General features: G+C 37.9%; 1 non-coding gene and 1 pseudogene across 1 annotated transcript; both read right to left on the reverse strand.

Annotated features, from left to right (window-relative positions):
* Positions 1 to 26968: 26968 nt before the first annotated feature.
* Positions 26969 to 27070, reverse strand: LOC118652236. The gene has a single exon (XR_004966503.1). It is a non-coding gene; the product is annotated as a U6 spliceosomal RNA (small nuclear RNA).
* Positions 27071 to 47368: 20298 nt separating this feature from the next.
* Positions 47369 to 47849, reverse strand: LOC118649791 (annotated as a pseudogene).
* Positions 47850 to 72089: the final 24240 nt, after the last annotated feature.

A 72089-nucleotide genomic window follows, 5' to 3' on the forward strand; every position in this document is an offset into this window, starting at 1 on the left:
GTTTAAATGAATTTGAAAATTATTAATTTAATTATTTCAAATGTGCTTATGGTTGATAAACAATGCAAATGTACTTAATGCCTCTGAACTGGACATTTAAAAAGCTTTAAGATAGTAAATATTTATGTTATATATTAAAATACAATCTAAAATTATACTTGCAAAGGGCCACCACTCAATAAGACCTTTTATAAATGTATGGGGGGAAAAAGTAATTTAAACTTAGCAAAGTACCTGTATTATTATTATTTACTAGAGGCTCAGTGCACAAAATTCATGCATGGGGGTGGGGGCGCTATCCCTCAGCCTGGCCTGCACCCTCTCGCAATCCAGGATCCCTTGAGGGATTTCCGACTGCTTGTTTAGGCCTGAGCCTCCGGGATTTGGCCTAAACCGGCAATCAGACATCCCTCTCACAATCTGGAACCGCTGGCTTCTAACTGCTCACCTGCCTGCCTGCCTGATCACTCCAATCCACTCTGCTTGCCTGCCTCATCGCCCTTAACTACTTGCCTGCCTGCCTCATTGCCCCTAACTGCTTACCTGCCTGCCCCTATTTACTCTGCTTGCCTGATCGCCCCTAACTGCTCTCCTGCCTGCCTGATCACCCCTAACCACCTCTGTCTTGGCCCCCACCACAGTGGCTTCATCCAGAAGGATGTCCAGAATGACGTCCAGAAGGTTGTTTGGCTGTCCAGTCTAATTAGCATATTACACTTATTATAAATGTGCTTTTCAAGGTGATTAAAAAAAAATAATGCCCTTGAGGGGGTGTTTAGAAGCACTGAAGAGCTTTTGAAATTAGTTCCCAGAATTCAGTATTATAATATTATTTAATTCTACTTTAAGCAAATAAGATAAGGAGGAGAAACATTTTATAACTGAATCATTTCCATTGAACTGATAGGAGGGGCTCAGTGGGATTCAGGAAAAGTAATTCCTAATTTTTAGGATTTTAATAATAAATATCATAGGCACACCTGAATCAATTTTTTTAATTCTAAGAGAAGTTATGAAAATACTATGAATTGTATGAGGCAAGAGTGAATTCTTTTTTTATTCTTGAATAGAAAACTTAATAGTATTGGAAGAAAGGGGGTCAGTGATAAGCATAATATATTTACCTTCTAAGTGCTTAATTTTGAAATGAATTGACAGACTTTTCATCTTTCTCAATATGTTCTGGAAGATGATACTTTGTTTATCTGACCTTATTTTTTTTAATAAGTCAACAGTATACTAAATTTTCTGAGAGAAAAACTGCTAGCTGAAAATAGCACTATAGAAAGCAACCAGCCAGGTTGTGTCATGATGACTTACAGCCATACATCTATACCACTGCTCTTTCCCTACAATCACGGCGATGAATTACAGTAATACATTCAATCCTGATAAATGATCTACTCAGCTTCTGCTTAAATTAAACTGACGGCAATCCAGAGGAGTGCAGCCACCTATTAACGCGGGGTCCACCATTCCTTGTCTCTATCCTGGTGAATTATGGAATGGTAGTCCTAGCTTTATGCATTGATTAACATTGCTGCTACAGCTTCTTCACAGATCAATGTTCAAGTGGAATGAAAAGTAGGTTCAAACATTCTGCTGCCACATTTAATGCTGTCATCATAAAATAAATGTGTAGTGTTTAAAATCAAATCTAATAAATAACTCTAGACATAGCCATGCTGCAAAATATTAATCACTAATTTCTTTTACCATTACTATCTTTTTATTCTACCACTATGAAGAAAATATCCACAAATGTCAGCACAGATACCTAGGAGTTATGACTGCCTTTTTTCATAACATTTCTTTGCTTTTTCCTCAGAATCTAAGAAATAGTCTTAAGTTGGATGTTTTTGCACATTCCTTATCAGTTTAAAAACTGCCTGTTTTATTTAATTTAATTTTTGTTGGAATGTGTGAAACACACCTCCATGTCTGTGTGTGTGTAGATATAGATATCTAGATATAGATATAGATATCTAGATATCTATATCTTAAACACAGTTATGTCTTGAAAAAAATGTTATATTTTTCAAATATGAGATACATTCATTTTATCATATTTTCATTTTGTCCTTGACTTGTCAAAAGCTTAGAACTAAATGAAATTCTTAAACATTTAACAACAAAAGTGAAGATTTGCTGCATAAACATTTTCCACTTCTCTGTAGTTGGTAGTGCATTTTTATATATTTACCTAAAAGTCACCTCAAATTCATAAAAGAGCATCTATATATATAAAAGCCTAAGCAAGCATTTATGACCTAGGCAACCAGACGACTGGCCAGTAGCTATGATGCAAACTGACCACCAGGAGGCAGATGTTCAACGCAGAAGCTGCCCCCTGGTGGTCAGTGCACTCCCACAGCCAACCTCCCCAGCCGGCCAACCTCCTGCAGTCCCTTCTCCCTGGCCGGCTGGCTGGCCTTGGCCCGGATGGGCGCCAATTGCAGGCCAGACCAAGGGACCCCACCCATGCACAAATTCATGCACTGGACCTCTAGTGTGGACATAAAGATATTGTAACTGTATAAGTCATAAATAGCTTTTGTGAAAAATTCATCATTTCTACATAGGAAAAGGTTACTTATGATTAAAAGTATATTAAGATATTACAATAATAATATATCTTAATATCAGCAATTGTTTTCCTGTAATGTACATCATTTATTCCAAATTATTTTTTCTTTTTTAAATTTTTTTTTAAAATATATATTTATTGATTTCAGAGAGGAAGGGAGAGGGAGAAAAACAAAAATCAATGATGAGAGAGAATCATTAATCGGCTGCCTTCTGTATGCCCCCCTACTGAGGATCGAGCTTGCAACCTGGGCATGTGCCCTTGACTGGAATTGAACCCAGGACCTTTCAGTCTGCCACTCTATCCACTGAGCCAGATCAGCTGGGGCCCAAATTATTTTTTCTAAGAGCTATCAATATGACTATATTATCAGAGGGGAAAGCTCCTTGTCCCCATCAGTTGCTGGTGGAAGCGGGCTCCTGGGGTACCACTGAAATAAGAATTTCCAGAGGCCCCCACAGGAGGATGAGGTACTTTGGAAAGCTTTATTTCTGTGGAATGAAACCCCTGAGTTTCCAAGGTACCTTCTCCTGCTGTCCTGCCAAAAATAAGTCCCATTTCACTTTCAGCAAAGCTAAGTTCAGAGTCAATGTCCAGTTTCCACTCCATGTGGGAGCATAGATCCAACCCAGCATCAGGCTTGCTTAGTTTGTTTTCGTCGCTGCAGTCCATCAGTCCATTGCATGTGGGGTCTGCACAGCCACATGGCTATGGAGGCAACACGGGCTGGAGTGAAGCCAAAGGAACCAGAAAGCCAAGAGAGAGAAAATGATAATCCTATATAATAAAAGCCTAATATGTAAATCGACTCCTTTGTTTGAGGGATTATGTAGTCCCAAATTTTCACAGGTTTATAGTGGCCCCAACCAGTCTGGCCAATGATCTCTATTCCTAGATTTGACTGGCAGCAAGCACCTTCCCAATGTCACCCCATTCACTAGGATGTGTCTATCTTCCCATTTGTCCAGTCCCTTCCCCCAGGAATCTGCAGGGGATGGGCCAGTGGTCCCTGAGAAGTGCAAAATTGCAGTTCTGGAGATAGAGTTAGAAGTCTAGATGCAACCTTGGGGCAACAAATTAGTACACAGAAACATACTTGCATGAGGACATCTGGATAGAGAAAATAGAGCAAAATTAACTTAAAAAAAATCCTTGAGTATCTCAATTATTATTAGCTAATTTTAAATTTATTTTTTATGTAAAGTAGTCTTAATGATACATTTTATTTTTAGTGCAAGATCTTTCACATGAAAAAATTAATGCAAATATGATTATATTCTAATTAGTACCTTATTATAATACAACTAGAGGCCTGATGCACAAAATTTGTGCATGGGTAGGGTCCCTAGGCCTGGCTGGCCATCAGGGCCAATCTGTGGGGTGGTCAGGGGGCCCCCTGCTGGCACCCACCTTGGCTGGCCTGGGGTCTCCAGGCTGGGGGCAGCTCCTGCGTTGAGCATCTGCCCCCTGGTGGTCAGTTCACGTCATAGTGACCAGTCATTCCGTAGTTGGGTTGATTTACATATTAGGCTTCTATTATATAGGATTATCATTTAAAACTGAATTTAAAAATTTTGTGAAAGTACTAACATGTAATGTAAGTACAACATTTAATTTAAGACAGACTGTTTAAAATCACTAAGTTCACTTTTATACTATAGATTTCATGAAAAATAGATATGCAGAGTATATTTCTCAGTGGTTTTAGTTCATCATTACATACTTAAACCACTTGGTGGTATATACTGAAAATTACTCTTGTCACTTTTTTAGAAAACTTTTTATATAAAATACTGATATTACAAGGTAATTATACACAATAAATTCCTGTAATTATATTACAATGTTATGAATTTTTCTTATCATAATACATTAAGAATAATTTTCATTAAGCAAGAACATAATCCTATTTTATGAATGATAATATTTTCTGCATATATTGTTTATTTTAAAGTGAATTTAGGTTGCATATCATAACTCTGAATGCAGCAAAGATATATTAGTATGATTGTAAGATTAATCTCTGTATAGAATGAGGAAATAGAGGAGAAGAAAGAAACATAAAGGGAGGGCTGGCCAATATACACAAATTTAAGATTCTAATTTACAAATAGAAAAAACTTTTAAGGAAACCGTGCATATGTTTGATTCTGCTATTCATTGCACGTTTAAAATCCAGACACAGGTTACAGGTTCACTTGGAAACTTCTTACTTACCAAAAAAATGTAACCCCCAAATCAGTTGCCCTGGTTTTTGTTTTGTTTTGTTTTTCTTTCTATTGCCTTTTTTGGAAATTAATAAGGTTTGTATCTAGCCCTAGCTGGTTTGGCTTAGTGGATAGAGCGTCGGCCTGTGGACTGAAGGGTTGCGGGTTCTACTCCAGTTGAGGGCACATGCCTGGGTTGGGGGCTCAATGCCCAGTGTGGGGCATGCAGGAGGCAGCCAATGATTCTCTCTCATCAATGATGTTTCTATCTCTGTCTCCCTCTTCCTCTCTCTCTGAAATCAATAAAAATGTATTTTAAAAAGATTTGTATCTAATATAAAAATCTATCCAAAAAGATTTTTAAAAAATATCTTTCCTGATGAATAATGTAATACCTTCAGATGCTCTTCACCTCGTACATTATTGCTTTTTATTCTTAATTACCAAGTTAAGTAAAATGTTGCACAGGTGTTCATTGGAAATTTTATGAAAGCAAGAAGCACTTCAGGAATGACAGTGTAAAAATCATAAAAATCTGTGCCTCTATAAAAGTGATGAGAATACTGGCAAAAAATGATCAAAATCAACTTTTTCATACCTCTGGAAATTAGCTAAGTGTTGCAACAATACAGGGGGTATTTATTCAAGAAAAAAAAACACGTTTAAATCTATGCCAGATCAGTGAGCTTTTGACACTATCACTTGTCTGATTATCATCTTTCCACAAACCCAATGTAGTCTTGAAAACTAACATCCTCAAAAGTACAGTAGTTATGGAATGAGTAGGGTAAAGCCACAAAAGTTGGAAAAATGGGTGTGGAGCTACCTTAAAATTTCCTTCCCACAGAATTTTCACCAGCTAACTTGTCTGGCATTGCTCTAAAACAGCGGTTCTCAACCTGTGGGTCGCAACCCCTTTGAGGGTCGAACGACCCTTTCACAAGGGTCGCCTAAGACCATCGGAAAGCACATATATAATTACATATTGTTTTGTGATTAATCACTATGCTTTAACTATGTTTAATTTGTAACAATGAAATTGGGAGTCACCACAATATGAAGAGCTGTATCAAAGGGTCGCGGCGTTAGGAAGGTTGAGAACCACTGCTCTAAAAGGTTCATTTTTAGGCTTGTCTTTATTTAAACTGACTCAGAGCTATTATGTGCCAAGAGCCAATTGCTAGGGCATTTGTGAGGGAGAAGGAACCAAAACACTATCAATTGTTTAACAACGCAGTTACCCGAAGTAGCAACATCACTGAGGATAATAAAAAGTTGAGCTAATAAAAATTAAGAGTAAAACTAAGGAATTAGTGATCTTAGAAAAGCTTCAAAATATTTCTAGAAATCTACAAGAACACTTGCATGTGCAAGGTTGCATGCAAAATTTCTTAAAATTTTTATCTCAAACAGACTGGAAATGTATAAGTGACATTTTTAAAATATATTTTATTGATTTTTTTTACAGTGAGGAAGGGAGAGGGAGAGGGATGGAGAGTTAGAAACATCAATCAGCTGCCTCCTGCACACCCCACACTGGGGATGTGCCTGCAACCAAGGTTCACGCCCTTGACCTGAATCGAACCCAGGATCTCTCAGTCCACAGGCCGACGCTCTATCCACTGAGCCAAACCCGTCAGGGCTATAAGTGACTTTTAACAACACATCTACATTCTGTTTGCTAACGTGTTTTTGGGTTTGTGTGTTTACACATAACCTCTCCATCCAAATGCATCCATTTAGAGCATTTAATAATTCATTTCAAAAATTTTGATATGTGTTATATGGTTATAAGTTCTAATGACATATAAACAAGCTGAAGGATATATATTTTATTGAAACTATTCTATATCCACTACACAGTTAAAATTGGCTGCTTTGGAAGATATAAAGTTGCCTGTCATTGGAGGTATTCAAATAAATAACTAGAAGGAAGCTCCGTGGACATGTAGAATAGAGTAAAAGAAAGAAGGGGCTTCTGTATCAAACTTGAGTTTTAATTTCCTCAAAACAAGAACATAATGTAAATTTATATGAAATTCATATTCCATGGCTCTGATAAACAGGCCATACCTATGTATTTCCTTACAGTTTTCTATGCATGTCATAACATTTCTCTTAGGAATCCAAGCAGTAAATTACTAAATTATTTATTTTGGCAATGACTTTTTTTCCTAATTGTTATTTTTGTATAAATGTTATGACCCTTTTCAATTAATCAGGGGTGGAAACCTTTTTTCTGCCAAGGGTCTTTTGGGTATTTATAACAACATTCACAGTCCATACAAAATTATCAATTTAAAAATTAGCCTGCTATATTTGGTCAAACATTTAATTAACTCACCCCTCATGCCTTGGCAGGGCCAGACCAAATGTTTTTTCGGGCTTTATACAGCCCGCAAGCCGGACGTTCCCACCCCTGGATTAAATGCTCATTAAATACAAAATCCATTATATTCTCCCTAAATCTTTATTCAAGGCTTTACACAGCATATGCTTTCAATAAACATTATTTGTAGTTATATATATGCACCATTAATGAAATATCTAGCAACAAATGGACATTTTCATTGACTCAGAAAATTCAGATAAATTATATCAAACTATACAAACCTAGATTGTGGTATGAATATTTTATGCCATTTATATTCTGCTTCAATTTAATTTATGCTATGTCTCAAAATTTGCATTTTGTATTTCTGTAATAATTCAGGAATGCACAACAATGTAATCAGTACATCTAGTTAAAAGAACAGTGTTTTTTTGCAAATATGCTTTTGAATCTATGGGTAAAATCATGAGTTAGTGATTTCCTAATAGGGAAAGCATAATTTTATTTCATGCATGACATCAGATTTGTTCTAAAATTATCCATAAACTACTAGATCAAATCAGAGCAAAGTGATATGTAATCCCTGTATAATACTGAAAAGCCTGAGAGTTACATGATAAAATGAAGATAATTCAAAATAGTTCAGAATGAACTACTCTTACCAAAACAAATTAGAATAAAGTGTTATCAAGTAGGTGGAAAAAATTGAAAGTTGAAAAATCTGGATTTAATGATAGAATAAAGATAATTCCTAAAATGGTTAAGAGAGAAATGAAAATCTAAGCTAACCTGATGTAGTATTTTTCCTCAGTTAACTGATTAACTTAGAGAGAGAAAATGACTATTGAGAGTTTAATTGAATGGAGTTGAGATGATTTATAGTTCAAAGAATATTGAAAATATAAACTGATGAACAAAAATAGAGCCAGAGACATAGAAGCATCAAACAGACCGTCCAACCTAAAAGGGAAGGAAGGGGAGGAGTGATAAGAGATCAACCAAAGGACTTGTATGCATGCATATGAGCATAACCCATGGACACAGACAGTAGGGGAGTGAGGGCATGTGCTGGGGGGTGGGAGCAGCCTGGGAGAGGTCAATAGGGGAAAAAGAAGACTTATATAATACTCAAACAATAAAGAATTTAAAAATAGAAAACAACAATAAAACAAAACAAAAATAACACAAAAAATATTGAAAATTATCTTTTATAAATTAAAATATTTTAAGTTTAAAGTTATCTTTTTAGAAAATGTTACAACAAATATGGATATTATTTAAATGCCTTTAAAATAAAAGGCTTGGTTAATATATGTGCATACATATCATCATATTCTATATGTGAAGTCTTGATTTAAAAAGTACTCATTTGTAAAGGGACCATTTTATGACAAAGTGGTCATTAAGGCAAATTTTTAGCTCTATGTTTTGTCATTTGGAAGCAAGACAATTAAAATGAGCTTTAAAGTGAGTAGATATATTTTATTGTTGATATATTAGATTAAATTTTTTATGGCCAGAAGATGATTTCTGGAATTAATTAAATATGTCGACAAAAGAAAACACTTTCTAGAGCTGACTCAGAAAGAAATATTTAGTCTAAATGAATGAATCAAAAATGTCCGAAAAACAAATAAAAAGGTAATTTGTTATACATTCCCCTAAATCCATGCTTGAAATATAACTGAAGGAATCAATATTTTTCTTAGTTTTTCCTAATTCAATTACTCATTCCTTTAAATCATTATGATTACATTACAGTATTCTGATTGAGTGTAGTAAATTCATTTTCTCAAGAAAAAAAAAATCTACCTAAAAAGGTAGTTTAAAAATTAGGCTGCAAATTATATTATCCAATTAGGTTTAGATTTCCACTGTAGTAAATCTTGCTCTCAATTCCCAGTGCAGCAGATAATATCAAGGTTATGTTAAATACGTAGCAGCTGGAGGTTGCCAAATAAATGTGTTGAATGAGTGTATTTTAGTGAAGTATGTACTATCTTTTTTGACATGCATGTAATGATAACACATTTTTTGGCAGCTGGGTTCCCCAGGGCAGAATGAAATTGTAATAGAGAACAAAACATCCTGCTTATGTATGTAATACCATAAAATAGCATATATATTTGATGAGAAGAGTCTCATTTGGATGACTTACTTTAGCTGAGGTCATATTTCATAATTCATATTAGTGAAATATTTTTCAATATCCTGAGTTGAATTCAAAATACCAAAATAGTCACATCTAACTAAATTAGCTCTTATAAACAAAACCAAATTTTACTTAGCATATCATCAAATTGTCTTAGCAAAGCATTTTATAAATTAAAAGATAAAAATGATTCTAATAATTTTAATTTTTCCAAACACAAGTATATAATAAATTATACAGTTTGGTGCTTTGGCCTTTTATTTATAATCTGATTTTGAATTAATGAGGAAATTTTGTGCAAAATACTAGTTAGAAATTATAGCTTTTTCTCCTCCCAAAATAACCTATAGTAGGCCACTGATTTTGAATGATGATTTTTATTAATAAATATTATGTGTTATACAAAATAAGATTTGAAGCATGGAGGCATGGAACAGACTGACATACCTCAATGTGGAGTTGGGGAAATGAGAAGAGATATACCAAAAAACATATATACTTATATGCATAGCCCATGGACATGGGCAATAAGGGAGTGAAGACCTAGGAGAATGTGTAGGGGCTAGGAGGAGGAAGTAAAAGGGGGCAAAATGGGAGATATCTGTAACACTATCAATAATAAAAAATATATTTAATATATTATATGTTATAATTATCAAATCTATATTGTAAAATATATTTCTATCTATATCTGGCTTTGTATTTTTACTCATCATAACTCTCTTTAATCTGCATCAGTACAATGTGGATTTACATTAATATTTGATAATGTTTAATTTTACTTTAGAAGAAGAACAAGTAAACTATTGGACTGATGAAATTAGTAAGATGTTTTGGTATACATAATGACTATGCATTAGATTTAAAAATATAGGTAGAATTTACAAAATATTTTAAATATGGATCCTAACATATGAAGCATTATAGAAATATGTAAGATGCATTGAGTAGATGATAAAAGATTCAGGGAGAATAACCCTAATTCTAAAAGAAATGATAATAATAATTTTTAAAAGATTAACATTTTTAAAGGTAATGATGTTAAATTAGAGAAAGAGAAAGACTGTGAAAACCAAACACAAATAACATTGCTGTGAAATTATTAACTCTCAGAAATAGCACTTGGTATTGGGAGGAAAGCAAATAATTAAAACAATGTGGTGTTTTCAGAGATGATAACTTGAGATTAATAATTTCTTTAAGACAAATTTACTTATTTATAACTTTGGTGATACATATATATAATTGCATCTAGTTATAAAGTACTATCATATTAGCATATTATTGTACACAGTATTTTACTAAATGTTTAACTATACTTTATATATGAGACTATTAATTTTCTATTTCTAATATTGATAGTTTCAACATTTCTCTAGTTTTAGTCTTCAATCTTATTTAAACTTTTTATTAGAACATTTTTAAATTTATTTCTTAGATTTAAAATTTGATTTTTCTCTTTTGGATTCTTAACCTGTCCTTTTTGGTTTTTTTTACCTCCTTCCTATAAAAGTACTATTTATTTTAGTTCAATTATTATTTTATTTTTATTTAATAACAATATTTTATGACTCAGACCCTCTCCTCTGAATACTGATTTGTTTATCTTTTGTTTGATTTTTTTACATTTAAGCTCTTTATTGATGCAAGAATTATTTAGAAAATTGTTGCATTATATTAGGGAGATTATATTAACATTTTATTATGAATTAATTGCATTGTGATCAGATAATATGGTCATAATTGGCAATTCTGAGAGTGCACACTATTATCTACCTTTTAAACTATCTGCACTTTAGCTGAAAGAAGTCTTATCACCCATATCATATTTCTTCTTGAGAATCCCACACTTAACTAATTTTGGAGGACGAAGAGCAGGCCATCTTGGTCCAATCAGGACAGCTCTGAAAGATAAATCATTCTTTTTTCAGAACTTCCTTAAAGCAACGCCAAGGCTGTGCTTGGCCTTGCAACTCTGGTTATTTTTTTCCTCTTCCCACTCCTGCTTCGTTCACTTTTTTTTTCCAAGTGTTCATACCACAAAAAATCTACACAATAAAGAATAACAACATGCATGCTGAAATCCACCTAAAAATCAATTCCCAAGTAACCCACTCTATAATAGCTGCCACTGGAAGCCATCTGAGGAAGGAAGCCATAATATGGGATCCCTGGCATTCTAACAATGAGGGCCCAGCAACAATAGTAGGTAGAGCACACACAGTTTCTACACAAGAGGCGGTACAGCTACTGAACCTTACAGTTTTTATAACAAAAAATACTGTTGAAAAATTCATTAATTTGTGTGATAAATCAAGCATTTGAGAAATCTGGAGGATAGAACAGATATAAAAACGAGTAATTGATGCCTATTGCAAAGATCAACTGAAATCTGGAAAATGTTAATGGATCTCAGAGAGGGATGAATTGCTAACTAATACTACGTGTGTAAACAGGTAACTCCTGGGCAATTTACAATGATGCTTTCATTCCTGTCAATAAAAGGGCAAAAAACCCTAAAAAACCCTGAGGATCAAACCCAGAATTTAATGGACAAAATAGCCAAACTTCAAAATGTATAAAACTTCCAACCAGGGAAGGGCCATGCTCAGGACCTTGTTACAAAAGAATGGGACATTGACACAAAAAATGTTGACAGATATCTGGTTGATGTTCCACAAACTATGAATCACCAGGTTTTCCTGAGCCCACTGAGCCTGCAAAAAGTGGCCCAATTCTCATTAATAAGAGCTAGTATTTCCTCCTTCTTTAGAGCAGATACAATTCTTCTCTCCTAGAAGATACCATGCTCCTTTGCTTCTAGATTCTTCCTTTATGCTCTCTCCTAAGAAAAATGTCTGTGATTAAGATTAAGTGGCAATTTAACCCAATCATGGATGTGCTAAGCATAATAAGAAAAAGGATTAAACACTCAAAAGAGTTGTAAGGTCTAATTGGCATGCACTAGCAAGAGCCAGGAAAAACATTTGGGTTTGATTAGGTGGACAAAGCATTATAATGGATAGTTTACCAAACTGGGAGAACTCATCTAGGACACATGATTTGAAATTCTGGAAAGAACTCCAGGAGAGATTGTGTCAAGTTATTGCTAAGATATCTCCCAGATGCATTGAACATGTGATATCCAGTACTAAATATGGTTGATACACCTAAATTTTTGTGACAGTGGAAGAAAAATTTTAAAAGCTCAGAGAAATAAACATGCTGTAGTAGATACATTTTGTAAAACTGAAAAATACAACAAATGATTATGTTCCATGAAAAGAACCAAAAGATACATGATTTACCAAGACAAAGGAGAATGCATAGGTGAGAAAGCATGGTTGCTTTCCTCTATAAACAAAGGATGGTGATATAGGAAGTTCTTAAGGAGCTAAGATCAGTGGCAGCTATCAGAGTATTGGGTTTACCAAACTTACAAGTAAATACACTTGTCTATGATAGTTTCTTGGAAGCTGGCAGAGGACAAAAGTCTCCTAGATCAGAGACAAATGTATATGTACTTACCAAAAAAAGCAGTAGTCAGTAACACTGAAGTTATTGGCAAGGAGAAGGAAGGTGGCTCATTGAAAGGAATATGACCTCACTTCTCAGACTGCCAGCTACATAAACAATCCTGAGGAATGGCCAAGATTACCAAGTAGTCAGGTCCTTGCAATATTGACATATTTAACAATATGTATAGGAATGCAAGGGGCCCACCCTGGGCTGCCGCCAAATAATCAATAAAATGGTAAAGCTCCCTTAAAATAGCAGCCAAGTGTATACTAGTAAAATGACCTTAATAAGTGGTAAGTGGCAAGGTTAGGACATCAGGTAGGGAGGGGCCTTATCCTCAGAGATTTATAGACAATTAAAAGCTGTCTAAAATGAAGTATCCCTGCTGGACGGGTGGCTCAGTGGTTGAGAACCGAACTATGAATCAGGAGATCAATGTTTGATTCCCAGTCAGGGCACATGTCTGGATTGCAGGCTCAATCCCCTGTGGGGGGTATGTAGGAGGCAGCCGATCAATAATTCTCTCTCATCATTGATGTTTCTATCTCTCTCTCCCTCTTCCTTCCTCTCTGAAATCAGTAACATATATATATAATGGAGTAGCCCTATTTCTACTAGGTCCTTCTTGTTCTACTAAAATGTCAAGATAACAAATAAGCATAACTGTGGAAATTAGAAAGATGGAGAATTATTAAGGAACCCTGCGATTTGAAGAATGACTGCAGTGGGTCCCTGGTTTTCTTGTTGTCTCTCATGTTTCTTGGACTGGCCATTGAAGAAAACCACAAGCCAGAAACTAAAACAAACTGGAAAAAAATCCATCAAAAACCTTACTCTCTGGCTAGAGAACTGGAAAAAGGGTGGCCTACCAGAACAGAAAACCTTTCAGGCAATATCTACTATGCCCCAGCCAAACAACAATGCAAAAACCACCCTCCTGCTGCCCTCATGTTTAAACATGGAAGAGTGAGCTCCACCCCACCCCTCATGGATGAATCAGATGTTAGAGTTATCTGACTAGGATTTTAAAGTAGCCATCACAAAATTATTTTAGTAAAAAATTATTATTCTCTGAAAGAAAATAAAAAAGAGGAAACCTTGGAAGAAAACATCAAAATTATAGAGAAAGAACCAAATCCAAAAATACAATGACATTCAGACCAACAATAAAAATGAATGGGCCCTAACCGGTTTGGGTCAGTGGATAGAGCGGCCTGTGGACTGAAAGGTCCCAGGTTCGATTCTGGTCAAGGGCATGTACCTTGGTTGCAGGCACATCCCCAGTAGGAGGTGTGCAGGAGGCGGCTGATCGATGTTTCTCTCTCATTGATGTTTCTAACTCTCTATCCCTCTCCCTTCCTCTCTGTAAAAAATCAATAAAATATATTTTTTTAAAAAATGAATGGGCTTAATCTATAATAATAAAACCACAATATGCTAATTAGACCAGATGTCTTTCCAGATGACCTTCCAGATGAAGTCAGGGCTGCGAGGGAAGCCCAGGTCCTGGGTGCCAGAAGGAAGCCTGTGGCAGTAGCCGGGGGAAGGAAGGCCTACTCTTGCACAAATTTTGTGCATCGGGCCTCTAGTAATATAATAAAAATGACAGAGTACAGAATTGGTAGAATCAATGAATTTGAAATCAGATCAATTAAATATACCCAATCAGAGCAGAGAGAGTAGACCTGAGCAACAATAACAAAAGAGATAGCATTCCTAACATTGAAATCCCAAATGACAAGGAGAAGGAATGTGGGGCTGAAAATGTTTTCAAAAAAATACTGGTTTCTAAGTGAAATAAGCCAGTCAGTGAAAGAAAAATACCACATGATCTCACTCATTTATGGATAATAAAGAACATTATAACCTGACAAACAAAAAGATAGATACAGAGGCAGAGAAGCATCAAACAGACTGTCAAATTACAGTGGAAAGCTGGGGAGGTTTGGTGGGGGAAAGGTAGGAAATCAACTGAAGGACTTGTATGCGTGCATATAAGCATAACCAATGGACGCAAGACACGGGGGCGGGGGGGGGGGGCAGGGTGAGGGCATGTGCCGGGGGGGAAGGGAGGCCGGGGGAAGGTTAATGGGGGGGAAAAAAAACAAAAAAATGAAACATATGTACTACTATTTGTAATACTTTAAACAATAAAAAAAATTTCTTTTAAAGAAATACTGGTTTAAAGTCTCAAATTTGGTGAAATATGTAAATCTACAGATGTAAGAACATAAATCTCAAATAAGATAAATCCAAATAAACTCATGCCAAGACACAACATAATTAAATGTCTAAACGCTAATAACAAAAAACAATCTTGGAAGAAGTAAGAGAGAAATGATACATTATAGGAAAAATAACATTTCAGATACAGTGAATTTCTCATATGAAATCATACAGGTCAGAAAGAAATATCCTTGAATTCTTCAAGTGGAGAAAGAAAGGAAACATTGACTGTGAGTTCTATTGTCTGGCAAAACTGTCCTTCAGGAATGAAAACAAACTAACATTCTCAGGTGAAACAAAAGAGAAAAGTTGTCACTAGCAAGGCTACCCTTTCTATAAATAGAAAGGAAATGATAATAGAAGGCTTGAAATTCCAGGAAAATAAGAGAACATTTAAGTCTGCAAAAATAAAGGTAAATATAATAGACTATTCTTTACAAGAGTTTTCAAAATCATATTTGGTGGTTGAAGTAAAAATAACAACATCTGATTTTGTATCAAATGTATGCCAAAAAGATTCTTAAAATAATTATATTATAAACTAGAGGCCTGGTGCACGAAATTCGTGCACTGGAGAAGGGCGTGTCCCTCAGCTCTGCCTGCACCCTCTCCAATCTGGGACCCCTCGGGGGATATCCGACTGCTGGTTTATGCCCAATGGATGTCCGACTGCCGGTTTAGGCCCTATGGGGCCTAAACCGGCAGTCGGACATCCCTCTCACAATCTGAGACTGCTGGCTTCCAACCACTAGCCTGCCTGCCTGCCTGATTGCCCCTAACTGCTTCTACCTGCCGACCTGATCACCCCTTAACCACTCCCCTGCCACCCTTATTGAGGCCTAACTGCTTCTTTGCCAGCCCAATCGCCCCCAACTGCCCTCCCCTGCCAGCCCAGTCACCCCAACTGCCCTCTCCTGCTGGCCTGGTTGCCCTCAACTGCCCTCCCCTGCTGGCCATATTGTGGTTGTGGGAGCTGCCAGCTTTGAGGGCATGGCAGTCAATTAGCATATTCCCTCCTTATTGGCTGTGGGTGCTGCCATCTTTGAGGGTGGGGAGGTTAATTAGCATATTCCCTCCTTACTGGCTGTGGGTGCCACCATCTTTGTGATGGCGTGAGGGTCAGTTAGCATATTCCCTCTTTATTAGATAGAATTGGGGACAGTAGAGGTACCTAATAGAAGTAAGATTTTGACATTTACTTTAACTGGAGGAACATAAGAGAATACCAATACCAGTAAACTGTGGTAAGTTCTGTATGTATATTGTAATACCTAGAACAACCACTAAAAAATAATTATACAAAGCAAGATACTATAAAAACATTAATAAATCAAGAAAGAAATCTAAATAATTTCAAGTGCCTCAATGTCTTAGACCACAAGAACTAATATAACAAATTACCATGGACTGGGTGGTTTAAACAACAAAGATTTTTTTCTCATAGTTATGGAGGTTTGGAAGTCCAAGATCATCAAAGTGTCCCAAGTCAGATTCAATGTTTGGTGAGAACCTTCTTCCTGACTTGTGGATGACCGTATTCGATCTGTGTCTTCACATGGCAGAGAACAGAAAGAACTCTGGTTTCTTACTGCTGACTGTACAACTCAATGGGGACCAAGGGTGAGTCCTGATATGACACCATGAGACAGTGATTCATTCTCACAGAGGTAAACCCTTAATGCAGGCATGAGTTTTGCTTTCCTGCCCACAGGACCTCAGCCAGCACAACTATCTTGAGCCTGATTTAGTATTTGGCTTAACATGGGATCCCCCTTACAATCTTATCTGTCCAGTATTCTCACTTTATCCAACTGCTGGGTGTGGCCCCATGACCTTGGGATCCAAAACACTATTCAGAAGTTCTCAACCTAATATAATGTGTGCAGAAGATGTACCCTACAGGCAATACTTTAGTGAGATGGAGCAACGTTCAGGACAGACTGAATTCTGTTGTAACATACTTGTACTAATACATATGCAGATGCATTCCATATACATTTTTATATAGTAGTTCTCCAGAAGGAACTGTGGGGCCCAAGAACCAAGAAATTGGAAACAAGAGAAGCTCTACTTATCCACATTCTCAGGACGCTTTTACTGACTATAATTTTAGGATCTGCAAATTCAGAATTTTTTGCTTCCCAAAGGGGGAACTCTACTGTCAGAAGATGCATAAAGAGGGAATAAATCATAAGCTGCGATTGCCAGGTGGACACATCACATTCCCTGTATGAAGAGGAGTCATCATCCAGGCTGGGGAATTGATTCTGATCATCAGGAGAAAAGGCTGCAGTCACACAGTGAAAGGGATGGGGAAGGTATTAGGTACCCGGTGATTCCCTTGAACAGCTCTTGTACGTCTTTTGACAGCAAATGCAGAAGTATAGCAACTGCAGAAAGGAATGGTGCCGGGGGCTCAAATCTCACAGAAATGAAGGTTTGATTACATCTCTAGCTAACGCGTTGATACACCAGCTGTTGTTATAACTTAGGGTGGGGGGAGTCTAGCATGGGTGGAGGAGGCCGGAGATGATGTGTTTCAAATTTGGCCCTGAGACCAGCAATCGAATTAGTAGTTCAACCCAATATGATTCATCTCCTATCTATCTTCCAGAAAGAGATGTTTCTCAGAATTCTGGAAAAACTGACACTAAGAGTGGTCTTTGTTGAACACGGATCCATTCCCCAGATTTCCCTTCAGTGAAGAACCAGTTGTCCCAAATGCTAGATGGGCTCTAAGCAGACTGTCTTCAGTTGAAAGTCCTTCTGAGATTTTTCAGGTGCCCAGTCTTTTCTCTCCCAAAGTCACATCTCTTCCCACAAAACTAACATCCAATAACTGATTAAATGAGCACATAAAGAATGATCATCTTGGCCCAGTCAGGATAACACTGAAGGAATGTTATAGCTCCAAATCTCCCCATGCAGCCAGTCAAGATTGTTAGTGGGTCTACACCACAGCTTAGCTAGTCAATCTACCCACTCCTGCTTCCTGTCTCTTCTTCCACAGGATTGTTTGCAGGGGTGCTTTACACACTAACACAATCTGCGTGGTAAACTACCTCATAAAATCTACTTCCATGGAACATTTTATATTGGGTGTTCACCTGGAACTAGAACCATGATGGAAGCTGCCCTGTAGGACCTGGCATTGTAGACGGCAGATGTCTGAGAGCAACCATAATCCTGAAAGACATGTCATGGTTTCTCCTCCTCCCAGTTCTCCAATCATCTCATCTCTATGAATTTAATTACCATAACTTGGCCAGAAGCCAATTGGCAAGATAGCCTGAGAAATTAATTTTAGGTATAGAATTAACATAAAAATAAAACTCTTTTCAAATATAAACCCCCATTTCAAAATGGATTAAAGTACTAATAAATATCTCACTGATCAGGTTTATATTTTTCCCCACATCTTTGTATTATACTCAGTGAAATCAGTTGTTCCCCATATTTTAAAAGCTTATCTGTCTATCTATGTAACTAGCTATGTTCTATTTTAATTCTTGGAGAAATGGCATTATATAATGGCTACTAATATTGCAGGTAGCCCCCTGTACGAGCAAGCAGAGTGGTTTTCATCACCTATTAATACTGGGGTTAGGATCACAGGAAAGGTAGGACTCATCAACTGTATGCATAAGAGAAAGCACAGCAAAATAACCTAGATAAAATATATTTAAGATTTTTAAAAATACTATACCTATTCCCACATTAAAGTATATTTTTTCAAGATTCTAAACATAAAGAGTAAAAGAATAAAATAGCTGGTACTGTCAGCTAAAACTTCTACTGTTGCATTGCATATAATCAGGGACAGTTTTTTCTATTATTTGATTTGTATTTTAGTTCATTTATTCCAGGTACATATAATCTATAACCAAGTTACTAGAGTACATTTGCTGAATTTTCTTAAATCTAATAAGAAAAACTTACTTAATATACTTTAAACTTGTCCTAGACTTCTCAATAATGTAATTACTCCATGTATTCGTGGAAGTACCTTTAATTTATTAGCCGAAATATTTTTTAACTACAGGTATAATAATTTAAGCTTATAGAGTGCAATTAAAATCTTTATTTACATATTATTAATTTTAAAGTTATAAATTGAAATGCATGCTTTAAATAATCAAAATTGCAAGTAATAAATGTATATACATTTTGCATGAATACATTTGCAATCAAACATTTTTGTAATACAAAACTCTTAAATATTTCTTTTGATTAAATTTTTAATGAATTGTTAAATATTCCCTTTAATAGAGTTGTATGTAAAATAAGTATACTACAAGTGTTCAAATTTTGGATTAGTTGAAATATACTTCTTAAGGTTTTAATTCAATTTTTTAATGAAATATAGAAAAATTTTCCAAAATGATTTAAACTTTTAAGGTAAGTTGGTTGAATCTCCTGAAGAAAGGATCTATATCTTGAGTGTATGTGACTAATAGTTACATTTTCATCTCATAAATCTGTAGCTGAAATTTAGTCATTTACTAAAACTCTGATTTATAGCATCTGTGGATTTTTCTTTGAAGCAAAGAAGTCAGAATTATATTAGGGGCAAGCAGCTACAAATAAAATATGTTGACCTTCATGTATGAAGATGATACTTCTGGCATTTCTTGAATTGAATAGGAACATTGAGTTATTTTTTCTGCAAATGAGATGGTTGAGCTTTAAATTATCTATGTAGGTTCTTTTTCTGTGCTCTGAGCTAGCTGTGGTTCTTTTCATTCTACTTCTCTATCAGCTTCTGTCTTAATATTTAAAATTTTAGTTATTAAATTTTTATATTTCAAAACATTTCATATATTCAAAATACTGAGGTATTAAAATATTAATATACTTGAATAAATGTAATTGAAACAACAAATGCATTTGAAAAGGTATGCATTGTAAAAGTATATAGGTTAATTTAGATAGTTCAAGAATTATCTATATAATAAAGGCCTAAGTGACCATTACAGTGGAACGACCAGAACGACCAGTCACTATGATGCGCACTGACCACCAGGGGGCAGACACTCAATCTAGGAGCTGACCCCTGGTGGTGAGTGCGTTCCCACAGGGGGAGCACCGCTCAGCCAGAAGCTGGGCTCACAGCTGGCGAGCACAGCGGCGGTGACAGGAGCCTCTCCCCCTCCCGCGGCAACAATAAGGAGCAGCGAGCCAAGCGGTAAGGAGCAGCAAGCAGGCAGGCGGTATGGAGCTAGGTATCCCGGATTGCAAGGCCTGGGGGATCAGGCCTAAGTCAGCAGTGGGTCATCCCTGAGGAGTCCCAGGCTGCAAGAGGGCACAGACCGGGTTGAGGGACTCCCCTCCCCCACATGAATTTTGTGCACCAGGCCTCTAGTTTTATAATAATGTTGAATATTCAGAAATTGAGGTACTTCATTTTCCCAAAGGAATTTAAATATACATTACTTATTTCCAGAAGGCATCTATGTTCCATGGGATCATTTTTGGGAAAGTCTGATTTTTGCATCTTAGTTGGTTGATGAAAGTAACACCTGAAATGTTAGCCATACTTTCTATCTATGAAGTTTTAGTGGTTTGAGAGACGCAATTCAATCCATTTTATGTTCCCAAAATTCTATCTAAGATGCTTTTGTTTTTCAACACTAGCAAATATATTTTGGGCACTAAAAATGTCATTTAATATTATCATTTATTTTGAAAAAATAAAGTCAAGTTAAAATATGCCTTTCCAGCCCTAGATGATTTGGCTCAGTGGATAGAGTGTTGGCATGTGGATTGATGGGTCCCAGGGTCAAATCCGGTCAAGGGCACATGCCCAAGTTACAGACTTGATCCCCAGTAGAGGGTGTGCAGGAGGCAGCCAATCAATGATTCTCTCATCATTCATGTTTCTATCCCTCTATCCCTCTCCCTTCTTCTCTGAAATAAGTAAAAATATTAAAAAATACAAATAATAATGCCCTGACTAGTTTGGCTCAGTGGATAGAGTGTTGGACTGTGGACTCAAGGGTCCCAGGTTCGATTCCGGTCAAGGGCATGTACCTTGGTTGTGGGCACATCCCCAGTGGGGAGTGTGCAGGAGGCAGCTGATCGGTGTTTCTCTCTCATCAGTGTTTCTAACTCTCTATCCCTTTCCCTTCCTCTCTGTAAAAAATCAATAAAATATATTTTTAAAAAATACAAATAATAAATAAAATGTGCCAGTCCAGGAAAAATTTTTCTTATCAAAACTGGGTCTTATGCCACAAACGTCTTAATAAGTATTCTTATTTTTAGAAAAAAATAAAATGTTCTATTGGCTCTTCTTTAATTTTTAAATACTATACAATGAATAGTTGGAAACCACCAAATAAATACCTTATCAAATAGAATTTTGATTTTAACAACTAGAAGAGAACATCTGTACAATAATTATTTTAACAAAAACACCAGAAATGCTTATAGTTTCTTTGGGTAGTGATTATATTTTAAGTAGACATCAATTTGTAATATTAACTTATCATAATCCTCAATTCAAAGATTAGCATCAGCAGACAATGTTAGGTTCCTGCTACTTTTTGCTCTCTCTTTTTTTGGTAAATGTTTTGTTCTTTCCAAGTCTTACTGCTCTCCCCTCATAGGGACTTTAGGTAGGATTTGCATTTTTCACAGCTACTTGATTATATTTTACACAAAAGACACTGCTATAAATCATATATTTTTCAGCCAGCCATTTAAACGAATTATCTATGTAGTTCTATTTTTTGCAGTTTTTCACAATATACATCAACCACATTTTACTTCTTCAGTCATCTAGTGACAGGTTTCTAGGTTACTCAATTACCTGTTACCAAAAGCCATAATAATGTGAATATATTTGTGTATACCTACTAATAAAATTATAAGAATTTCACTAAAGAGTAAATCCAGAAATAGGAATTATAAGTATAAAGCACATGCCTTTCTGATTGGACAAATTGATGTCAGAAAATTATTTTAGTTTTCACTTCCCTTCCTTTAATACATGTTTCTATAAACCTATATTCTTGCCAGTGCTGGGAGCCGGTCCATGCTTGCTGTTTCAAGGGACCTGGCATATATGGCATACTGTTCTTAATATGTTTGCTCACCTTCTTGGCACTAGGTGTTTTAACCAAGGTCTCTGAGAAAGGTTGTTTCCCCAGGTAGGGATTTTCCCCTGAAGTTAGGGAGGGAATAAAATCTCTTAACTAAGTGCCAGGCGGGTAATTAATCACTTTAACTATGAACAATCATGCTTAAGCTACATAATCTTTACTCCCTGGAATGGAGATAAGAAACGCCCTAACCTTTGGAATAGAGATTGATAGGATTGGAATCAACTGGTATAAATACAGATGTAAGAAGACAGAACTTAGAAGACAGAACTTAGAAGACAGAACCTACACAGAACCTAGAGACAGAAGAACTTCGCTGGAGAGAACATGGCAAAAGATCCTGGACAGAAACTGGCAACAGAACCTAGAGACAGAACCTAGCGAGAGAACCTGGCTGAAGAACCTAGAGACAGAACCTGGCTACAGAACCTGGATAGAACATGGCAAGAGAACCTGACTAGAACCTGATGACTGAACCTGGCTGGAGAACCTAGCCAGAACCTGGCTGAAGAACCTGGCTACAGAATCTGGTGACCAAACTTGGCTGGAGAACCTGGAGAACCTGGCTGGAGAACCTAACAAGAGAACATGGACACAGAACCTGGCTGGAGATCCTAACCAGAACTTTGCTGGAGATCCTGACCAGAACTTGGCTAGAGATCCTGGCTAGGCTGCTGATCAACTGAACGCTGTCTGCATGTCATTCCCTCTTCGCCGACTCCGTCCACACCTTTGGGGACCCCTGGACCTGCTGGGGCTGGACCCCAACATGCCAGCACTCAGTATTATACACATTTGTAATAGACACAGACAACAGTGTAGTTATAGCCAGAGGGAAAGGGGGGGCGGAGGGTTGGTGGATGCGGGAAAAGGGGGGGAAATGGGGAAAGAAAGAGAGTGTGCTTGTGGCAAGGGGCACATGATGCAGTGTGCAGTGATGTTTTATTGAGTTGTACACTTGAGACCTGTACCCCAAGTATCTATCCTATCTAATAATAGACAAACAGGGTAATTGACCATACCTTAGCTACGCCTCCCATTGGATAATCAGCGTGATATGCAAATTAACCGCTAACAAAGATGGCGGCTAATTTGCATACTGCGGGCAGGATGGGCCAGTGCGAGCCACCATCTGGGCCCCCGTGTGCTGCCTAAGCCCGCTGCCAGCTGGGACCCTGGGTGCTGGAGCTTGGGGGGGCTTGGTGGCATGAACGCACCGCCTAAGCCCCGCCCCCAGCTGGGACCCCTGTGTGCAGCCCTGGGCGGTGGGACCCTGCAGCCATGATCGTGATCAGAAACCAGGCCGTAGGCAAGGCAGCACCCCAGGACCCAGGAGCCACCTTGCCTGCAGCCCATGATCATGATTGTGATCGGAAAGCTGGGCCACAGGCAAGGAGGCCCCCTGGAACCCAGGAGCCCGTCAGGAAGTCTGCAGGCGAAGCAGCGATGAAGCTATGAGGGGGAAGGTGGGGGGCAGAAGGACCTACAGGAGCAGCTCTGGCCGGAGACTGAAGACTCCTGCTGGAGCGAGGAGCAAAGACTGAAGGCTCCAGCCGCAGCGAAGACTGTGTCCAGAGCGAAGATGGAAGGCGGTGGACAGAGTGAAGGTCTGGGTCCCGGGTGCCAGAGGAAAACTGGTGCTGGCAGCCAGGGGAAAGAAGGCCTATTGCACAAATCTCTTCATGCAACAGGCCTCTAGTATATATATAAATGCCTAAGCAACCAGCCGACTGGCCAACCGGCCAGTAGCTATGATGGCACTGACCATGACGGGGCAGACACCCAATGCAGGAGCTGCCTAGCTGCGGTCACTTGGCAGCTCCAGTTCTTGAGTGATGCACCCGGAACTAGAAATGAGAACTGCCCTCTCACAATCCAGGACCCCTCAGGGGATGTCAGGGAGCCAGTTTCAGCCGGATTCCCACAGGCCAGGCTGAGGGACCCCACCAGTGCATGAATCCATGCACCGGGCCTCTAGTTTCAATATAAAAGGATTATAAAGTTGCCTGGCCAGCATGGCTCAGTGATTGAACCAGGAGGTCACAACTCAATTCCCAGTCAGGGCATATGCCTGGATTATGGGTTTCATCCCCAGTGTGGGGTGTGCAGGAGGCAGCCAAAAAATGATTTTATCTCAACATTGATGTTTCTCTCTCTCTCTCTCTCTCTCTCTCTCTCTCTCTCTCTCCCTTTCTCTCTAAAATCAATAAAAAATATTTTACAAAACATAAAAATAAATAGATTAAATACAGTGCTCAAACTTTTTATTGGTTACTTTTTCTCATCCATCTATCCTTAGTTGCTGTTATGTAAGTCACTTAAAATATGGTTAGCTGCTTTGTTCTTCTTTGTATTTCATTTCAAGTATTGTTCCCCAATTGTTGTGTATTATAATTGCCTTCTTTATTTGAAGATGTGAACCATTTTCAAGGTTCCAAAAGTCAGAACTGTACAGAAGGGGGGCAGTCAGAACAGTGATTTCACTTTACTCTGCATTGCTGGTGTCCTCTTTGCCCAGTTCCCACCTATCTTCTCTAGGTAGCCAAGCTCATAATGCTTTGTGTTTGCTTATTGCATTGATATTTAAATACCTGTGTATGTTACTTTTTCTCCCCCCGCCAACCCCCACACACACACTTTTTTTTTTTTAATATATTTTATTGATTTTTTACAGAGAGGAAGGGAGAGAGATAGAGAGCTAGAAACATCGATGAGAGAGAAACATCGACCAGCTGCCTCCCGCACATCTCCCACTGGGGATATGCCCGCAACCCAGGTACATGCCCCTGACCGGAATCGAACCTGGGACCCCTCAGTCCGCAGGCCGACGCTCTATCCACCGAGCCAAACCGGTTTCGGCAACACACACACTTTTTAAACCAAAAAGAATGCAGTGACAAATTGTTATTTTCATAAAAGGATATAAGATAGTGACTAAGAATGACTATGCCATCAAGGCAGGTCAGGAAATGTTTTTATTTCAAAGTAATATACTGAGAAATGAAATAAAATGAGTTCTGTGAACTACTAGATTCTGTATCTCTTGCATGTTGATGTTTGTCTTCATGTTTTAGATTTTTAATTGTTACTTCTTATTGATTGTTTTGCTTTGTGATATTATTACCTAACATCTCAGAACATAATATATTCTTAAGGTATCAATATAAATTCATACAAGAAATGCTATTCTATAGAGCTATTTTTTGAAAACCTCTTGAGATCCTATTATATCGTCATTTCTGGATTTTAAAACTCACAGAAGTATGAAATATAACTGACATTATATTTGCTAGCTTTTCATTATACTCTACCATATATTGTAGTGATATATAAATAAAATCCCTTGTATTTCAGTGAGTAGAAATGTAAATTCTAGTAATATAACAAAAAGATTTGTGGTAAAATAGTCATCAAAGATATGTCATTGTTAAGTGATTTTATGCAATAAAAATACTGCTAAATATTAAAGAGAAATGGGAGAAATGTAGACCATAAAAAATAAAATGTAATTGAAACTATGAGAATAAAAGTTAAAATAGTATTTCCTATTTTGTTTTAAAATCTTATTATTTTATATCTACCTCTTTCTTGCTATATTTACATCTAAAGCTATATAAGTGTTTGGACTGTTACCTCTAACTTATTTAGCCACAATATATTTAATTATTTGCTCAATATAGGAATATACTAAAATAATTTCAAAATTGTTAAATCACATTTGTTAGTAACAAGTGTACAGACTGAAGTACAATATTTGTTTACTGTCCTTTTTGGCTTTAACCTTAGGGTCAGGTGGCCAAATGTTGTGTTCCAAAGTTACCTTAATCGCTCCTCCCTTCTTCTGTGTTGTATGGTCATGTTATTCACTTGAAATTTAGTTATTTGTTTATTTATATTTTAATTCCATTTTTTAGTTTTCTTTTTATTTTATTTTTAGTATGTAAAACATTTTTTAATATGGCTTTATTTTTTAATATGGCTTTAAAAAATCTATATGAAAAGGAACATTCAGAAAAGTATTAACCCCCCCCTCCCCAATTCCTTTTGTTTCATTTTACTACTGAGACATAATTCACATGCTATAAAATTTATCCGATTAAAAGTGTACAATTCAGCCCTAGCCGGTTTGGCTCAGTAGATAGAGCATCTGCCTGCAGACCAAAGGATCCTGTATTCGATTCTGGTCAAGGGCACATACCTTGGTTGCAGGCTTCTCCCTGGCCCAGGCCCTGGCCCGGGAACATGCAGGAGGCAACCAATAGATGTGTTTCTCTCACATAGATGTTTTTCTCTCTTTCCCTCTTTTCCACTCTCCCTAAAAATCAATAGAAAAATATCCTCAGGCGAGGATTAACAAAAACAAAAAAGTGTACAATTCAGTGGTTTTAAGTATATTTATCATATTTAATTTTCCTAGTTCATCTTCTTTTCTATCCACACACAATATTAAACAAAGTTAATAAATTATTTAACTTGTATTCTACTTCAGTATTTTTTTCTTACACTTTACATATATTACCTCCATTTTGCATATACAATCTTAATTTATAGATGAGGATACTGAAACTAGAAGAGATTATGAAACTTTTACAATATTGGGCTTATGATCCATGTACTTTATATCTACAAACCTACCTCGTCCTCTACTACTTTAATCTTGGTCTGGATAGTTCAATACCTCACCCAGATTTTTGCAAAAGTGCCTACCTGGTACCCATGCTTCTGTCATTCATTGCTGAGTCTCTTCTTTGCAATGCAACCAGAATGACCCACTAAAAACTGAGGAGAAACCATGTCTCTTCTCTGCTTTAATTCATACAAATCTCCCCCCTCCCTTTTTTTTTTAATACGGAATGCTTTACAAATTTGTGTGTCATCCTTGCACAGGGGCCATGCTAATCTTCTCTGTATTATTCCAATTTTAGTATATTTATGAGCACCTAATTTTCCCTTTTCAATGAGAGTAAAAGCCAAAGTACTTCGATGTCCTAAGGTTTTAATCTTATTTTCCCATCCTTATTCTATGGCTTCATCTTCTAAAACTCCCATCTTGATACATCAGCCACATTAGATTAAACATTCTGTTATTGATACATTGGCCACACTAGAGCTCTTGCTAGACAACAATTAGTTCTATTCTTTAAAACAATCATTGTTATTTTTATTCTTACTAGAGACCTGGTGCACGAATTCATACACTGGTGGGGTCCCTCGGGGTCATCTAGGGGGATCAGGCTAAAACTCACAGTCCAACACTGCCTGCAGCTCCTACCTGCTGCTCCCGTTCATCCCGGCCCCACTGTGCCTGCCACAGGCTCGCACCCAATCAGTCCCGATTGTGAGAGGCTCATGCTGCTGCAGCAGTGCTCACCAGCCAGGAGCCCTGCATCTGGCACCCTCCTGAGGGAAGTGACCTGTGAGATCAAGCCGAAACCGGCTCTCCAACATCCTTTGAGGGGTCCCGGATTGTGAGAGTGTGCAGACAAGGCTGAGGGACCCCACCGGTGCACGATTGATTGGGGAGGGACCACAGGAGGGCTCCAGAGTATGTCCAGCCCATCTCACTCAGGCCCAATCGGCCAGACCCCAGCAGCGAGCTAACCTACCAGTCGGAGAATCTGCTCCCTGGTGGTCAGTGCAGGTCATAGCGACTAGTCGATTGGTTGACTGTCTGCCCCTCTTGGTCAGTGCACATCATAGCGACTGATCGACCAGTCTACTGTCTGCCACTGGTGATCAGTGCACATCATAGTGAGCAGTTGAGTGGCCTTAGCATAGCATTAGCATATTAAGCTTTGATTGGTTGAACAGTCGACCAGTCACTGGACCACTGGACACTTAGCATGGTGCACTTTTATCCTGCCCCAGCATTTCACATCACCTACAGTTATCTTTCTCTGAGGCACTTATTACTGACTGGCATAGGTTAAAAGTCTATTGTCATTCTTCTGTCTCTACCACTAGAATAATGGCAGAGAATATGGTGGTTTTGTTCACTACAGTATCCCCAGAACCCATAATTTATACTCCCTCAACAACACAAGAAATTAGGCTTTACAACTAAAGATGATAATGTACTCTAAAATATGAAGTAGATTTAGTTTGCTTCCCTACTCCAGAATTATCATAGAAAAGAAGTAAACTAAAGAACTAAAGAATTAAACTAACATCTGCTATTGAACTGGTTCTAATTATACTAATAAATCTTGATTTTGCCATTTTCTACCACACAAATAATTATACAAAGCTTATTTGCATGTGAATATATGGGTGTAAATTAATGCAAATAAGAACCCAAATAAAGAATCATCTCATGTAAATTGTGATCAATTAATTGTATAAGAATTTATTATAAATAATTGCAAAACTCTATGAACTTAAAATATGTTTATTGCAGTAAAAATGGAAGAAGTTATTGTAGCATTCTGTTGCCGGGTGTTAGTTCTGAATGGCAGACATTCATTTACTACATGAACAGCTTTAGCTAAATATGGTCTAATGAGGATCTTCTGGAAAACAGAAACTGCTAAATATTCAAAAGTTATTTGTTCACATCTAGTTGAAAGGTAAAATGGAAAGAAACAATGTTTAATAGAATCTGATAAGTATTTAGAATAAAAACATGCCATGAATTACAATTACAGAAATGCTTATCACTGATGAACTAAGTATAAAATTATCTTTATTTATTTTATTACTAAAAGGAACAATAAACATATTTTATATAAAATCTACATTGGCTCTGATTTAAAACATTTCTCATCTGCTGAAATTTGACCTTTGCTAAAGCAGAGTGACAGAGCTAAGTTTGATATTTTCCTCTTCTTTTTTAAACTTGTACTTCTCCATTAGAACATTTCAGAGTAAATGGCAAAGAAAAGCTCAGGCCCTAACTGGTTTGGCTCAGTGGATAGAGCGTCGGCCTGGGGACTCAAGGATCCCAGGTTCGATTCCTGTCAAGGGCATATACCTTGGTTGCGGGCACATCCCCAGTAGGGGGTGTGCAAGAGGCAGCTGATCGATGTTTCTCTCTCATCGATGTTTCTAACTCTCTATCTCTCTCCCTTCCTCTCTGTAAATAAATTAATAAAGTATATTTTTTAAAAAAAAGAAAAAATCAGGATGTTGATTATTTTTATTGACTACTTTATTGTCTATTTCAAAGCAATGTTGTGTTTTGTTTTGGCTATAGACTTAATAGCAGATTAGAAAAATATAGTCAAGGGATTAGAAGAAGAAAAATAAGGACAAAGTAGTTCCACAATTTTGTAGCATTTTTAGATTTTATTCCACCTTAAATTGTAATATCTTCTAAAAAATGTTTTTAAAATGCCATAGTTTATTTTTTTACTTATATGACAAAATGAAGGATTTTATCATTAAATCTATTCCAAAACCATTTGTTACTATTAAAGGATATGGAAATCTCAAGATGTGATGTGAAATTGCTGTATTAGTTCAGTGGTTGGCAAACTGTGGCTCGCGAGTCACATGCGGCTCTTTGGCCCCTTGAGTGTGGCCACGAAGTTTTAATCGCACTGTATGTGCGCGCCCGCACGTGGTATTTTGTGGAAAAGCCACACTCAAGGGGCTGCAGTTTGCCGACCACTGTACTAGTTGGAAATATCTAGTTTTGTTATAAACAATGAGAAAAAAATCAGAAGCGTGAAACTCATAAGAAAAAAAACATAAATAATAAGTAATTTATTAGCTCATGATATATACTAGTAGATGCTCTCATTGGATGCTTTAAGTATAGAGTGTGCTGGTGGCATAAGAGACTTAGATTCCAGAAGTTTGTTCAACGTACAGTAAGTTAAATATAAAAAACAACAAGAATAATACTAATAAAGAGAAAATTTGATGCAAGAAATGTGTCTCTTTTAATAGACATGAAAAAAACAAGTCATGATTATGTCACATCTGGGCCAACAGCTATGTCTCCCCTAAATTGGCCACCCATTGGTGAGACTCAGTATGGTCGCATTCTGCCCATATGTGCTCAGCCCCAAAAATGAAGCTAAAACTCATAACTACCCAGCAGGATAATTGGCAAACTGCAGCTATTGGCAAGGCATATTTTTACCTATTATAATAGAAAATGTGAATGTATCATTGGCCATCTGTTGGGGCCCCTTTGCTCAAACCTCAACTCTGCTTCTTGTAACCAAACTATCTGCGGAAAAGCCGATGGTGGGGAGAGAAGGAAGTGAGTGAGAAAACATATGAACATTACATAACTCAGGATTCAGACAATGTGATTATTTTAACAATGAATACATTTTTCTATGTATATTTACCTCCCCAATATCTTTCTCCTTACTTTTCTCTGTGCGTTTCAATTTAAGTTGATAAACTAAATGTTTCATTTACCTTAAATCCATCTGTGAGTTTTCTGTCCCATGATATTGGGATAATTTACCCGTATTGCACTGGGAGGCTACCACTTCATCAACATAAGTGCCCCCGCATGACACGGCACTACTACTTCCCTGGCAAAATGTCAAATGCATCAGCCACCTTTTTGGGAGCCTTACTGGATTCCATTTCTACACATACCCCTCCTCATAGGCCACAGGAACATTCCCACTTAGAGCCCCTACCTCCACTTCTGTTCATCATGCCTTGGGCACCTCAGACTGAAATTCTGAATTCAATTGGCTCTGAGACAATTATTCAAGTCTGCATGGACTTATACCCAGGCCTGTCCTCATTGATAGCGACCAAAAGGACCTGTTTTCTGAGTACATGAACAACATTTGGTCTTGTAGGCAACTGGTCCACCAGCATGTGTTCAAGGATTCTCATACTGCAGGAGGGCGCCAGGAATGGAAAAGCCAGAGGCCAGGGCTGGCTGTCTCCCTGGTACCATGGAGAGAGACACCTTTCTGGCACTAAAAGAAATCCAGTATTTTCAAACGCAAACCTGACTATCCAGGACTTTATGAAGGTGTATTTGTCGAAGTAGAAAGACAAAATATACTATATTTCACAACCTGTTAACTTCACTTGTAACTTTGATATATTTGTGCATATGGTATGTGGGCCACCATTTGTACTGAACTTTGTGAGAGTTCAGGCAAGGCCTGTCATTATGTCTTCCTTTATGAAAGAAGGAAAGTGTAACAGCATGTGAAAACAGGGTGATATTTTGAAGCAATAGCAGAACTTCAATTAAAATATTACGTAATTTTCAAACAATGTTCTTTCTCTAAAATTGTTTAGCAAACTGGTTGCTTTAAGTTTGGGAAGCATTTAAAATAGAATGTGTTTCAGGAAAGTCAGGTTTAAATAGATAAATGAGTAATAGAAACCTTGGGGAAAATAAGGTTTGGTGGCACAAAGTAATATTTCAGTGAAGCCTCTGGAAAAGAGAAGGTGTGGGAACAGTGTATGACTAGAATTTGGTAGGAATACAATATTTCAGTCAGTTGTTCAGAAATAAAACTGTACTCTAACACTTGAATAAAACAAATCCAGGACAATAATCAGTTATTCATCTACCGGGCCTGTTACTTGTTATGGATTTCATTAACTACCAGTCCTTTCTTAATCATTTTTACTGGAGTCCAGCCAGTGTGGCTCAGTGGATGAGTGTCGATCTATAAACCAGGAGGACACATGCCCTGGTTGCGGGCTCCATCCTCAATGTGGGGCGTGCAGGAGGCAGCCGATCAATAATTCTCTCTCATCATTGATGTTTTTATCTTTCTCTCCCTCTTCTTTCCTCTCTGAAATCAATAAAAATGTATTTTAAATAAATAAATACATAAATAAATAAATAAATAAATAAATAGTAATATTCTAAAATACTCATAGAGGAGAACAAATATATAAATTTGGTAAAGTGTAAGAAAAAAATATTTTGACCCTAGAACTCCATACCCAAGGGACCACCCTCTAATTCTAAGTGAAAAAAATAATTTTAAAATCTGTAAGGACTCAATTTTATATATATATATATAGTATATACATACACATAAATATAATTTCTTGAGCATCACAAATTTTTAACAAAGAGAGAGGACAAGGAGAAAATACGTATCAATGAACTGATTTGAGGAGCTCTCAAAAATAACAATTCCATAATAATCTAGAAATCATTTGACCCTATTAAAGTCCATGAGGGGATTGATGACTCTGTGTCATCACCAGCAGCAGGCCAAGGCAGGTGCAGGATGGGGGGCAAGGCTGCGAGGCAGCCAGGGCTGCAAGGGCCCTGGCAGCTGGGACTGGGAAGGCCTACCCTTGCATGAATTTCATGCATCAGGCCTCTAGTAATAAATAGTTAAAAATTTAAGGGTGACTTATTGTACTGTACATTAAGGATGAACCTAAAAAACAGATAACTAAATTATAGACAATGAAAAGGCAAATGTGGTTGAAATACATGTTGGCATTAATCTCAAATTTTCACTGTTTCTTCAATCTTTCCCCTCTATATCTGCCTTATTGCATTGAATCAATCAGCTGCATTCAATGCTTCAATATCATTTATGAATAAGAGGATGATATTTAAAAAGAAGTCAGAAAGAAGGAAAAAGTAAGATTTATCACTCCATATTCTAAAATAGCTTTTTTCCCCTAAAGTAGCTATTTTAAAGCCAACACTTTTGACGAGAAAGAACTACTTTGCAATTTAAAATGCTATACTCGGCAAGAATAAGCTCATAATGGTTACGCCATAAAGATAGCCTGGAAAGATAATAAATAAAACAACAGACCACCCTTAAAAATTATTTACATTTTTCTGGTGAAGGAAGTAATTTAGAAGCAGAGATGAGACCTACAGAGTAGTGCAATACTCCTATTGAAATCTCAGTGAAGATTTAAGTGGAGTGATAAAATCCCCATAAAATGTGGGAACTCCAGATCTGATTGCCCCCTGCTTCTGGGGGAAGCTGAATATGTGACAAGCCTCACGGAGCAATTTCCCATTTAGAGGCACGGTGAGAGGGTGTAAAGTACAAAGAGTGGCGTGCTGTGGTTATGTATGGAGGTCCAGAGCGAACTTGGGTGGCTTCCGTACATAAAAGATGAGTCATGAGGTAATCAGAGAGTAGAATAGGTGATATGCCTGCTGTGTTTACTTATGGAGGTGCAGATAAACTCATCAGAAACAAAAGCCTGCAGTGAAAGGCAAAAAGTTAGATATTAGAAAGAAAGTGCAAAAAGGCAGTGAATGATGCTATAGCTCAACAGAAGCCATTTAGGAGAAGCAGATAGATCATCAATAAACAGAGGGTCCACCTTTTTGCAGAATGAAAATGAAGCTCTCGACCACCATACCTTCTCCCAGAGTGGAATTAGATCAGTCTTTGAGAAGATATGAAAGTAAGCTGTCAGGGGGAAAAAAGGATTACAGGCTAAACCTAAAAAAAAAAAAACAAAAAGTGTCTGAGTTTCCTTCCCTTAATTCTGAAAATCTATACTAATAAAAAGGTAATATGCAAATTGGTCATGACCAGATATGCTAATTAGTCATGACCAGTATGTAAACTGACCACCACTCCAACACAATAATAAGAAAGGAATATGCTAATTAGCCCTGATATGCGAATTAGTCACCACCAGTATGCAAATTGACCATCACTCCAACACACAAGATGGCCTGAAGGGGAGGACAGTTGTGGGAGATCAGTCCAACAGGGGAGGGCAGTTAGGGGTTACCAGGCCTGCAGGAGACAGCAGTTGGGAGGCGATCAGGCTGGCAGGGGAGGGCAGTTGGGGGCAACTGAGTCTGCAGGGGAAGGCAGTTGGGGGCGATCAGGCTGGCAGGGGAACAGCTAGGCGTTGATCAGGCTGGTAGGGGAATTGTTAGGGGGTGATCAGGCTGGCAGGCAGAAGCAATTAGGGGCAATCAGACAGGCAGACAGTGAGCGGTTGGGAGCCAGCAGTCCCGGATTGTGAGAGGATCCCAGATTGGAGAGGGTGCAGGCTGGGCTAAGGGACAACCCCACCCTCCAGTACATGAATTTCGTGCACCGGGCCTCTAGTCTAGTCATAATAGTGAATGGTCAGATTGAGGGTTTTGTATGTTTTAAAAATATCCAATAATTGCAGAGGGAAAGGGATTTCTGTCTGCTTCTTCAGTGTCAGGCTAGACAACCCATTATCTCCACTCCTGCTCAAAATTCTCTGTTGGAGGAGTGTGTACCTTTTTGTTTTAGAAATTATTTACTCTACTATCGATTAGGTATTTTACATTTCTGTAATTGTACCTGGTAGCTACTTACACAACAACAAAAATGATCAAATGACCCATGTATGATAGAGTTGCAATTAAGTTCTATTTATAAGAAAATCCCCAAAATTAAAGTTTTATTGTCCTACAGAACTTTAATTTTATAACTAAAGTAGTTATTCAAACTTGTTTTTTTTCAAACACTATGAATACTTCACACACTCACTTTCTTTTCGGATTTATCATCATGCTAGTGTCCCCATTAGAGTTAATTAAATGTTTCTCTCTAACTCTCTCTCTCTTTCTCTCATTATATCTTCTGTTAAAAAAAATATCAAAGTATTGAAAACAACTTGGTATTTCTCTAAAATTTCCAAGAAGAAAATTTTTTTGATCATGAGCTAGGTTTTATTGCTTCTTTTTTAAAAAAATATGTTTTTATTGATTTCAAAGAGGGAGAGGGAGAGAGGGATAGAAACATCAATGATGAGAAAGACTCATTGATCAATTGATCAGCTGCCTCCTGCATGCCCCTTAATAGGGATCAAGCATGCAACCCAGGCATGTGCCCTGACCGAGAATTGACCTGTGACCTCCTGGTTCATGGGTTGATGCTCAACCATTGAGCCACACCAGCCGGGTATAGAAGAAAATTTTAATATTGAATGAGTTGCACAGCTAAATTAATAGTTTGTTCTGCTGGTCATGATGTTCTTTTTTTTTCATGATGTTCTAATTTTTATAAATCATTGCAGAAAAGAGAAACTACGGTGTGCTTGAATGACAAATGTTGAGGGACTTTGATAATTAGTGCATAAATTTTCAAACATAAAACAAACAAAAAACATCCATCCGACTCACCCAAGCCAAATGCTGTCCTTCCCTAATTGTTGTTTTTTTGTTTTGTTTTTTAATATCCTCCTACAATTTGGGCCCAAATTGCATCATGTTCCCTAGAAATTAATAGAAATCCATTGTAGAGACTAGAAGGAATCATCATATTCTGGCAATTTAAGATTGCACTTCTGAAATGACCATTATCTGAAATAGAGTATAGATAATTTTTCAAAGCATATGGGCTTTGTGCTGAAGGTTTTCTAAAGCCTAACTAACTTGAATACCTGTGAAAATGGCTATGCCAAAGGAGTGTATGAAAAGGCAAAACATTATAACTCTTCGTGTGAAACCCTGAATCCTCATCAAAAGGCAGAAGAAACTGCTCCAGCAGGTGTGTTGTACTAGAAAAAAAAATGTTGCAGAAGACATTGATAAAAGAAACAATTCAAGCTCATTTTCATCAGGTAGCAGTGATACCTACTTTTAAGTAACTCCACATGGGAGGTCTGACTGCCCTCTTCATGCAATGCTCACTGAAGTAAATTTAAGAGAGAACCTAATTTTTATTAAAATAGTTGTATTTCCTTTGTTTTTATTACATATATATTCTTACAAAATGTCACATACTCACAGATACACAATGCTACACACCACCAAATTGAAATTAATTTCAGGACAACTGCATATCTCATAATCCCACATCACAAATTCTTGCTTTAGATATTGATTAAACAAAAATTAAAAGCAGAGTTAGTACAATTTAAACATTAGCCATCAGAAGTAACATAGATATGACCTAACAGTGCATTCATGATTATGAAAATAAAATATTCTAAAAGTGAAGGTTAATTATCTGCTTAACATAAAAAAAAAAATGAAGATGTACTGATTTCTAGTAGAAAATGCTAGGTAAATGTGGAATATCTTAAGCACAGCACAGTATTAAATATATAGTTAGTATTCAGTTATCACATTTTTTTATTTACAAAAACATAAAAAAGGAAAGAACTGATTCCACCTATGTTTGTATTATCTTTTTCCAGTTTTCATTATGGTAGTGGTGATATTAATTGAAATGAACTCTAGTCTCTGTAAAATCTGTCACATTACTGGTCCATGATAATTTGGATAAAGACATAAGAATAAAGAAATGAGCCTTAGCTAGTTTGACTCAGTGTATAGAGCGTCAGCCTGTGGACTCAAGGGTCCCGGGTTTGATTCCGGTCAAGGACACATGCCCGGGTTGCAGGCTCAGTCCCCAGTAGGGGGCATGCAGGAGGTAGCCAATCAATGATTCCCTCTGATCATTGATATTTCTATCTCTCTCTTCCTCTCCATTCCTCTCTGAAATCAATAAAAGTATATTTTAAAAATAGAATAAAGAAATGAATAACGTGCTGCCTTTTTTACAATTGTACAGTGTGAATTTAGTCTTTAATATAGAGGTTTTTCAGTACTGGATGAAACAAAGGATGTTCAAGTCAATTTAATGTCTATGGGGGAAAAATAACTATACACGTGTAGCACTTAATGATTCATCTATTTTGGAAATTATTACAAAAATATTGTTTTGCCCGGCTGGTGTAGTTCAGTGGTTGAGCATCAACCTATGAACCAGGAAGTCATGGTTTGATTCCCAGTCAGGGCATATGGATGGGCTGCGGGATCAATCCCAATGAGAGGTGTGCAGGAAGCAGCTGATCAATGATTCTCTCTCATCATTGATGTTTCTGTCTTTCTCTCCCACTCCCTCTCTGAAATCAATAAAAATATTTTTAAATTGCTTTAATAAGTATTAATGCCCAATCAGTATGTTAACAGGTTTCTATGTCATCTGAGATTAGTAATAGTCTCCAATTGAGAGGTAAATCAGAAGAGTAAACATTTCTGGACATACTGGTACCTAATGTGTACAATAATAAAATGTATGGCTGAGAAAATAAGCTATAAGAAAAGTGTCAAGATTAAGAAAGCCACATGTAGCCAAGTCAATAGAAAAACCACAGGAATATTATTGGTAGGCGACTAACATAGCACAAAGAAATGCTGAAATGTACAAACACTCAGAAGCTAGAATGGTTAGAAGTGATGAATACATGCTTTATAATATGCAGACATGTTGGCAAGCAAGAAATAGGCAGTGAAATAACTAGTTCGGGAGATTTGCTATTTTTATCCCTGCCTCTGGCCGCAAACACTAAGGTCAGGTTTCCTTTAAATCAAGGTGAATCAAGTAGACACTTCTTTAGGTAGGCTATTAGACACTTCATTGGGCCTTGGAGAATGACAGAATAAACAGTGAATTAAAAGTTAATATAGAAAAGTCACTTAATCCTTCTGCATATTTTGATAATGATTAATGTGTCAATGGCTGTGCATTTTTCACTTCACTATAATACTGGGGAAATTTGAAGTAGGAGAAGAGATGAGAAAAAGATCAAGAGTAAATGAGTAGCAACATTTCCCACTAAGCCTACCTCTTCCCTCCCCCGCTTTGAGTAAATAGCACAGTCAAGTGAAATAGAAGTGTCAGTGTCCAGCCATGTAGTGTCAAATAAGAAGTCAGGAATTTTGTTTAGGGCTCAATAGAGAAAGCTGTAGGTCAAGAATCCCAATTTCTATTCTGGCTCTTCTGGGGCTAGCAAGGTCGTTTGTAGAATGAGCCTAATTTGACACAATGCCTGGGATAGTCTCCATTTCAAGGTCATATCTAAAACAATGAATAATCATGCTCACTTTAACTCTTTCAAGTATCTTATTTAGATGATAAATTAGAGGGCTTACAAATCATTAGCTCTTAGCTATGGGGCTCATAGTGGTTTATGTGGGCACAATGACTCGGAGGAAGGGGTGCAGTAAAATGGCAGGTGGGTGAATTGATAGAAAGTGTGCACCAGCCTGTTCCCATTGTGTGGTGTGTGTGTGTGTGTGTGTGTGTGTGTGTGTGTGTGTGCGCGTGCATTCATTTAAGGAAAGCAAAATGGTAAGCATAGTAGTTTGTTTTGGAGGCAGTGTGAAAAAAGGGATTTTCTCATTGGAAATAACAATGTATAAGGGAGATAACAGAGATTTTTTTAAGCTGTAACAATTAGCACATGCCATTGTCCTTCATAGAATAAGGATAACTATTAGTTGATTTCTACAATAGCAGTGATATATCACATAAGTACACCTGGCCCTTTATGAGCACTTTATTTACTTTATACTATTTAACCCTCATGTAAAACCCATAGAATAGATATTGTTAGTTGGTATATTTTATAGAGGAAAAAGCTGAAGTAGAGGAATTTAACTGATTTTCCAAGGCCACATGGTAGTAATTGGATAGACATTATGTAATGCAAACTTTTTGGAGTTTCAGCACGAACTTCCAAAAATAACCTCTCAAGTAGCATTGCCTAATAAATAGTTAGCAATGATGGAAGTGCTTCACTATGTTGTCCAATAGATAGTCACTAGTTACAGTCAATGACTGAGCACTTGAAATGTGTATACATTGATTGAAGAATTTAAATTTAATTTTATTTCATCTAATTAATTTTAATAGTCAGATGTGCTAGTGGTTACCATATTAGATAGGACATCTATAGAAAATGACTTATTAATAAGAAAATAATGCATTTTGTGGCTTTTAGCAAAATCTAACTACATACTACATTGCACCTGCATATTTTGGTTTGGTTTTGATGATATTTCCCATATTATTATGTAAAAAACATTGGTTATCTATGTGTCAACCAGTTAAAGCTTATTTGGAAACAGAATATTCTTTGTAGATTATGATAATGGATATGTAAGAAACACCTCTCTTAAAATTTTTTTATTGAAAGTAACTTTGTTAAGCACAGAATTTATTGAAAATTTAAACACAATGGTTAGACTCATACACTTTAGTTGAAATGTTTATTTTTAAATATACATAATTTTAAAGCCCATTTTTAAATTGCATAACATTTTTTCTTCCACAACAGATTATTTATTACATACACACATTGTTTTTCATCAAAATAAACTTTACCCAGATACAAATTATGGCTTTAAAAATTGGCCTTTATAAACAGGAAGCCAGATACTTAAGTAAACAAAAAAAGAAAAAAAAGTTTCTTCCTTAATATAAAGAGCAGGAAATTGATTTTAATCTGGATATATGCTGCAGGTTTGTCCAATCTTGGTCCCCAGGTCAAGTGATGATATTTGCTCAACGTTTATTTAGAAGAGGGTAAATCATCAGCCACACTTGGTTCAGCCCCATATGGTATATTTTAGGATATGTTTGATGACATGTAAACTATAGCAGGGCCTGAGCTATAATTTAAGAGTTTCTGATTATGTAAAAGTCTTGCTAATAAAATTACTCCAGAACACCAACATTTCATTAAGTAAATTGTTCCTTTCATCACAATGCTTTATTGTAAACTTTCAAATACTTATAAAATCTACTTTAAGGAAAAGAGAAAATGTTCACACACACACAAAAAAAAAGAAAATGTTCAGATGCTCCTCCCATTTACGAGATAAAGCAAAGTCTAACTACATACAATATTACACCTGCATATTTTTGTTTGGTTTTTATCACAAAACAAAGAAGTCATAGTTTCACTACTTGAAAGCACACCAGAGATGAATTACATTAAAGTCACAGAAACAATGCACTCTTGACATTATCCTAACCAACGTTTGTTAGGGAATAAACTCATTCATTTGCACTTGTAGATTATGATAATGGACATATAGGAAACACTTTTCTTTAAATTTCTCTATTGAAAGTAACTTCATTAAGTACAGAATTTGAAAATTTAAGTACAGTGGCTGGATTCATACACTTTAGTTAAAATGTTTATTTTTTATATGTGAGGATATTTTACCCAAACTGACAAACTACAAAAAGATTTCATAACAAGATATGTCTGAAAGCTATTTGCTATTTGCACAACAGTTGTATAGAATTCTTACTAGTGTTGTTTTTATAATTGTTGTTTTTGTCATTGCTATTTGGGGATGTGTGTGTGTGCATGAGTATTAGGAATCAAGAATTCTAAGATGCAAATATTTTGGCATCAAATATTTTAATATTTTTTTAATTAATAGAAGATTTGTTCTTTTGGCACAACCAATGGATAAAACAAACGAAAATGTGTTTTTGTAAGAACATGTAATTCCCATTTCTATGCAAATTCTAAGGTATTCATCAGATATTTAATATGACTTTTCTACTGTTTTAGAGAAAATATTTGTATATTAAGTGTTTAAATAATCCTTTTAAAATGAATGAATTGTATATTATTTAATATTAGTGTAGAATAATTTTTATGTTAATGATCAGGGAAAATTTTTTTGCTATTCTATGAGCTTTGAAATGAATATTAAAAATATAGCTATGCCCTAGCTAGTTTGGCTCAGTGGATAGAGTGTCGGCCTGCAGACTGAAGGGTCCCAGGTTTGATTTCGGTCAAGGGCACATGCACGGGTTGGGGGTTGATGCCCAGTGGGGGACATACAGGAGGCAGCCAATCAATGATTTTCTCTCATCATTGATGTTTCTATCTTGCTCTCCCTCTCCCTTCCTCTCTGAAAACAATAAAAATGTATTTTTAAAAAATAAAATAGATAAAATAATCTATACTAATAAAAGCCTAGGTGACCATCACACCCTCACATCATCACAAGATGGCTGCCACAGGATGGCCACCCCATGTCATCACAAGATGGCTGCCACAAGATGGCAGCCCCATGTTGTCACAAGAGGCTGCACCCACATCATCACAAGATGGCCGCCACAAGATGGCTGGCAGGGAGGGCAGTTGTGGGTTATCAGGCAGCAGGGGAAGGCAGTTTGGGGCAATCGGGCCAGCAGGGGAGCAGTTAGGCATCAATCAGGCAGGCAGGGGAGCAGTTAGGGGGCGATCAGGCAGGCAGGCAGGTGAAAGTTAGGAGCCAGCAGTCCCGGATTGTGAGGGGGATGTCCGACTGCCGGTTTAGGTCGGATCCCGCAGGGGCTCCAAGGGGTCCCAGATTGGTGAGGGTGCAGGCCAGGCTGAGGGACACCCATCCAGTGCACAAATTTTGTGCACCGGGTACTCTAGTATACCATAATGCAAGGGCTGACCAGCAGTCTCTGAATGACAGATAAACAGATTACTCAGACACAGTTTGACTGTGAAAGAGAGGGCTAAGGGGCCCCTGGTTCTGGTACCAGGGGCAGCCTCAATTGCCTGCCTCCTTAGGCTTTTATTGGAATTTTTATCTTTAGATATAATCAGTAGGGTGAGTAATCTTGGGAGGACACAAGTGTTTACATTGTCCTCTAGGCAAGGGCATCCAGGTATTAAGCATAAGAATTCTAGTAAACACCTGGGGGTCTGCATATACACAGGCTTTTTTGGAAAGGTCAAAGAATAATTAGGGGTGCCACCTTCGACACTCCCTTAAGTCTCCCCTAAGTCAGAATTCTGATAAACAAGGCCTTCCACACACTTCCCTTTTATCAGAATGACCTCGTTATAACTTTCCAACCAAGACTCATGTGTTCCCCAACACTACAACAGCGGTTTCTTGGAGAAAATTCAGGGTCTTAAGGCTGCCATTTTGCAGTCCTGATTATTCACAGACCTGGTGTCATTCCTGGATTTCTGTGCATAAGATTTCTTTATTTGTTGTCTTGTGGGGTCAAGCTGTGTAACTAGTTCTAGCCTAAGAATTGTTAGAGGAATATATATGTGCAATTTCCTGATAACTGAGATATATAATTGAGATAGCAATACAGCTATGATGAAAAAAAATATGGTCATCTTAATTAATGCAGAAAAAACTTGGAAAAAAATAAAATATCCATCCTTGCTAAAAAACACACACACACACAAAACTCTTAGCAATTTAGGAGTAAAAGGAAATTTCCTCTATTTCAAAAAAGACATCAATGCATAACCTATAGTTGAGATCATGCTTAATGGTGAAAGACTGAATGCTTTCCCCTAAGATAAGAAACATGTCAGAGATATTGACTCTCATCACTTCTATGAGTGTTATAACCAGTGTGGTATGCAAGATAAATAAATTAAAGTCATCCAAGAAAAAGTTTTTATTTTTCTGTGGAAAATTGTACAAAGTCTACTGAAAAGCCAATAGAACTTGTGATTTTAACAAATGTAGACAGAAATATTTTTGTATTGTTTGCCATGTCAGTCAAACCCAGGCAACATTTTATTTAGATATTTTGTTATTTACAAAGTTGACTGTGCTATTGCTTGTACTCACTTTACCTTCCCCTCCTCCCCGCCTCAATGCTTGTGTCTTCTGTCTCTGTCAAGTTCTCATTCTCCCACTCTGATTTTTTCTGGGTTTTTTAAATATATTCTTAATATTGATTTTATTTTGTAATTTTTAAAATGAAAATGAAGTTTAACTACCAGAGACCAAGTTTAAGTGATAGAACAAGTTTTTGAGCCATTATTAAAAATTGTCTAAAAAGTTTCATCCATAAGCTTTTTATAACCTTTGCTAATATAGTTTAACTAGCTTTTAAATTTCAAAGGCTTATATTATATCCTTTAATCTTTTTCAACTAAAATATTAATTTATATTTTATGAATATGTGTGTGTATAAAATTTGAAAAATTTTAGCACCAAAGCCCCATTGAAGCAAGTCTAGCCCCAGAGGGGTGTCTCCAGCACAGAAATTCTCCCACTGCAGACACAGCTGATTCTCACAGCCAATTGACCTGGAGGTCAATTCCTCACAGTGATAACTACAACAATCAAGGCTTAATTACAACAAGACTGTGCACAAAGCCCACAAGGGGGTGCACCAAGAGTGTCTACCTCAGGTAATTGGGACACTTAGCACAGAAAGGAACCCTATCAACACAGCAAAGCATAAAAAATGCTGAGACAAAGAAACAGGACACAAACAACAGAATCGAAGGAAAGCAAACTGCTGGATATAGAGTTCAAAACCACACTTTTAAGGTCTTTAAAGAACTGTCTAGAAGCCACCGATAAACTTAATAAAGCCCTTGAAAAGACTGGTGAGACTGCCGATAAATGTAGTGAGATCTTCAAGAAGACTGGTGAGACCGCCGATAAATGTAGTGAGATCCTCAAGAAATCTAATGAGACCCACGATGTTGTGATAAAGGACCAACTAGAAATTAAGCATACATGGACTGAAATAAAGAATATTATACAGAGTCCCAACAGCAGACCAGAGGATCGCAAGAATCAAGTCAAAGGTTTGAAATAGGAAGAAACAAAAAACACCCAACCGGAAAAGCAAAATGAAAAAAGAATCCAAAAATATGAAGATAGTGTAAGGAGCCTCTGGGACAGCTTCAAGCGTACCAACATCAGAATTATAGGGGTGCCAGAAGAAGAGAGAGAGCAAGATATTGAAAACCTATTTGAAGAAATAATGACAGAAAACTTCCCCTACCTGATCAAAGAAATAGATTTACAAGTCCAGGAAGCGCGGAGAACCCCAAACAAAAGGAATCCAAAGAGGACCACACCAAGACACATCATAATTAAAATGCCAAGAGCAAAAGACAAAGAGAGAATCCTAAAAGCAGCAAGAGAAAGAAACTCAGTTACCTACAAGGGAGTACCCATACGACTGTCAGCTGATTTCTCAACAGAAACTTTGCAGGCCAGAAGGGAATGGCAAGAAATATTCAAAGTGATGAATAGCAAGAACCTACAACCAAGACTACTTTACCCAGCAAAACTATCATTCAGAACTGAAGGCCAGATAAAGAGCTTCACAGATAAGAAAAAGCTAAAGGAGTTCATCACCACCAAACCAGTATTATATGAAATGCTGAAAGGTATCCTTTAAGAAGAGGAAGAAGAAGAAAAAGGTAAAGATACAAATTATGAACAACAAATACACATCTATTAACAAGTGAATCTAAAAATCAAGGGGATAAATAATCTGATGAACAGTATGAACTGGCGATTGTAATAGAATCAGGGACATAGAAAGGGAATGGACTATTCTTGGCTGGGGGGAAGGGGTGTGGGGTGAGGGAAGAGATTGGACAATAATCGTGCACCTATGGATGAGGGCAGTGGGTGGGGAGTGAGGGCAGAGGGTGGGGTGGGAACTGGGTGGAAGGGAGTTATGGTGGGTAAAAAGAGTAACTAATGTAATAATCTGAACAATAAAGATTTAATTTAAAAAAAATTGAAAAATTTTAATTACAGATTTAATGTTAATGTATTTTGATTAAGCTTTGCAATTATGTTTGCCTATATATAGAAAAAATTACCATGTGTTGTTCAAATTTAATAATTTTTAAAATACGTTTTTGTTGATTTCAGAGAGGAAGGGAGAGGGAGAAAGAGATAGAAGCATCAATAATGAGAGAGAATCATTGATTAGCTGCCTCCTGCACACCATCTCCTGGGGATCCAGCCCACAGGGCATGTGCACCGATTAGGACTCGGCTGTGAGCCTCCTGGTTCATAAATCAATGCTCAACCATCAAGCCACACTGGCTGGGCCAACTTTAAGTATTTTTAGGGAACAATACTTTCATTGTATTAGTTTATTTAAAATGCCAGGTGCTACCTTGCAAAGCTTAGGAGATAATTAAACTTTTGTTTCATTTGAAGCTTGTTTTGTTATTTTGAAGTATATGTCAAGAGTATTAATTAATATAAGTGCAATGTGGGGGTGGCATTTAATAAAAACTTTATAGATTTTCAGAAATGTAGAATCTGAAAAATGTGGACAGAATATTAATGAACTTAGCAATGCATCTATTACAAACAAATGTAAAATAAAGGAAAAATCATAAACGTCAAAGTCTGTAATAGAAAGCATAAACAAAAGGAATAGAAAGTGCATGCTTTCAGGTAGTTTGTATAATCTATGATGTTGTTTCATCTATAGTGCTCTAATGTAATATTTTCTATAGATATTGATTTTCATTTGATGGAATTGGAACACACGTTCTATGATTACATAGTATATAAGAATGATTAAAATACTGCTTTAGCCTTACCAAGGTCAGTAAAATAATAGTATGGCTAATTTAAATAATATTCGGCAACTTGTTAGGATCAAATTTATTCAAAAAATATCTGTTCTTTCAAAAGGTAATTTGTACAAAACACAATGAGGTATTTCTGCTTCTCAACTTGTTGCTATGCTTTTAATTGGAGGATACTCTTTCATCATATAGAAGAATTTTTGTATTGATTGCTTGAACAGATTACAAATAGGCTGTTAGCATTCTGGAGGTCATTATTTACAAATTGCAAAGAATCAAGCAGTGATTATCAAGGTACAAGAGTGCTTGATAACACAATCAAGAATTTACATAATTCATTATGATCTCTTTATCCAGGAAGACATAATGATAGCATGCAGTTGGGGGATAAATTATTTTTAAAAATTGTCTGCTTACTTCATACATATTTAAAAGAAAGATTTTTTTTCCTGATAAACCAGGCTCTTCCATTTCAAGGCTATTTTGTGCAAAGTTGTTATGCTTTTGTTGTAACAGGACTTAATGCTCACCTTGATCTTTTCCTCAGTGCCCATATGTAAAGCACCTTTATAAGTATCATAATTTATAATGAAGATATATGTATGTGCATATACATATCCACACATAATAGCTTTTAAAGGATTAAAATAAGCACTACTTATCTTTTGGAACCAAACAAATATAGTTTTGTTTTGTTTTTATAATTTTTAATGTTTTTTGTTTTTAGAATTTCTTTAATAACTGTCACTTATTCTAAAACTCCTTTAAAATTCTCAACAGAAAATATAATGATGATTTTAATAATACACTTGAAGTTTAAACAGTGGTAACTAAGGGTGAGCATTTTCATTTTAATTCCAGACATGATGTTAAAGGCCTTTTAAGTCAGCTATTTCTTCTCTATCTCAATTTGAAATATGAAACAAAAATTAAATATATAACTTAAAATTTTATGAATACAGTCTCACATTTTAAAATAATCAATGCTTAATTATAAATAAGACAATGTTATTTCTCATGGATATATATCAAATATCAAAAAGTAAAAATAAATAAAACAGTTTTCAATTTGTTAATTATATTATAGGATCTTGATTACTGATAATTTCCTTAAATTACTTAAATTTTGTATTTGATCTATTCTTTTACGTACCTGATATTTTAAAGGTGCATATAAACCAACTTGGGATATAAATCAAGCTGAGATGAGAAGAAGAAAAAAAAACTAAAACAACAATAGTACCATTTTTCTTAATCTTGTTTGTGAAATAGATTTAAATAAGAGGTTGTTTACTATTTAGTGATTTTTAAAAGCTCTGAACTGCTCCCAAAATTTTCTCTAGTGATCAGTTTTACTTCTTTTGATAAATTAACATAATATGCAGACATTTTTATCAACCAGAAACCTGTTGGATAGGCTCAGGTCATCTCATTTTCCTATTCGCCTTTTGGGATCAGCCACTTAGCCTGATCCATCCTGTTCACCTTCCGCCCACCCCCACCCCCCTGCCACCCCCCCGCCAGAGAGAGGAAGGAAGAAGGAGAGAGAGAGAGCTTCCTCCTGCATGCCTCCTGCTGGGAACTGAACCTGCATCTGGGGCTTGTGCCTGACCAGGAATCAAACCCACGACCTCCTGTGTTTGGGACAATGCTCAACCAACCAAGCCACACTGGGGAGGCAACCTGTTTACTTTTTGTCTTTTGACTCTGACTACTAAATTGATCAACTGTTACTTTTCTCAGTTGTCCATACTTCTGCCATCCTCAACTCCTATGGCATTACAAGATCTATTTCTAAGGAAATAGTTTCATAAGACCTCCATGCTTGAATACTTTGACAATGCTTCCTTGTTCTCAAAATAAATTTTAATGTATTTACTTTAGCATCCAATAATTTTATGGTCTGAATACCTTTTTGTTTTTCCACTTTATACTTTACACTGGTTTGTCCCCATGCCTCCTATCCACACACTTGCCCTCCTTCCTATAATATTTCTTTCTTTATTTTACCTAAACATTGGAAATATACTCTCAGTTTACAGCTTTAACTTCAAATCATCTGATAACCTTCTTTGAATCCAAAAATTTAAACAATAGTCAAAATTTCCATAAGCCTTCAGAGTTCCCTGTATATATTTCATTGAGAGATCATGCCGCATTTTGCAATTCCTTTTTTTTTTTTTTTTTTTTTTTTTTGTCAGCACAGGAGTCATTTTTATTTTTCCCCACTTATTATGCCATAAATTCATAGGGAACAGGTTCCAGCAGCTCAGGCTCCTTCCCATTGGTTCTCACAAAGTGTGCTTCTCTGGGTGGAGCAGGCTGATGCTTCAGTTGAAACCAGGTACCTTTCTCTTCGGCTTCCTATTATTCTGATCATTTTCCTTCGGTCTTTTCAGGAAGCTGTCTCAGCTCTTAGAGTGCTTAATATGCTCAATACGCACATTCATTCTCTTGGCAAGGATCTTGCCCTTACCTTGCTTGTTCACAACAATGCCCACTGCATGCTGGGTGACCTTGTAGGCTCTTCCAGTTTTGCCCTGGTGACATTTGTGGGGCATTCCTTTTTGACAGTGCCCATTCCTTTGATGTCCACAATATCACCTTTCTGGTAGATGTGCATGTATGTGGCCAAAGGAACAACTCCATGTTTTCTAAAAGGCCTAGAGAACATACAGCGGGTGCCTCTCCTTTTTCCCTTTGTGTTAGTCATTTTGGTGAATTACTGGAAGATAGATGGTGGCTCTGGCCAAAAGGAAGCACATTTTGCAATTCTTGTTTCTCACTTTTCTCCACAAATAGACACCTATATCCTTTAGGGTACTAGGCACCTCAGATTCTGGCTTAAACAGAAGTTCATTAAATATTTGTAGAATGAGTCAAAGATAAATTAATGGATTAACTAATCACTGTCTTCCTCCTTTCTTTCCTGAGTAATTAAATCTCAATAATAAAAACACTTACAATTGAATGCTAAAATGCATGCCTCCGCCCCCCCCCCAAAAAAAATTATTTTCTTTCTCTCATCCATAGTCCAAAAGTGGTTACTCTGTCAGACAAACTAGCAAGCATATTGGGCAGGCAACGTTGAGAGGCCAACACCAAGAAATATTGCCTTTATTAGCATGTGAATAAAGATAAGAAAATAAAGTACAGGAACATAGAATGGAGCTGTGAGACACAAATAAAAACATGTACTTATGTTTATGCTTGAAGAAGAGTCTTATATTTAATCTAATTGTGGATAATTTTCAGGAATAAGATCATTTATAGTCTTCTAAGAAGTAAGGTCTGCATTTTAAACATGTTCTTCACTACTCCTTGTTTTTAATCATTTTTACAATTTTTTTAAATCATTTTTACAAGAATGATAATCAACAGTGATCACTTTAGTTGGGTGGTGAATATCAACCACTCCATAAGTGAAGTATATACAAGGTAGTTAAATCACTTATTTCTAAAAAAAATAAACTAGTAAATGTTTTCTAATAAAATAAATAGCCTTTCCCCCTTCCCCCTCACCCGCAAGCACCTAGGGCCCTTCTTTGCCTCTATAACTCATTTCCTCAGCCCATCTCATCTACAAATAAATGTCTTCTTATAGTTGGAAAAAAAATAAAATATGCCAAAACCGGTTTGGCTCGATGGATAGAGCATCGGTCTGTGGACTGAAAGGTCCCAGGTTCAATTCCGGTCAAGGGCATGTACCTGGGTTGCTGGCACATCCCCAGTAGGGAGTGTGCAGGAGGCAGCTGATTGAGGTTTCTCTCTCATCAATGTTTCTAACTCTCTTTCTCTCTCCCTTCCTCTCTGTAAAAAATCAATAAAATATATTTTTTTAAAAAATAAATAAAATAAAATAATCTTGATCCATAGCCAGTTTGGCTCAATAGATAGAGCATCGACCCATGGACTGATGGGTCCTGGGTTCAATTTCAGCCAAGGGTACATACCTCCATTGCAGGCTGGTTCACCAACCCCAGGTCTGTGCATGTGTGGAAGGCAACCAATCAATGTGTCTCTCTCACATCAATGTTTCTCTCTGTGTCTCTTCCCCTGCCTTTCACTCTCTCTAAAAATCAATGGGGAAATATCCTTGGGTAAGGAGAAGAAAGAAGAAAGAAAGAAAGAAAGAAAGAAAGAAAGAAAGAAAGAAAGAAAGAAAGAAAGAAAGAAGGAAGGAAGGAAGGAAGGAAGGAAGGAAGGAAGGAAGGAAGGAAGGAAGGAAGGAAGGAGAAGGGAAGAGAAGGGAAGGGAAGAGAAGGGAAGGGAAGGGAAGGGAAGGGAAAGGAAGGGAAGGGAAGGGAAGGGAAGGGAAGGGAAGGGAAGGGAAGGGAAGGGAAGGGAAGGGAAGGGAAGGGAAGGGAAGGGAAGGGAAGGGAAAGGAAGGGAAGGGAAGGGAAGGGAAGGGAAGGGAAGGGAAGGGAAGGGAAGGGAAGGGAAGGGAAGGGAAAGGAAGAGGAACAAAGACTTTTGAAAAATCCCATTTAATAAGATTATAAAAATAACTACTGAACATTATTTTTCCCTTCTCCTTATTTCTCTTTCTACATGTTATACTTGTAAAAAGTTTTAATCTTCTTATTCTTCACCAATTATATGAAAATACTAGAGGCCCAATGCATGAAATTCATGCAAGAGTAGGCCTTCCTTCCCTGGCTACCAGCACCAGCTTCCCTCTGGCATCTGGGACCCTGGCTTCTCTCACAGCCCAGGCTTCTTCAGGAAGGACAGAAGGACATATGGAAAGATGTCTGGTCTAATTAGCGTATTATGCTTTTATTATTATAGATATCAATAGAAAAAAAGGTCAAAAAGTAGAAAGAGGGGATATAGCAGCAATAATATAGGGAGAAGAGAGAGATAGTAGATTAATAAGGTTAAAAAATAAAAAGGAGGGCTCAGAAAAGGGGCTAGAAATTAAAGATTATGTGAAAGTGGTTGCTACTAAGTCATCATTTTACTTGATTTTAGTATTTTAAAAAACAATTTTTTCATAAATTTTTCTCAAAATTAAGAATTTAAGAAGTGAATGGTTGGCCTGGCCAGTATTGCTCAATGGTTGAGCATTGACATATGAACTAGGAGGTCACATAGCTCAATTCCAGGTCAGGGCACATTCCCGGGTCGCAGGTTCAATCCCCAGTGTGGGGCTTGCAGGAGGAAGCCAATTAATAATTATCTCTCATTATTGATGTTTCTATCCCTCTCTCCCTCTTCCTTATTCTCTGAAATAAATAAAAATAAAAAGTATTTTAAAAAATAAGCCAATGGTTGAAGTAAAGCATAAGATACTGAGTGGGGCCCTAACCGGTTTGGCTCAGTGGACAGAGCGTTGGCCTGCGGACTAAAGAGTCCCAGGTTCAATTCCAGTCAAGGGCATGTACCTTGGTTGCGGGCACATCCCCGGTAGGGGGTGTGCAGGAGGCAGCTGATCGATGTTTCTCTCTCATCGATGTTTCTAACTCTCTATGCCTCTCTCCTCCTCTCTCTGTAAAAAATCAATAAAAAAAATTTTTTTTTAAAAAGATACTGAGTGGGGCAAAAGTAGGTTTACCATTGTTCATATGGAAAATAATACAATAAGTAATAAATAATGATACAAGAATAAACACTGTGTTTCAAACCCCCTTTGCCCCACCCTATAACACAACAGTATCCAAAATATTTACACAATTCACCATTTTTTCCTGTGACAAGCATTGTTCATTCCACTTCAGAAAGAAGAAAAATGTAATAAACACATGTTGAACAAACTTCTATGCTCTCTGAATTGACACTGCTTTCATGCTAGCTGAGGCATCCGAACAAGTACGAATAGGGGTGAAACTGGGGATGGTCTGCTTGGCTTTAGATCCACTCCTCCGCTAGTTTGTGGTATACCCATGAGCAGAATGTGCTGTAGCTAAGTGGTGTCTAAATAGAACTGGACTTCTATCATGATTTTTTTAAACATTTAGACAGATAAGTAATTGCTATAAGTCAGAAAATGTGAAAAAAGTTTTAAGGCTAAAATTATTTCTAGTGTCTTTCCAACTCATTACTGTATGTCTTGTAGTTTTACTTCATAGAGTTCTAGGGTAGAATAATTTTGCTAATGTAAACTGCCTTGAAGCTAAGAAGTTCTATCAAAGTAATATGTATATAGATCCTCTTTGGATTTTTAGGTGTATTTTCTTAAAATTATCAAAGTAGCAAGATACCAGGACTTATCAAAGTAACAAGAAACCAGTGACTTATTTAACTTAGGAAAGGTCAGTACTAATTGGAAAGACTTTTAAAGAATTGTTTTAATGATGATAAACATCTGAACACTGTCTAATGTAGAAATTGCCTCAAAGCATACATGTCCTAAACACAACTTATTAATGAAGGTGACATTTTGAAAGAAATACTGCAAAGAGAAAATTTTAATAAGCTTAAAAATATTTGACTTAATGGAAATTAGTACAACACCTGAACCCACATGCTAAAATTAATTTTTGACTATCTTTCAATATATATTTGTATGTTTTTAAATGTTAATTTAAAAATTAAATCAGATAAGTCCTGTTGTATGTGAATATTGCAATATAACATTTTTTAATCTCAGTGTAATAGGAATAATTGCCAAGGAAATTTATTATTTTCTATTGCTAAAATAATAACTGGAGAGTTCTTGCTTAAACAATTGATTAACTACTAAAGATATTTTATAAAACTTGACAGTACAGTAAAAACTAGTATAATTGTAATAATTGCTCTCTGTTCATTAACATAACAGAATTTTGGAGTAATATCTTTTTGTAGTCTACCATTTGCTTAGTTACTTTAAAACAAAGCAGAGGTATTTGGACTTTAAAAACAAACTTTATAAAACATTTTTTTTTACTTAAATTGACTAGTATATTTGTAGGACAATCACTTTAATTAAATGTAAACTGCTAGTTAAGTTTTAGTCCATTTTATTTTTTATATTTACTGTTTTTCCACTATACTGTTAAAAAAAGAATTCAAACATGAAGGAAAAAAGCAAAGAAAAGAAAGCAAGTTTGAAACAAACATAAAGTTACTTTTCTAAAAAATATATTAGCTTTAAATGGCTGTCCATATGATTAATAAGTACATTTCTTTGAAAGAAATTAGTAAATAACTGAACTTTTAGAGACTTTTTATTGATTTTTAAATATCAACTATTAAAACATAAAAATCACTAAATAGAATATAACAGTTACAGGTGATTATCAGGCTAAAAATAGCATGAAGACAAAGTGTAATGTTGATTGTTCTACTTAATAATAGCTTAATTGCTGTTGATTGAGTGAAATTTGTGGAAGAAAATCTCAATGTGATTGACATAACATTATCTTCAATTAGTGCTAATGAAGTATTGCATTAGCAAATAAATCTATGCACACTTGCCTTTAATGTGAGTAATAGCCATAGTACTGTAGTTTAAAAATGATTCTAAGTTATTAATTATGTTAATATACGGTCATATGTATATTCAACATAAATCAGTATTACAGATGAAAAGTGAGAGTGACATTTTTTGTTATTTTTGGATTAGAGGGAGGAAGCCAAATCATCTCCCCCTTCTCATTCATCTAAGAATTCTGGTGATGTCTAATTAATATAAAATGAAGTGCATACTTTTAAAGTATACGATTTGATGCACCTTGAGATATGTGTAAAAGTTTAGAACCATGCCCAAATTAAGATAATAAACATTTCCATTACCCTAAAAGTTGTTTCAGGCCTCTTCTGCAGTTCATCCTCTCTTTCCTGTTCCATACAACCAACAGCCATTGATCTACTGAATTCACTATTGATTAGCTTTCATGTTGTAAAATTGTATATAACTTGAATCAGGCAAATTTTTTTTTTTTTGGCATTACCTCTTTTGCTCTGCATAATTATTTTGAACAACTTCAATGTTGTATGAATCAATTACTTAAATATTCGATCTCTGAATAGTATTTCTTTGTAAGGGTATGCCAAAATTTCTTTATCCATCCTCTTGTTGAGAAACATTAGGGTTGTTTCTATAGGTAGCTATTAGAAACAAACATTTGCATTCAAGTCCTATTTTGCCATATACTTTCATTTTTTTTTTTTGACTACACAGCAATAATGGAATATAGTGTGTTTTTAACTATTGTGAAACTGTCAAAGCATTTTCAAAAGTTATTGAAAATTTTTATTCCTAGCAATGATATAAGAGAAATCAAGTTGTTCCACGTCCTAATATAGTTAGTTGTTTGGGGTTTTTTTGTTTGTTTGTTTTTCAATTTAGACGTTCTATTGTGAATGTAGTTATTTGAAAAAGTTACTGGGATTTTGTTTTTATTCAGGTATGCTGAGGTCAAGAGATCTGGAGATGACTGTAATTAAAAAATAGTTCATTCCTCACAGTTCCCAGGAGTAGGAAGTACATCATGCCAGACACAGCCACACCAGGAAGCATGTGGGTCAGTCATGAAGTAAAAGGAATAAGGGTGAAACATGAGCAAAATCTTTATTGTTATTTTCATGGGAAGGAAAGCATGAGGCATGGTAAGCAGCTAAAAGGGTTTTAGGATTGGATAGTTTGAATAATTTCAGCAGGGTCTGAGCTATATTGATTTTCTCTAGTTGTCTGGTACCTGGCCCTGGCAGGTAGGCCAGGAATATACTAGTGTTCTAGAATGCAGAATACTGACAAGAGGAAGTGGGTGGGATAGACTCTGGATTAGTTGATTTTCATATCAAAGTGTGTTTACAGACAACCTGTTCTCTGTCTCTAGGACTTAGCTAAACCTGGGGGTCCTTTGCATTCTGCCCAGATCTGTAAGATGCAAAGATGTCAAAGCATCATAAAATATAAGAAAAAAATTAAAATATGATTTGTATATGTCCATGTAGTTTATTCTCTCCCCAAAATACTGGAGTCTTAATTCTTTTACATTGTTTTGTTTATCTTTATGTTAAACCAGACTGATTTGATTAGTATACATTTGTAGCGTATCAGGTAGTGTAAGTCCTCCTTCTTTGTTCTTATTTTTCAAAGATGTCTTTCCAAGACCCTTTATATTTGCATGTAAATTTTAGAATCAATTTATAAACTTCTACATAAAAGGCTATAGGTATATAATAAGGATTGCCTTAAGTCTATTGAAAAATTAGGGGGAAATTGATAACAATAATGAATTTTCTGATGCACAAACATGGTATATCTGTCTATTTAGGTCTTTATTTTCTCTGACTAATTTTTTATAGTTTTCATCTTGCAGATCATTTACAGACTTTATATGCTCCTGCATATTACATACTTTGTTATTGTAAAATGCATTTTTTTTACTTAACCCTCACCCAAGGATATGTTGTTGGTTTTTATTGATATTAGAGAAAGAAGAAGGAAGAGAGAAAACAAACATTGACGTGGGAAAGAAACGTCCATTGATTGCCTCCTGCAACCTTTTGGTGCACAAAATAATGCTCAACCAACTGAGCCACCTGGCCAGGGCCATTGTCTTAACTTAAATGGGTGAATTTCAATGTTATTCAATGATAATGTAATTATTGTCTGTATATTGGCCATATATCATGCAACATTGCTAGACTTCCTTATTATAATGTGTAACTATTATTTTGTAAATTTGCTACATAATATTGTATTGAATAAAGACAGTTTACTGCTTTTCTAATGTGCTTTTTAAAACAATAGTATTTCTCTAGGCATTTCTTTGGCTAATATCTAAAGTTGAATATGACTAATGAGAGCTGATATATTTGCTTTCTTCATTATTTTAAGAGGGAAAAAAGATTACTCTTTCACCAAACTTATAACATCATTGTTACATTCTTTTTAGATGTTCTTTATCTGTTTCCTAATTTCTCTTCTAATTTTAGTATGCTGAGAGTTTTCAGCATGATTTGAAGTAGAATTTTGACAAATAATTTTCTGTGTCTATGGAGGTTATTATTTGTAGATTTCTGTAAACATATGAATTACTTTGGTTGGTTTTTCAAATGATAAGAGAACTTACCTCTTCAGGCTAAATTTTAAAATGTCATTATTATTCTGACACTGTTAGAATTGATTTTCTAAAATTGTATTAGGGAGCCCTAGCCGGTATGGCTCAGTGGATGGAGCGTCGGCCTGTGGCCTCAAGGGTCCCAGGATCGATTCCGGTCAAGGGCATGTACCTTGGTTGCGGGCACATCCCCAGTGGGGGGTGTGCAGGAGACAGCTGGTCGATGTTTCTCTCTCGTCGATATTTCTAACTCTCTATCCCTCTCCCTTCCTCTCTGTAAAAAATCAATAAAATATATTTTTTAAAAAATGAAAAGATTTAAAAAAAAAATTGTATTAGGGAGCGTTGCATACATTTTCCATTTGTAGGTGAATCCGTAGTTTACTTGTAATATCTTTTAGAATTTTTGCTACATGATAGTGCTGGCATCAAAGAATAATTTGAAAAAATATCCATACATCTTCAATTTTCTGAAATGTTTGATTAGAATTGCTGTGGTTTCTTTTTTTAAAGTCTCTGGCACACCTGAAACATGTATGTTCATGTTGACCAATGTCAGCCCAATCAATCTAATATATATAAAATGATTGAAAATAAAAATAAACAAAAATAAAAATAAATAAAGTCTGTGAATTTTCTTTTTGAAAATTTTAAAACTATATATTAAATTTCTTTAACATGTATAAGATGATTCAGGTTATCTAATTTTTTTTCTTGAATAAGCTATTAAGAGTCTGTGTTGTAGAAATTGGTCCATTTCATGTGACTTGTCACATTTATAAAATTTTATAGCATATAGTTTTTTCCTTAAATGCCTCTAGGATATCCAGTGATATTCCTTCTTTCATTGATATTGATTATTTGTATCTTATTTTTAGTTATAATCAGTGAACTAGAGATTAAATAACTTTATTCATCTCAAAAAAACAGGTTTTATCCTGTGTGGGTAGTGGTTGAGTGTTGACCCATGAGCCAGAAGGTCATGGTTTGATTCCTGGTGGGGGCACATGCCCAGGTTTTGGGCTCGCTCCCCAGTGCAGGGCATGAAGGAGGCAGCTGATCAATGATTCTCTCTCATCATTGATGTGTCTATCTCTTTCCCTCTCTCTTCCCCTCTGAAATAAATAAAATATATTTTAAAATCAATAAAAACATTTAAAGATTTTTAAAACTCACACAAGTATATAATGCACATCTTTATATCAGTCACTTTAAAAATGTAAAAGCAGTAGATTATAATTAGAAGAAAGCCATGTGTTGAGAGTTTAGTTAAATTACTTCATAATATGGCTGCCTTTACATCCTTTTTGTGTGGCTAAGTGGCCTTCAGGGGCCTGAAACTGACACTAGACACTCTCTCAAATGCATGTCCTAGATAATGGCGAGAAGAATCACAAATAAGTGTCAGTTCCTTTTATGACTTCCCTAACTCCCCTGGTGATAAACATTCACTCCTCCTAACCAGCTTCTTCCCCTTGCACATCCTATATAATAAAAGCCTAATATGAAAATTGTCCCCTCAGGCTCTCATTCAACTGGGAGTTCCACCAGGAGACCAGGAGTTCGCCCACTCGCTATGACATGCACTGACCACCAGAGGGCAGCACAGAACATGGCAGGGGCAACGTGGCTCTGGCAATGGGCCTCAGTGGAGGCACTGCCAACCCCATGGTCCCTGATGAAAGCGGACCACAGAGGGATGGTGGAGCAGGTGAGCTGAGCGGGCGGCGCCAGGCCAAGGCAGGTGTGAGCAGGGGCCCAATTGCCCTGCTGATCACCCACAGATAGGGAGCAGTGGCAGCAGCAGGGGGCGGGGCTGCCGCCTGACTCCCAGGCACTGAAGGAGCTGGGTGGGGGGCCCATCCCCAATTGATCACCCCACAGGCGGGATGGTGGAGCAGTTGAGGGGGTGGCGCCAGGCCAAGGTGGGGTGCCAGGTGAGGCTGCGGGGCTGCAAGGCTGAGGGCATGAACTGGGGCCAGATCTCCATAGGCCAACCTAAGGGACCCCATCTGTGCACAAATTCATGCACAAGGCCTCTAGTCCCTTAGATAAGATCCCCTGGCACCTTACCAAATCCCAGTTTTTTTTGGTTTGAATCGATCAATCTGAACCTAGTTCAGGAATCCCAAAAGCACTCTATCCAAGGACCCTAAAAAAGGCAAGTGCCCCAGGTCCTGCTGCTGGGACTCTATCTGCACCTGTGGGCCCTCAAGGTGTGTGTGCTGTGTACCTCCTCCAGGACCTGTAATACACTTCTCAGCTTCACCTTCCCTTGCAGGCTATGTTGAACCATGGCTCACCATCTGACACCCCACTCTGGACTCTACTTACAAGTGCAAAATTAACAATATCACAACAACATGGAAACCATAAAATTGGATCAAAAAGAAATAGAAAATGTGAATATCATTCACCAACAAACTTATGCTTTTTCATTTGTTAGAGCATGTTAAATCTCTATTTCATTCTAGAAAATAGTAACAAAGTGAAGATGTCCACTTCATTTAATGGTTGTTTGGTACCAAAATGGGTAATGTCTTTTGAAGAAATTAATAGTATAAGTCAGTGTCATTTATAAAAGTCAATAAAAATAAGGAAATAAATACATACATACATACATACTTATGTACAAAACAAGGCTAAATAGGTTGTATCCTAGGAAAGAACAATAGCTTGATGCCAGAAAAACTATCAATGTAATCAAAGACTTCATTGTTGCCAAGTAAGTATTATCTTTGATTAAGGAGCATAATTAGAAGAGACAGTCCAAGTAAATCTTCATGATTGGTGCCACTCTTTCAAATTATTATTGTCCTGTACTTACTCTTGTTTTGATATAAGAAACCAATATTTATACTGTAAAGTAATATTTCCCAAGAATTCTTCAGCAAATAATTTCACTATATAGCACCTGTGGAGATTATACCATGAGATATTATTTGGTTCAAGGAGAAGGATAAATATGCTTATTTTGGAGATATCTTGGAAAACCCAGGGCACTCCTCCAAGATATCTTAAATCTAAATATAGGAAGAGTTTTTGCCTTTATAAATTGCCTGCTTCAGCCCTAAAATGGAAAGGAAGAGCTGAAGATTCAAAGCCCATCAGTCTCTGAGGAATCCCCTCTTTGTTTATTTAAAGAATGATGACGTGTTCGTCAGGTGTTTTAATACAAAAAATAGACATAACATTTTCTTTTCATGGAAACTGGTAATGACAAATTTATATTAAGTAGTATGACCTGCAAAGCAAATGAGTAAATGCATATTTTGAGTGCATAAGCTGATCAATTTGGTCAGTTAGAATTCTAGAGCAACCCTCAAAACAGTAAGAGAGTAACGGAGGGCAGTTACTGTCTAGATGCCACAGGGAATCAAGAAGTGTGACTTCTAGTACTGATTGATATCAAACTGACATTTGCAGATACATTGCAAAGGCTGGTCCGGATGTCAAAATACCCAATTTCCCTCTTACTCTGTTAGATTTTTAAAAATATGTTTACTTATTTCAGAGAGAGGAAGGGAGTGGGATAGAGATATAGAAACATCAATGATGAGAGAATCATCAATCCATTGCCCCCTGCAAGCCCCCTACTGGGGATTGAGCCCGAAACCTGGGCATCAAACTGAGAATCAAACTGTGGCCTCCTGGTTCATGGTTGATGCTCAACCACTGAGCCACATAGGCTGGCCCTCTATTAGATTTTAATACATTTCAATAAAAGCATCAAATAACTTTCTAGATGTTTGATATTGTTCTGGGATATTATTTTATTCATGCAGATTTATATATCTAAATCACTTTTTTTATAATCTTTGCTTTGCTCTGCTTGGTGAGTCCTATATGTCTTCTTTCTAATAGTTACTTTTATTAAATTTCATTTATTATGCTCATAATATACTAGGTTACTTTTGTTTTCAACCATATCTGCATATACTGTCAGATTACTAAACCCCACCCCACCCCCCTAAAAAAAAGCAACAAAAAAAAAACCTTAACTTTTTTAGCTACTTTAACAAATCTTTTCATGTATTAGGCAAGTTTGGGCAAAAAAAAAAATAATAATAATAATCTATCTGCTATGCTTGCAGAAGCAACAATGTGTCAAAATGATTCAATAACATTTCTGCACTATTTGACATCTAATAGAAAGGAAAAAGAGAAAGATAATAATTTTATATATCAAATTAGAACTATCATGCTGAAACTTGAAAAATAATTGCTGAGAACATCCCGTTCAATAACATATTTTGATTCAATGGTTTAAATTGAACTCTCTTTCTTGGGTGAGCAGAACCTTCTCAGACTAAACAATTATATTTAGTTTAGTATGAAAATTGCATATTCAATTAATTGGATTTGTTTTTACCTTCTTAAAGATACTTATAAGATTTGACAAACATTAATTTTACATGTTAAAAATACTTTAATCACATACATTTCATATATAAACTGGGAAAATTAAAAATGATTATTGATTGCTCTTTGCTATTTAATTCTTTAAAATATAATGGGATTCTGTGATTTTCTTTAACAATTGCATATGCCTTTGAAAATGGGCTGAAATTTCCTAAAATAACTTTCAAATTATTTCTGTCCTAATGTAATTGCTCCTGTAACATAATGCCCTACTTGTTTATTGATCACAATTATAATGTGTTTCTTATACTCCTTCACTGGTGACTACCATTCATTGGTACATTAACTTGCATCATTTAAAACTCATTTTCTTTTCTCTTAACTCTATACTAATGAAATCTTACAAAGTTATGAGTTCTCCTTTAATATTCTTTCTTACCAAACATGATTACTGATATCGCCTAGTAGATAAGAGCATGGACTTTGGGATTATTAGTCAAATCTAGGTTTGTACTTAAATGTTAACATTTTTAAATTTGGGAAATTGTATAATTTAAATTTAATTAAATTTCACAGGAACCAATCACCTTATTTGAAAAATGATAATTAGGAATATATCAAGCAGCATTTTAAGTATTGTATGTGTAATGTATGAAAGTTACTTATACAGTTCTGACCATAGTGAGTTTAATTAACCTCCGGCTGATGTTCAAAGCCATTATTAGTATTTGCGATTTGACCATCTGAGTAATATAATAACTCCTGAATATTTGTAATGAACCATGAGTTAAAATTACTTATGTATGTTATCTATTTTTTCTTGTTACTTTTCCTTTCTTTTTCTGTCATTCAAATTTCTCGCACAGTTATCAAGGTAAGCTGTTTATTCATATCCTATCTAATAATAGACAAACATGGTAATTAATCATACCTCTGCTATGCTTCCCATTGGCTAATCAGGGTGATATGCAGATTAACTGCCAACCAAGATGGCGGCTGGCAACCAAGCAGCTGAAGCGAACATGAGGCTTGCTTGCTCCAGTGATGGAGGAAGCCAAGGTTCCCCGCCTGCCATGGCTGGGCTCTGAGCTGCACTCTAAGCAACAATGTTGCAATTATAGAAGCTAAACAAACCCCAGATACCTGCTTTTAGCCAGCCGGCCTCGGAGCTGGAGTGGCAACCGCAACAAAGTTTCAATTACAGAAGGTAAATAAATCCCAGAATAAAAAAAAAAAGAAAAAAAGGAGAGACTGGGAGCTTCAGTTGCAGGCTTGGCCCACCTGAAAACAGCCCTCAGCCCCACATCCATACTGGCCAGGCACCCCAGTGGAGTCCCCCACCCTGAAGGGGGTGCGGGCAGCCTGAAAACAGCCATCAGCCCCTCATCCAGGCTGGCTAGGCACCCCAGTGGGGACCCCCACCCTGAGGGGATGCGGGCAGCCTGAAAACAGCCATCAGCCCCTCATCTAGGCTGGCCAGGCACCCAAGCGGGACCCCCACCCTGATCCGGGACACCATTCAGGGCAAACCAGCTGGCCCCCACACATGCACCAGGCCTCTATCCTATATAGTAAAAGGGTAATATGCAAACTGACCCTAACAGCAGAAAGACTGGGAAGGACTGGTCACTATGACGCACACTGACCACCAGGGGTTAGACCAGGGGTGGGCAAACTTTTTGACTCGAGGGCCACAATGGGTTCTTAAACTGGACTGGAGGGCCGGAACAAAAGCATGGATGGAGTGTTTGTGTGAACTAATATAAATTCAATGTAAACATCATTACATAAAAGGGTACGGTCTTTTTTTTTTTAGTTTTATTCATTTCAAACTGGCTGGATCCAGCCCACGGCTGGGTTAGACACTCAATGCAGGAGCTGCCCTCTGGTGGTCAGTGAGCTCCCACATGGAGGAGCTCTGCTCAGCCACAAGTCAGGCTGAGGGCTGTCAGTACAGCGGTGGTGGTGGGAGCCTCTCCTGCCTCCTCAGCAGCGCTAAGGATGTCCGACTGCAGCTTAGGTCTGCTCCCCGCTGGCAAGTGGACATCCCCCAATGGCTGCCGGGCTGTCAGAGGGATGTCAGATTGCCAGCTTAGGCCCAATCCCCTGGGGAGCAGACCTCAGCCAGGAGATGGTCATCCCCCAAGGGGTCCCAGACTATGAGGAGGACACAGGCCGGGCTGAGGGACCTTCCCCCCTGCCTGAGTGCACAAATTTTTGTGCACCAGACCTCTAGTTGGTATAATAAAACAAAACAAAGTTTATCAAATAGTTTACAAAATGGAAAACACATTGTAAACTCCTGTCAATGTAAACTTCTTCTCATTTCCCCATTTATTCCCAGATGCCCACCTTAGGTGTTTCGGTACCCGGGTCTCTTAGGTGTGTATCTGTGTTGAGCAGGGATTTCTTTGTTAAATTACAGATGGTTAACTTGTTGAAACGTCAGGGGTAGAGGAAAAGGTGAGCCCTTGTGCTGTCATTCCTCTGATATCACCCCCATCCTCAATTTTTAAAATAAAACTAATATATTACATATAACCTATATGTAAATGGGATCTTGTAAATGGGAGCCTTTGTGAGAGAAAAAAATTAGGATAAAGAGTATGTTTGAAAATAGCAAACCACATTGGTTTTATCATAATGTCTGCAAAAGATACCAAGTAAACAGTTAACAAACATAGAAACATAGAAAAAATATTTATTATAGTCATTCTATAGCATTCAAGAAAATGTTATGCAACAAGAGACAGCATTTTTAAAATTCTATTTCTTACTGCTAAAATAATTCTTTGGTAATTATGCCCACATTTGGTTAAATATACCAGAGTAAGAGTCTGAAAAAACATAAGCAAGTAATATAGATGTTTAACTTACTTGTGGACAAAATTAATATTGGGTTATTATAATAGTTTCTGTAAAAATGCAGAAAATATTAGTTAACAGGAGAAAGTTTTGCTCCTCAACTCTGCTTCTTACTAAACATATTAACTAGGAATATATCCACATTCATTAAATACAGTTAAATATATGTTTATTATGGAGTAATAACATACTCTGTTTTTTAGAAAAAGTATTTGTTAAATACAATGTGAATTTAGGTTTTATAAATAAACTTAATGACTTTTTAATCCATTTTTTATTTTTCAACCAACCAAAAAAATAAAAGAAGGGAAAATAATAGAGTCAGCTGGTCATTTCAGATTGGCTTGCAGCTCATTTAGAATTGGGAGATAATTGAATAATTAAATAATCATTCTAAAGTACCCAATCTATTCATTTAGTCTTAAAATGATTTATAACAGTAATGGGTAACTAGATGAATTGAAGACATATTGGAAGTGAAGAGAGGGACTGAATTTTTTTTTTATAATATATTTGTATTGATCTCAGAGAGGAAGAGAGAGGGAGATAAAAACATCAGTGATGAGAGAGAATCATTGATTGGCTGCACACCCCACACTGAGGCTCAAGTCCTCAACTGGCATGGCAGGAACTGAACCAAGACCTCTTGGGTCATAGGTCAATGCTCAATCACTGAGTCACACTAACCGGCCAAGGGACTGAATATTCAAACACATTTTTAACAATATGTAGCAAGTATGAGACAGTGGAAGAGGTTATTATATAACTTCATCACAATATTTGATTTTGAAGGAACGATATCATAAATTGTAAAATATTTTGGCACTTAAATAATCTGCACTTGATCTTAGCCAAAAGGCTGAGAAGCAATGGCACTTAACTAATCTGATATACAGACAGCATTTACTAACAGACTTGTCCCATATTGACTTTGAAATAATTATGTATGATCATCATAATACTGACTGCTACATAATGCTGTCAGGCACAGTATGACACTGAACAACAAAAATGATAATCACAATAATTAGAATTCAGAATTATATATCAAAAATAGAATTGCAATCCAGCCACTGTGGCTCAGTGGTTGAGCGTCAGCCTATGAACCAAGAGGTCATGGTTCAATTCCCAGTCAGGGCACATTCCCAGGGATTTGTGGGTTCCATGCCCAGGGTGTGGCGTAAAGGAGGCAGTCAATCAGTGGTTCTCTCTCTTCATTGATGTTTCTATCTCTCTCTCCTCCCTTCCTTTCTGAAATCAGTAAAAATTTATTTTTAAAAAATAGAATTAAAAGATTTTTAAATTTTTTTAAAATAAAAATGAAATAGAATTGCACAAGGTTTTAGTTTCCTTATATATACCTCTCTTTAGTTTCAAAAGAATTGGATTATCAAATTAAACTTACATGCATCAGAGATTTTACTAGTCTCAAGCTTTGTTAATTATTTAGAAGTACAAATAACTGCAAGCCACAGGTGCAAAGGGAGAGAAATTAAACTGTAAATTCAGCTCCCCTGGTCCATTAGTGTATTAGAATTCACTCTGACTCTGATTAAGATATGAGATTCCCATTGGTGGGAAATGTCACTTTTCCATTATTAAATACTAGAGGCCCGGTGCACAAAAATTTGTGTACTCGGGGGGGGGGGGGGGAGGTCCCTCAGCCCGGCCTGTGCTCTCTCGCAATCTGGGACCCCTCGGGAGATAACGCCCTGCTGGCTTAGGCCTGCTCCCGGGTGGCAGAGGGCAGGCCCAATCCCTAGGTGCAGCCCCTGGTTGGGCTCAGAGCAAGGCTGATTGGGGAGTTGGGGCGCTGCCCCATCATGCACAGAGCAGGGCAGATTGGGAGGTTGTGATGCCACCCTCAGTCACGCTCAGGGTAGGGCCAATTGGGGGATTGGGGCACCGTCCCCTGTCAGACTCAAGGCAGGGTCGATGGGGAGGTTGTGGCGCCACCCCCTGTCACGCACAGAGCAGGGTCAATCAGGGGGTTGGGGCACCGCCCTCTATCACCCACAGAGCAGGGCCAATCAGGGGGTTGGGGTGCCTCCACTCTCACACTCAGGGCAAGGCCGATGGGGAGGTTATGGCTCTACCCCATCACACACAGAGCAGGGCCCATGGGGTGGGGGGGGGGGGTTGGGGAGCTCCCCCCTATCAGGCACAGAGCAGGGCTGCTCAGGGGGTTGGGGCCCCGCCCCCTGTCACACACAGAGCCGCAGGGCGATCAGGGGGTTTGGGCGCTGCCCCCTGTCACGCTGATCCCGGTGCCGGGAGGCATATTACCCTTTTACTATATAGGGTAGAGGCCTGGTGCATGGGTTTGCCCTGAAGGGTGTCCTGGACCAGGGTGGGGGTCCCCACTGGGGTGCCTGGACAGTCTGGGTGAGGGGCTGAGGGCTGTTTTCAGGCTGGGAGTGACTGAAGTTCCCAACCGCTCCTTTTTTTCTTTTTTTTTTATTCTGGGCCAGCTTTACCTTGAGGCTTGGCTCCAGCTCTTAGGCCTCCCTCTGGTGCTGAAAGTAGGTTCCTGGCCTTTGCTTACAATGTTGCGAATCTGCTGGCTAAAGTCCGGCGGTATTTGTTACAATGTTTCTTAAACTGCCCGCTCAGAGGCCTGCAGCCGCAGGCGGGGAACGTTGGTTTCCTCTGTCACTGAGGCAAGCAAGCCTCATGTTAGTTTCAAGCTGCCTGGCTGCCGGCCGCCATCTTGGCTGACAGTTAATTTGCATATCTCGCTGATTAGCCAACGAAAAGGGTAGCGGTCATACGTCAATTACCATGTTTCTCTTTTATTAGTGTAGACTAGAGGCCCAGTGCACAAAATTCATACACAGGTAGGGTCCCTAGGCCTGGCCAATGATCAGGGCCTATCAGGGCCTTCCGGCTGTTGGCTGGGGCATTTTTTCATTACGCGCCACCCCCTGGTGGTCAGCACACTTCATAGCAAGCGATAGAACTCCCAGCCTCCCAGTCAAACTCCCGTGGGGACACTTTGCACATTAGCCTTTTATATATATGCTAGAAGCCCGTTGCATGAAGATTCGCGCAATAGGCCTTTCTTCCCCTGGCTGCTGGCACCAGTTTTCCTCTGGCACCCAGGACCCAGGCCTTTGGTCCGTCTGCAGCAAAGCTTGGCTTCTCCACTGTGGCCACAGCAAGGCTTGGCTTCTCTGCTGCGGCTGCAGCAGAGAAGCCAAGCCTCTTCAGTCTTCAGTCTTCAGTCTGGCTGGAGCCTTCAGTCTTTGCTCCATGCCTGTGTATGCAAATTAATCGCCATCTTTGTTGGGTTAATTTGCATAGTCACTGATTGGCTGGTGGGTGTAGCAGAATGACACCAATTTGCATGTTTCTCTTTTATTAGTGTAGACTAGAGGCCCGGTGCACAAAAATTTGTGCACTGGCGGGGGTTGTCCCTCAGCCCCACTTGCACCCTCTCACAGTCTGGGACCCCTCGGGAGATAACGACCTGCTGGCTTAGGCCTGCTCCTGTGTGGCAGAGGGCAGGCCCAATCCCTAAGTGCAGCCCCTGGTCGGGCTCAGAGCAGGGCCGATTGGGGAGTTGGGGCACCGCCCCCTGTCATGCACAGAACAGGGCGCATCAGGAGGTTGCGATGCCACCCCCAGTCACACTCAGGGTAGGGCCAATTGGGGGGTTGGGGCGCCAACCCCTGTCACACTCAAGGCAGGGCCAATGGGGAGATTGCGGCTCCACCCTGTCACCCACAGAGCAGGGCCCATGGCGGGGTTGGGGCACCGCACCCTGTCACACACAGAGCAGAGCTGATCAGGGGGTTGGGGCACCTTCCTCTGTCACGAACAGAGCAGGGAGGATAGGGAGGTTGTGGCCCCGCAACCTGTCACACACAGAGCCGCAGGGCAATCAGGGGGTTTGGGCACGGCCCCCTGTCACACTGGTCCAGGTGTCAGGAGGCCTCTCAGCTCTGCTGATCCCAGTGCTGGGAGGCCTCACAGCTCCGCTTGACACCAGGGCAGTGAGGCCTCGCTGCTCCGCTGATCCTGGTGCTGGGAGGCCTCGTGGCTCCGTTGATCCCGGGTTCAGGAGGTCTTAGGGGTCCACTGATCCCGGTGCTGGGAGGCATATTACCCTTTTCCTATATACGATAAAGGCCTGGTGCACGGGTGGGGGCCTGCTGGTTTGCCCTGAAGGGTGTCCCGGATCAGGGTGGGGGTCCTGCTTGGGTGCCTGGCCAGCCTGGATGAGGAGATGATGGCTGTTTGCAGCTGGTTGCACCCTCTTCAGGGTGGGGGTCTCCACTGGGGTGCCTGGCCAGTCTGGGTGAGGGGCTGAGTGCCGTTTTCAGACTGGTGGGTGACTGAAGCTCCCAACCTCTCCTTTTTTTTTTTTTTTTTTTTTTTTTTATTCTGGGATTTATTTACCTTCTATGGCTGTCACTGGAGCTGAGAGCCAGCTTTAGCTCTGAGGCTCGGCTCCAGCTCTGAGACCTCGGCTGCTGAAAGCAAGTCTCTGGGTTTGATTCACTTCTATAATTGAAACACTGTTTCAACTCCAGCTCTGAGGCTGGCTGGCTGAAAGCAGGTTTCTGGGGACTGTTTAGCTTCTATATTTGCAACATAGTTACTCAGACTACAGCTCAGAGGCCGGCAGCGGCAGGCAGGGAACCTTGGCTTCCTCCATCACTGCAGCAAGCAAGCCTCCTGTTTGCTTCAGCTGCCTGGCTGCCGGCCGCCGTCTTGGTTGGCAGTTAATATCTCATTGATTAGCCAATGGGAAGGGTAATGAAGTTATGGTTAGTTACCATGTTTCTCTATTATTAGATAGGATACACACACACACTAGTGACCCAGTGCATGGGGTGGGAAGGGGTGGTCCCTCAGCTTGGCCTACACCCTCTCCAATATGGGATCCCTCTCACAATCCAGAACCACTGGCTCCTAAGCTCTCACCTGCCTGCCTGATGCTCCTAACTGCTCCCCTGCCAACCTGATGGCCCTAACTGCTCTCCCCTCCTTGTCTGACACCCCTAACTGCCTATCTTCTCTCCCCTCCTGGCTTAAACCCCCTAACTGCCTATGTGCTCTCACTTCCTCTCCAAGCCTTCAGACCCCAACGCAGGAGTGCTTAGAGCTCTCCGCTGAGGCCATGCCCCCATCCTGACACACCCCATCTGGGCCAGGCAGTGGCACAGACTTGCACACGCTTCCACAGGGGTGCTCCCTCCTGGCTGGGCAGCGCTGAGGGGCTGTGTACACTTCCGCTGGGGGGCCACCCCAGACGCTAGCCTCATGTCCTGGTGGTACAAGTCCCCACCCCCCAGCTCCTGTGCTTGTGCACCTTTGACTGGTCATGACTTGGACACTGTCAAGACCAATTAGCATATTCCCTCTTTATTATATAGGACTAGAGGCCCAGTACATGAAATTCATGCACTGGGGGGGGGGGGGGGTTCCCCTCAGCCAGCCTGCTCCCTCTCAGTCTGGAAGCCATCAGGGGATGCCCAACTGATGGCTTAGGGGACCAGGGAGTGGGACTAAGCCACAGTCTGGCCTCCCTCTGTGGGAGGTGACCAGCAGGCCCATTTGGATGGCGCTTGCAGCCAGCCACGGTCCTGCCCGCAATTGTGCCACGGCCACTGGTGGCCTCCTTCTGTGGGAGGCAACTCCAGCAGGCCTATCTGGGGACGGTGCTGGGCAGCCCTGCACTAAATCAACCTGCCGCTGCTGCCGCCCGTGGCCTCCCTCTGCAGGAGGCCACTAGGTGGGCAATCGGGATGGCACCAGCCCCAATCGCCCTGCCGCTGTTGGTTGCTGCCGCCCCCCCCCCACCCTTCTGCCCGCTGGCATGCACCTTGGCTGGCCTGGAGACACCTGCTTGCTGGCCCCACCCCCCACTGGCTGGTTGTTCCGCTGGTTGATTTGCACAGTACACTTTTATTATATAGGAAATTTCCTCCTCCCCCTCCCCCCACATAGTTCTCTCTCTCTCTAGTTCTAAGCTCTCCTACATGGAAACACTTGACAGTCACCTTATGTAGGGTTTAAATTCTGATGCAGAAGAGCATGGCACTCCACCTCCCTGTGATTAACATTCACAATGCCCAGGACAGTGTAGTTCAGTAAGGAGCATCTTCCAACACCAAAGCAGAGACAAATGTATGTGACTCAAGGCTTATGTTTTTGTGTAAAAAAAGTTTCCCCATCAAAAAGGAGTTCTGTCAGTTTGAATAATTATAATCTTAATCCTGTCTTTTTAAATTTTTACCTTTCCCAATATGGGACGATCATTACTTAATATTGGTTATTATGAGCCATTTGGTTAAATATGCTAAAATCAAAGTCTGGGACACGTGTATTTGTAGAATATACTCTCTGTTAGATGTAATTTTGTGCGTATTCATGAAAGCATTAATAAAAATTAATCCAATTTTTCTATAGGCAGAGCTCCAAAGCAACTCCTACATTTGTCAAAAATCACAAGATATGTATGACATGCTCTGCTCCCTTATAAATTTCCCTTGTCCTGTTTTTCTTATTACCTCCTTTACCTCTCCTCTCTCATGAATTTCTGGCATTTGGTCAATACCATTTGGAAATAACTGCTGCTGCTGCTGAATTTCATTTAGAGAAAGTGACAACACACATCTGTGACTCTGACATTTAACCCACTAAATATAAAAGTAAAAAAGCATATTAACAAATGCCATCACCAACCTAGGAAGCAAGAGAAGATTAGATTAAGGTATATTGAGGATATTTGACAACAAATGTACTATTATATGCCTGCAAATACTGAGGCCCTACAGGAAATTATACTTTGTTCATATGCTAATTGAATCACATTATGGCACTAATGATAAACTCTGTAAGTCTTTCATGAATTTATTAATTTTGGTTTCTTCAGGGAGCCATGCCTTATAAATTATTTCATTCTAAGTTTTTTTGTTTTTGTTTTTTTGTGTGGTGTTTTTATTTTAACAGAAGCAATCCTAGGCCAATGAGGTAGAATACGCTAGGATCAAAAATTCCATAGGTTAGGATCCTCCCTCTAGGAAATGCTATTATTTTATTTGCCAGAAATTCCATCCTTTTTATGTTTTCAAGGAGATTGACTAAGCTACCTTCTCTTTATTCCAGAAGTGATTCCTAATAAAGGGTGGGGTTAGAAGGCTCTTTAACCATTTCCCACTTCCTGTATAATACTAGTACTATGAAAGCTGGGATATTGGGAGTGTGTATAAATCAGTATTCTCCAAAGAAAAAGAACAGAACCGATGAGTTGAAGGTCCTTAACTGCAAAAATTGAATCTTCTAGAGAAAAACTTTTGCTTCAAAACTGTAGAATTCACTGCTATCCAAGTCCCAGCCTGCAGGCCTGCCCTACAGATTTAAAACATACCAACTCCTACATTTACATAAGCCATTCCTTAAAAATAATCTCTTCTCCAGGAACATCAGTTTTTCCTCTTAAGGTCTTTTAACTAATTGGATGTGCCCCACTCACATTTTCAAAGGCAATCTTATTTAAAGTCAACTGATTGTAGATGTTAAGCACACACACAAAACACCTTCACAGTAAATCTTAGATTAGCCTTTGGTTAAATAACTGGGTACAATCGCATAGCTAAATTGACACATAAAACCTACCATCATGGGGGTGTGGGCTCTTTACTAATGCAATAGACTATTGTTTGTGCTTGATTCTAAATTCACAAATCTTACTTGATGAAGAATTTCTTTTGGCAAGCCTGATTTTCTGAAATGATTGGTTAGAAAATATTCTGTTCACTCTGTTCAGGTTCAGTCAATTGCCATCTGGAAACTCATATTCTACTAGTGTCCAAGAGCTGTTTCTCAAAAAATATTGTCTATTTTGTCGAGCTTTGCTCTATCAGGCATATTGCATTTTCCAAATATGGGCATCATAATGCCTCCCATCTCACATATTTTCTATAATGTGTTCATAATGTGACAGTTTTCCCACTGAGAATAATTTAGAGAAAAAGGCTATTATATAATTTTATCAAAATATTGCCTTTGAAAGAGATGGTGTATCTTGATATAAGATATTTGGCATTTAAATAATCCAGTTCATTTTGTAAGTTAGGGTTTTCTGTTTATGTTGTTATATTTATATATTTTATTGTTCTTAAAGTACTTAATCTAAAGTTTTCTTTTTTTTAATCACCATAAATTGGCAGTGTTTATTGAAAATCTGTTAACCACAACTAGAGCTAGGTACTACAACTTCAGAAAATATAAATCATGCTGACCCCCTCAACAAGTAATGTCATGTATTAATTAGAAGTAAATAGAAAAAAGAAATTCAAAAACTTTGTAATATACAGTTTTTATATAAAAAGAGTCCCTAAGGATAGTCAGTCATTATTACTGGAATCTTCACCTAAAATAGTTCTTTGTGGGCTGGCCTATAGAGGGATTTTCAATCCCAGCAACAACACAGCGCTGGTAACTAACTATTACGCAGCCAGCTGTGGGCAGTGAACTTCCACTGGACAGAGAGGCCCTATAGCCTCAGAGGCCAACCCCAGAACACTGCCACCCAGAGGCTGACCCACAAACTGACTCTTTGCTAAACACAAAATAAGGCAGTCTGGGAAACAAAAGTGGCCTGCTTTAAAATAAGGACTATGGTTTACAACACAGAGGAACAGTGTATCGCAGGGAAACTCAACACTCTCCTGAATACCTGGCAGGTCTAAGGCGAGCCACACTGAAGAATAGAAGAACCGAAGGACCTTCACTACTGCAATTTTTTTTTCTTTTTTCACCTTTTAACTAAGAAACCAATTTTTCTTTTCTTTTATTTTTTTTTTTTCTTTTTTTTTCTTTTTTTTTTCTTCTTTTTCCATCACCTGATTTTACCCTTTTAATTACTACCTTCTTATTTTTAACCAGTATTATTACTGCTACCATTTTACCATTTTTTTTAAAGTGCCATTTTATTTTCTCTTTATTTTATTTTGGGATTAGTGTTCTCCATTCTATTTTCATCGTTATATTATTGGTTGTTTCTAGTTTGCATTCATCTCCAGGGAGCTGTTGCTGGAATTTGTTGGGATTAGTGGCGGTTCTATAGGAGTATTCTCCTCATATAAAAAGTCTCTTCCCCTCTTCCACTTCATTCTCTCTTTTCGTTCTTTTTTTTTTCTTTTCTTTTCTTTTCTCGCTTTTATTTTCCCCCCTCCTTTTTCCCAATTTCATTTTTGCACTCCTTTTTTTGGTCCTTACTTTTCTTTTCTTTTTTCTCTTTTATCTTTTTCTCTCCCTTCTTCCGTATCCTCTAATTCTCTTAATTCGGGTGGTCACCTTTATTTGGGGTTATTAATATTGTGAATATATTTGTGTATAGTGCCTGGTACGTGGTGCCTTGTTGTGTTGTATTTTGTGCCTTTAAATCAACGCAGCAGATCCAAGCAACAGCAACCTCCTGAGCACCACACCCTCTGCTAAGGAACAGCAGCTGTACGTGAAACCTCACCCCACCAGCCAGAAGAGCCACCACAGATCTGAACAGCACCCACCAGAGGAGCTGCTGCCAACTGAAGAGCAGCTGCTACCGCAACCGCCCGAAGAGCAACCACAGACCAAGGAGTCACTGTCACCAAGGGAGCAACCACTGAACGACTCAACATCTAGATATGTCAGTGAGATCAAACATGGGTAGACAAAGAAACCCCCAAAGGAAAGAGAAGGAGGACTCTCCAAAAAAGCAGCTAAGTAATACAGAG

The sequence above is a fragment of the Myotis myotis genome, unplaced genomic scaffold (genome assembly GCF_014108235.1).
Source record: "Myotis myotis isolate mMyoMyo1 unplaced genomic scaffold, mMyoMyo1.p scaffold_m19_p_3, whole genome shotgun sequence".
In the NCBI taxonomy this organism is placed as follows: Eukaryota; Metazoa; Chordata; class Mammalia; order Chiroptera; family Vespertilionidae; genus Myotis; species Myotis myotis.